Source organism: Emydura macquarii, unplaced genomic scaffold, assembly GCF_026122565.2.
Source record: "Emydura macquarii macquarii isolate MOO-44397 ecotype Brisbane River unplaced genomic scaffold, CSIRO-AGI_Emac_v2 contig_1897, whole genome shotgun sequence".
In the NCBI taxonomy this organism is placed as follows: domain Eukaryota; kingdom Metazoa; phylum Chordata; order Testudines; family Chelidae; genus Emydura; species Emydura macquarii.
This window is the reverse complement of record NW_027132034.1, coordinates 871,589-943,677: the sequence shown is the minus strand read 5'-3', so window position 1 is coordinate 943,677 and position 72,089 is coordinate 871,589. Positions and strand designations below refer to the sequence as shown.

At 41.6% G+C, this 72,089-nt stretch overlaps 1 protein-coding gene across 1 annotated transcript; it reads left to right on the top strand.

Annotated features, from left to right (window-relative positions):
* Window positions 1–20,381: 20,381 nt before the first annotated feature.
* Window positions 20,382–37,594, top strand: TMEM64 (transmembrane protein 64). Its single transcript, XM_067558259.1, has 3 exons — window positions 20,382–21,825; window positions 29,211–29,366; window positions 35,066–37,594. Exons 1-3 carry the CDS (start codon window positions 21,106–21,108, stop codon window positions 35,258–35,260), a joined length of 1,071 nt encoding a protein of 356 aa, XP_067414360.1. The 5' UTR covers window positions 20,382–21,105; the 3' UTR covers window positions 35,261–37,594.
* The last annotated feature ends 34,495 nt before the right edge of the window (window positions 37,595–72,089 follow it).

The window sequence follows — 72,089 nt, the reverse complement described above, 5'->3', positions numbered from 1 at the left end:
TCTCCCATTGTTTGTATAGAGCCTTCTAGGCTCTATGGTGAGAGAACTGGACAAGAAACCAAAGACAAAGGAAAATTTGGGAAAAAAGGAGACTGAAGGAGAGGGCTAAGGAAAGAGACTGAATATGTGGCGAGAGGGGACTACAAGGGGTAGGAAACTGTAAGGGGATAGAGAGAAGACCTAGGGAGCAGGAGACTAGATGGCACATCAGAGGAAGATAGATAGTGACAAGGAGTGAGTGGATAGACTAGCAGATCCCCACACCTCAGTGGAAGTGAAAGGATAAGTGGACTCCCTCTTCCAACAGTCCAAATTTTGGAATGTGCATTCAAGGTTCAATTTTGAACTTGACATGATCACATAAAAATTGGGGATGGGTGACTTTTAAAATCCCACAATTAATTATATATATTTTTGAAACCTCATGATTTTTAAGACAACATAATTATTTTGGGGGTTCTCACTGGTGATTTTTTACATGTGTGGTTTTGGCAATCCTGGGATAGAAAGGACAAGGTGAGTCCAGAACACTGGGCTTCTGAAATACTCTTTGGGAGAGATTGTGTATGGTGGCTCCAGCTGGCACAAAATACAGGTGCAGCTCAATGAGCGGGAGGCAGAGATAGTTCAATCTAAGCCACCTTTGCACCCCCTCAGATTCTCATGTATTCAGAGGCTGAAACAGCCTCCACCCTAACTTAGATAGCACTTTGGGACCACCCCCCGAAACAGGAAAATCAGGAGGACACTCGTCATAAAATAGGATTGCTTGGAAGAACTAAAGTTGGGCTAAACTTCTAAGCAAGACCCTTTGTTTTCAATTATTATTTTGGTGAAAATCGGCACAAAAAATTAACTTAATAGTTTTCTTGGTAAATAACAGGGATAATATTGGGGGCAGGAGGATAGAAAAAAGCAACACATAGTGGTAAGTAGGAGTATTAAAATTAAAAGCAGTTGTTGACAGAACAAGGAGCAATGGTCTTAAGCTGCAGTGGGGGGAAGTCTAGGTTCGATATTAAGAAAACGTTTTTCACTAGGAGGGTGGTGAAGCACAGGAATGGGTTAACTATGGAGGTGGAGGAATTTCCATCCTTAGCGGTTTTTAAGGTGCGGCTTGACAAAGCCCTGGCTGGCATGATTTAATTGGAGTTCGTCCTGCTTTGAGCAGGGGGTTGGACTAGATGACTTCCTGAGGTCCCTTCAACCCTAATCTTCTATGATTCTAATGCTGTGGTTTATTTCATGAACTGTCTGTTAATAGTACGAACACACATCATGCACACTCCTTGCCTTACTTTAACAGACAGCCTCTTATTTATACCTAAACTAATTTAGCATTAAAAAAACACCTATCTAATGCACTGGATTTTCTTAACACGTGGTATTTTTATGTGTTTGAATGGTCCAAAATTTGGATGAAAATTGGTAAAAACTGGAAGATAGCTTTTGTAAAGCCTGGGAGTTTTTCAGTATAAACTGAATACAAAAGGTCTTAGTTATAAGCAAAACCTCTTAATGCTGCATTGTTTGAAATTTCATTTCCACAAGTTAGAAAATTCAAAATTAAGGTTGAGTATTCCTTAACTTCTGCACATACGCATCATTGCAGTAGGATTTTTTATTGCATAAACACACAACATATATGTAATACAATAATAATTGTTATTACGGCAAATATGCTGTGTGGTCATGAAATGCAAGATCCTAATTCAGGACAACCTTGGAGGAGTTCTTATATTTAATTTTTAAAAATCCCTGCTTATTAAAAATATGTGTGCATGCAGCATAATCCTTCTCTGATTAGGATTTAACCTCCTTTAGGACAGGTACTTGCTGTAGTTTAAATACAGTGACAATATTCCTTTAGAAAAGGGATAAGAGTTCCATAGATCTCAGCGGTGAGAAAGAAACCAGAAAAAAGGATTGTCTCCTGAACTCAAATGAGTTACAGAAAGAACTATTACAGAAATAAGTTTTAGCCTCCTTCTTCTATTCAGTTGTTGTCTGTGGTGTTGTCTGTGGTGCCTTGCTGTCATGCTTCTTTATTCTCCTTTACCACATTCTCTTATCATCCTTGGACCATAGAGAACCAAGGAACTGGTTTATTCCATAGTTTGTCCTCTCTTGACTGAGTAGGCTTTTTGTCTTCTGCCAACAGTAACACAGTTCCTGTTTGCTGCTTCATATTCTAAAGTAAGCCAACTCCAGGCTCTGGCAAAGGTGTGATGACCCTTTTTATTAAATACATTTCATCTGGAAATGTCACATAGTGTATCAAGGTGGCAGAGCAACATTCTCCTCTCATGATGCTCATCAATAACTGGAAGAGGCAGAAATGTTCAATAAATATTTCTGTTCCACATATTTGGGGAAAAAGCAGATGATGTAGTCATATCACATAATGATGATAACTCTTTCCATTCCAACAGCAACTCAGGAGGATGTTAAACAGCAGCTTCTAAAGTTAGGCATTTTAAAATCAGCAAGTCTGTATAACTTGCATCCAAGAGTTTTAAAAGAGCTATCTGAGGAGTTCACTGGACTATTAATGTTGATTTTCAATAAGTCTTGGAACACTGGAGATGTTCCAGGACACTGGAAAAAAGCTAATGTTGTGCCAATCTTCGAAAAGGGTAAATAGGATGACCTAGATAATTATAGCCCTGTCGGTCTAGTTTGGATCCCAGGCAAGATAACAGAACTTGATTAATAATGAACTAATGGAGAGTAATATAATTATTGCTAGTCACTGTGGGTTTATGGAAAATAGGTCCTGTTAAATTAACCTGATTTTTTTTATGAGATTATAAATTTGGTTGATACAGATAATAGTGTTGATGTAATCTTAGACTTCTGTAAGGCATTTGAATTGGTACCACACAATATTTTGATTAAAAAAATAGAATGATAAAAAAATCAACATGGCACATTTACTGTGTGCTGTGTTGATTTTCTATTGTTCTGTAATATTAAATGGATGAAATCAGGCTAACTGATGGGTCTCAAAATATAATTATAAATGGGGAATCATCATCAAATGGGTGTGTTTCAAGTGAGGTCCTGCAGGGATCGGTTCTTGGCCCTAACATTTTTTATCAATGATCTGGAAGAAAACATAAAATCATCACTGAGAAAGTTTTCAGATGACAGAAAAATTGAGGGAATTGTAAATAATGAAGAGGACGGGTCACTGATACAGACTGACCTGGATCACTTGGTAAACTGGGCACAAGCAAGCAATATGTTTTAGCATGGCTAAATGTAAATTAATACATCTAGGAACACAGAATGCAGGCTTATACTTAAAGGATACCATACTGTATCATGGGGGAAGTAGTGACTCTGATAAAGATTTGTGATGGATAATCAGCTTAACATGAGCTCCCAGTGGGATGCTGTGACCAAAAGAGCTAATGTGATCCTGGGATAAATAAACAGGGTGATCTCATTCAGATTATTTTAGAGTGGTTATTTTACTTCTGTATTTGCCATTGGTGGGACCATTGCTGGAACATTGTGTTCAGTTCTGGTGTTAACAATTCAAGAAGGATGTTGAAAAACTGGAGAGGGTTCAGAGAAGAGCCACAAGAATGACGAAAATATTAGAAAACTTGTCTTATAGTGACTGAGCTCCTTGAGTCTATCTATTTAGCTTAACAAAGAGATGGTTAAGGGGTGACCTGATTACAGTGTAGTACCTATGTGGGGAACAAATATTTGATAGTGGGCTCTTCGGTCTAGCAGAGAGAGGTATAATGTGATCCAATGGCTGGAAGTCAAAGCTATATAAATTCAGATTGGAAATAAGACATACATTTTTAACAGTGAAAGTAATAAATCACTGGAATAATTTACCAAGTGTGATGGGGATTCTCCACCACTGGCAGTTTTTAAATCAAGATTGGATTTCTTCTTTTAAGATAAGTAATTCCTTTTGAATCCTAAGTCCTCTGGCCTGTGTTGTGTAGGAGGTCAAACTAGATGATCTCAACAGTCCCTTCTGGCTTTGGAATCTAAGAACAAGCACACAAAGCACACACACATGGAATCCAATCAAATGTCTGCACCAAGTAGATACTGCATATTTTACTACTTGGAAGTCATAGTATATCTCTCCAGTTTTAGTTCCAAACCACTTTGATACAATGACTGTTATAGACTATTATATGACTATTACACATAGGTTTTTCAGGAGAAAGGAATGGGGGATGAGAAGGTACTCTAGGGGCTCAGTTTGCCACAGTGGTAGAAATTTTACATCCACTTTGCACTTGTGAAAATGACCATGCAAGGTGCAGGGTGTGATAGAATGCTGACCTGTACTATATTGTTCAGTGATAGTTGGCACTGTGTGTAACAAACTTATTTAAGCTAACCTCAGCCAGATCTGGCAGTGCATTAAAGGATCTTACAGCGAACACATCTGATGTGTATCTCTCTGACATGGAAGTTCTGTATCCATATCTGGTACAGAAGCCTGACCTGCTAGTAGCAACCTACCATGACATAGGGGATGGCCAAGTAAGTCCTAAACTTTGAGCACCTGCCCTCATATCTCCACATCTGATCTGTCCCAGATTATACCCAACAAACCATATATGTTTATAGATGAAAATGCAAGTTATAAAAATGAATCCACTTCCTTAAAAACTCGTTGGGATTAACACACATTGCATACTTCTCTAGAGGATTTGCAAAAGCACAGCTGCTTCACTGTTATACATGAAGAAATGTCTTTCACTCTATGAATATAAACTAGTCAAAACTATGCAGATCAAAGTAAACCTTGAAGGTGTCACATCCTATTAAAAAGACTAAGAGAAAAACTAAACCCCTTTTCTTCAGAACTTGCCTCTAACAAAAGCTCCTTTTCCTTATTGTACCTTTTCCCAGTCTGTACCTTACACTCCTGGTCCTGAACCATTAACTCCAGCACAAACAATCAGGTGGCATCATCACCCAAGAAAAGCCCAGTGCCTAGGAATTCAACATTATCCTTATTTAAGTTCCAGTTTGAGGGCCACTCCAAGGTACCCTTGAGGGGTTCTTTGGCTTCTCTGTCCCACGCCCCTAACTCTGGCACCAGAGGTGGGAAAGAGTTGCCTTCACCATCAAGCACTGAATTGGTTTTAGTGTTGAACCTGCTGAGCAAGCCTAAGGAACCTCTGTTGCAACTGTGTTTCCCAGCACTATGACTCTTCTTCAGAACCATGGAAGAAGAGAAAGTGGAACCATGTGTCCTGTGACTCCTCACAACACCATGACCAAACTGGTACTGGGACAGCTCGAGTTTTGCCCAATCCTTGACATTTGGGATTTCTCCAGTGTCGGGAACCTTGAATGCCTCTTTGTTAGGTTCCTCAGCATCGGGTCTACCTCCTTCTGTTCTTCAGTGCTGTGTCCCTCACCATTGGAACAAAAGTGCTACTATGTCACCTTTTCTGGTCACACTCAACTGGTTTTGATTTAATAGAAGAAACTGAATTTTGGTCAGGGCTGTGCCTCTCATTTACCCTCTTATTAGGGTCACATGAGGAGCTAGGTATGAGTCATATGCTCACAACCTCAGCAAACATGAATATCCTGAATGTTCTGAACATGAGCACTGAAATGCTTGTATCATCCAGCATGTGGATCTATGCAGGCTGTGATGTCCCGGATCTTTAATCCAGGCCTGTGAGTTCCCAAATATCCCTGGCTGCCATCCTATCTCTGCTGAAACCTAGTGGGCTGAAGAGCTAGCAAGACTACAACCTCAGCCACGGCAGCACCCATGGAAGCCCTGATTGGGGTTTGCGCAGCTCCACTGATTGGTCCAACCATGCTATTTAAGCCAGAAGGAGGCACAGGAAGTTCTCTAAACAACTAGGTGATTCCTTGTTGCTGCTTTGGACCCTGCCTGTGCCTGCTTCCTGCATTTTGCACCCAACTCTGTTCCTGATTCCTGCCCTGCTCCTGGCTTCTACCTCACCCCAACCTTCACTCCTACTTCCTACCATGTTCCTGCTCCATGCCTGATCCTTGCCTCGTCTCTGCCTGCCCTTACCCCTCACTTCAGATCATTGGGTACTACTCCTGACTCTGACCCCCAGCTCCAACTCCTGACTTCAACTCTGGTTTGACCCTGGGCTCTGGCACTCAGCTCTGATTCCTAGCACTAACTCTGGCTCAAAATTGGGCTTTGGTAACTGGCAGGTGACTCTGGTGCTGACCTTCAATTCCATTCCCTGACTTGGATGCCTACTCTGCTCACTAGACCTGACTCTTGCTTTGACCAGTAGGCCTGACTGCCTATGTCCTGGAAATAACTGAAGAAGCACAGTTACTATAAGTATCTATGTGAGTTCCTATAATAACTATTCTATTTTCTCATTGGAAGGGAGATAAACTGCATAAACTCTTAGACAGAATGGGAGGGAGAAAACTCTTCACCCTGAAAGGGATAAAGCTCCTACTTAGTGTTTTTGGCTTTGATCTTTCATGTCTGCAGATGCTCAACGCTTTCACGCTATTGGCTTCCCTTTTGGTCCATCAGCTTTGTAATTTTTGAGGTAAACTAGTTCATGTTACCATCACATTCACCCACCCACATGCAAAATTATAGGTAGCTAGATAAAAGAAAATTACAACAGCTCTGACAGAAATCCTGCATTACTTATGTTCCTGGAACACATCCAAAAATGCGTGGTTCCCCTTGATTTTTGTCAAAAAGCAGAAACAGCAAATTACTCATGCATGGTCTAAAGATGGTCTATAGGAAATCTTCATTTATAACCCTAAATTACTATGATCTGACAAAATAAACTATTCTACCTCTGCTGATTCAAGGCTCGGCAGCAGATAGTTTGCTGTACTGTGTAGGCACTCTCAATATTCCTAAGTAAGCTTTGGTAGTGAATATCATTTATGCTTTATCCATAAATTCAGGTTATAGACAGTTCTGAAACAGAACCATCTTCATCTTTATTATGAGTACTTATATTGTAAAAATAATGAAGAAACTATATCGGGGGAGGAACCACCCCATCCACTCTCTGAGGAAGAAAAAAATATCCTAGAGATCCAGCAGTATTTTTTTGGCATGTTGGATCAAGGTGTATAATCAGGGGAAACTCTACAACTTGATAAGCCGCTAAAAAAAGTACAGTGCAGCCTCTTTTTTATGACTGCAATGAAATATTATAGAATGCAGTGGTTTACATTGTAGTGTATTGAGATATTCTAATTTATTCCTAATTAAATAAATAGTATCACTACTTCTGTATATATTCATCAATATGTTGTTTCAGAACATCAGGGGACACATTTTGTGTGGTGGGGAAGAGTAACTTGCATAGGTTGATAGTAAACGAAGAAGGAATATATGGCAGGAATGAAATAGTCATATCCTTAACTAGAAAGACAAGGCTGCAGAGATAATATCTTTTCTTGGTTCAATAAAAGATATTACCTCATCCACCTTTTCTCTCTAACATCCTGGAACCAACATGGCTACACCACCACAAATACCCTTAACTGTTATGAGGTATTTATCTTGTTTTCTTCTAGCTCAATAAATTATTATATGGAAAATATCATGCATTTTACTAGGTGGTAGGTAGGTTCCACTGACACACACTTTCAGTCTTAACTCTTTCATAAAGTTTTTTGCACAAAATCCCTATTTTTGGAGTATTTATGTATTTATTGTATTTCTGTATAATTAATACGTAAAATTATATACCATATAGATAGAATTGTAACTTTAAAAATACTTAAGGTTGACCATTACTACTAACAAAATAGTTTCTCTGCTCTTTAATTTAAAATATCAAAGGGAAAAACCCATATTTACATGGGAAAATTCAAATATAAACAGGAAATTCTTTCTTGGTTCCATGGTGGCAACCAGTTTATTATAGTAGGAGACAACACTGATAAATTTCTACATTTATTTGATTATGTTTATATTTGACCAAATTAAATGGTCCGTTTAATATAGATAGGAACACTTCACATTACACAAGTTGAATGCAAACATACATTCATAGCATACTATGCTACTTACATAATTACTTACATTATCAATAACCAAGAGTCAGTAGTCAACCTTCAATAAATACTTAGGTATGAATATAGACAAAATGTACTGAAATGTATAACTTTTTTTGAAATTCTAGTTGCACTGAAAATCAGTCTTATAAGAGAGTTATTTGCAACTTGAACTACTGAGTGAGTAGTGTCACTCCATTGTATTTATACTGTACTTTTTTACACTGTCTTTGTGTCTATGTAGATCTAACAATTACCTTTAAGAGAACTCAGAAATTCACATTTGGAACACACAGACCCTTATCAGAAATCAGTTAGACCTTTGATAACGTCAATTCATGTTCTAGTAAGGAAAATAATTTGGTTAAATTATTATGACGCACAGACACTTTGGGCCCCATTTTCAGAAACACTTTAAACTTTGAAGGCTCAAAATTGCTCCTGTAAAATTGGAGAGCATTTCTAATAAGGAGGCCCTCTTGCATACCAGCTGGCAGCAAACATTTATGGGCCCAGCAGGGCTAAAGGCAAACAGCTGCATTTCCCCAGGGTTCAGCACAGTAAGCTCATTACTAAGGTAAGGGGTGGAGCTTAGAATGCCAGTCACAAAGGCCTGAAATACCAATACTGTTGCATTGTCTGGAAGCCACTAACACATTACATAGGAAACCATGCCACTGAGTTGATGGAAGCAACAAAGAAATTCTGGCTAGTACAACTATTAGTCAAGAGCTGATACTGCTTCATCTGTCATACCCAAAAGGGGCTTACACAGAAAATATCCCAAATTCATTTCAGTTTTTCCATGAAGGAGATCACTTGGACTTTATATGTGGCACAAAGATACAAAGCTAAATTAAGGCACTCCAAAGCCCTAGGCGCAACCAGCATGGGCCTCATCTCCACGTTGTGGGGCACTATGATTCATCGCATTTTAAGGTAATATATTTTTGTAGAAAATTATGTGAACAGAGAGAAATGCTAAGAATAACTTTCTGAGCATCATAGGTCTGATTCTGAACTCACTGACCCCTGTGTAAATAAGGAGAAAGTCCACTGAAGTCAATGCAGCTACACCAGTGACACTGAGATGAAAATCTGGTTCTGCCTTTTTTTTTTTTTTTTTTTTTGTAAACCACAATAAATCAGTGACAGATTTTTGAATTAATGCATTTGGTTTTTATTCTTTTTGCATGAGGTTCCTAAGAATCCTACTCTTTAGCCACCCAGGAGAAAACAGCTTGCTGCTTTCTGAAAACGATGATTCAAATAAGGGAGGCCACATGAAATTGTGTGCTGCAGTTTTCCTTCACCCCTTCATTTTCAGGCAGGAACCATTTCTACCCATTTCAATCTATCTTCCTTCTTCCTTTCTTCCAGCTTAGCTGAGCTCACAGAACATCCTTCATGCCCTAGGATTTGCCAGTAATAATGTTCATGCTAAGCCTCCTTTGAGAGATTGAAAGAGCAGGGTATGTGAGCTCCTAAACATGACTTTCTGTCATGTGACAATTAATTAAATCACCAGCTGAGTCATCAGTACCAGGGCATAAGTTACTCTTAAACAGATCTTGTGCAAAAATTGATTATTTTTCATTCTGGAGCTCAGTCAGGATAAAAGGGTAAGTGAGATCTGATGCCCCATTGAATTCAAACACTGAGTATATAGTGAGATATTTAACAAGTCCACTGTTTCAGATATAAAACTGCATCTGTACTGGTCCTAGAGAAAGATTTTTTGCCTGTTTTCCCAGCTGATGGTAAAGTGATAGAGCAGCAACAGCTGTTGAGAGAGAAAGAGAAGGTATGTCAAAGAGATCAGTTAGTTCAAAGACTGTAACTGGAGGAACTGATGTAAGTGCTCAAAGCACTGAACAGAAGTGAGCTTCACACATTCCACTCAAAGCCAAAAGGCAGCGTGCCAGGAAGGAGAAAGGCAAGACAGGAGAAAGGAAAATATAGACAACCCTCCTTTTCCCCATTTGGATATTGAAGAGGAGAGATTAATGATGATACTAATATATACCTGAAGCATAATATATAATGCTGAAAGTTGATGTCTTTAAAAAGATGAAAAGCTAGTGGGTCTCAGTAAATTAATAATACATATGATTTTATGAAGAAATATTAACTGTTTTGATGAAATTGTGATTTAAAAGAATATTTGGGAAAACCTACCTGATGAATAAACTAGCCATTAAAGAAAAAGTATTTGTGAGCCTCTTTTAATTTATTTAAGAGAAATGTGGATCTCAAGATAGAGGTGTAGTCTGAGAAATAGGATTGAAAAAATTCTGATTTCTAAAATCAGCTTTGATAGTGATTCCCTCTCTGGCCTTGGACAAATTACTTAACCTTTCTGCCCCAGTTTGTTTATCTGTAAAATGGGGATAATAATATGCAACTCCTCCACCAGGGTGATCTGAAGATTCTTTAATCCTGCTATAGTTGCCAGTTGAGTTGTGGGTAAAGTTTAAAGTGCTGATTTTGACCATAGGCTCAAAATGGTGAATGGGCCAGATCCTCAAAGATATTTAGACACCTAACTCACATTAATCGGCATTAGATGCTTAAATACCTTTGAGGATCTGGGCATATATTCTGGCTATTTGAGAAAACCTTGGCTCTGAAATTCACCTTACTTTTTGGTGCTCCAGAATCTGGATCTGTGAGAGTTCTTTATTTTCCCAGACTTTTCCTGGGGTTTTAATAGGCATTATTATGAGGTGATATTGGGAAAAGAGTGTATTTTATGGCTGAGATGATAATATCCCAGGATATTTTTGATATGGGGCAGGCGTGTTTATACTCTGTGAAGGCTTACTGGATTTGTGGAGTGGCTGTTTTGTTTTTTGTATTTAATATAATTTAAAAAAAAATAATTCCCAAGTGCTTAGAAATGACCGATAAATGCAATAATTCCAAATACATAATGCTTGTATAGCATTTTGAATATGCAAAGTATAAATATTAATAAATTAGGAGAGTAAGATATTTGAGAGATTCACTGTAGTCCTATGGAATCGGTTGAAGTTGATAAATGGAACTGAGCAGCAAGGGCAGAGACAGTGTTTAAAAAAAACCTCCCAACCCTCACAGATCAGACCAAGTAGAGAGATTTGAGCAGAAGGAAATCAGAACAAGTGTTCTTATAATAAGAAGTGAAATAAGTCAAGTGTAGCAATGAAAATACCAAGATGTTTATGGACCTGTTTGCCTCAGCATGTCAATGACTGGAACGATTCGTTTCAGTTTGCTTGTCAAGGCAATATTCAATTACCTACTGTATTCCTTAGAATCTTTTGGCTGTGTAAACTACAACTGATGTAGAATGCAGCAAAGTGGGCTACTGCCAGCACATCAGTGTGTGAGTGATCACTCAGATAGGCATGCTATTACATCTTTGGAAGATCAGGTCCTGAATCTTTTCCTTAATTTACTCTTAGGCTGTTTTAAGATGATTAATAATATTATTTAAAATACACTCTATTTTTGTCAAATGAACTGTGTATTCATTTCCCAATTTAAATCAGTCTGAAAATAAAGAAATAATTTAAATATTTCCCAGGACTTTTATCAAAAACCTCCACACTTTTGTTGATGCAAGTAAGGTGAGTTATTTGTGAATGTTTCTTCTAAAAGGTCCAAATGATCAGACATCTGGAGTTGTAGGTGCACAGACTGCTCAGTGTGGAGCCACTAATCAGCTTCCTTTCTAGCAAGCTCATTAACTTTAAACGAATAACCTTAATTACCTTGGGGCAGGTTTTCTCTTCCCATCTTAAAAGCAATTCCCTCCCCTCATAGAACAGCAGTCCCCAAACCTGTTGGGTGGTTCAGGAGGGAGGTGGCAATAAAGCTGTGGAGGCCAGGATCATCCAGAGAGAATCCCTGTCATTCCACACTAGCTCTGGGAGTCCTCTTCTCCAAAGCTCTACTGAAGCAGTACTAGCAGGGTCTTCCCAAGGCCACAAGCTCTCTTCCAGTCTCTCAGGATGCGGTACAGAAAAGATAAATACAGCTTTTTCCCCTTTAGCTTTCCAACACTATCTGTGTAGGAGAACAGAGTGCTGTGCTTTCTGCCCCAGCTCTCCTATCTGATCCATAATTGTAGGTTGTAGCTATATCTAATTAACTGCCTGAAACTGCTAGATGCTGAACACCTTCTACAGATTCTGACTGCCCTCTAGTTCTACTAAAGACTAGGGCTACGTTTACACTGACGGCGGCAAAATTGCCACCGCCAGATCGATCTTTCAGGGTCGATTGAGCGGTCAGTGAGACCCGCTCAATCGATCAGGAAGTTGACTGAGTAAGTCCACCCCCTCAAGTAGCGTAGCACTGAGTCGACGGGAAAGCTGTTTCCATTGGCTCAGCGCAGTATGAAGAGCGCGCAGAAGGGAAGCAGAGCAGTCGACGTCAGTTACGCAAATTACTCTGTGTAGTTTGCGTAACTCCCGTCGACTGCCGCCGAATCACGCGGTCAGTGTGAACCAGCCCTAGGAGTCAGTGGAAGCAGAGGACAAGCAGAGCATCATAGCAGTGGTTCGGCTCCTCACAGGATTGGCTTTATAGGTCTGACCAATAGCCTGGCTAGAAAAAGGAATTAAAAATTTAAAAAATACTATCATTGGAATCAAATTTGTAACCATATTAGATGACACCAGGTTACCGGATATGGCTATATTTGGTAGCGTAAACAAGGCATGATATTGTAAGATACTCAGATGAGAGTTTTCTCATTGATTTTAATAGGGTCAGGATTTCTCACCTTTTCTTTCTACAGTGTCACATTCAACTATCATGTTCATCATTTGTCAACATTTACCGCACTATGTTATCTCAGCTAATGAATAATAATAGAGACAAAAAGGCCGCTTAAACTTTTTTAGGTAAAGAGTTAATTTAAAAACAAGAAAATGTATTAGAGATAGACACAGTGAGGTACTTTCTGATCTTACTCTGATATAACTGAGATCAGAAAAAGGCCCATTATACACCGACACACTTTTTACAAGAGATTGTTACACAGATAAAGAGTTTTGCCCCTGTTCTGGGTTGAGGCTGACTTCACATCTGCTTGACAAAACTGAACATGTGTTGCTAAATATCAATGTGTTGCTAAATCAAAATCCTTGATTCCTGGGATTGACAACAGTATGGATTAAATGCTACTTTTTAAAAAAACTCTAACCCTAAACATATCAGGAAAAACTAAACTCAAACATACAAAACTGCTACAGATACACCATTAGTGGACAAATAGATAAGAAATACAATCTATTTTTGTGTGTGTCTGCAACTAACTGGAGTATATTTTAAAAAGGTACGAATAGATTTTAATAAAATGAATTATAAATGGTGCAAAGATACCAAAATGAATTTGGGAGTTCCTTGAAGTGTAGCAAAGTATTTTGCCAAGAAGACATAAATGTATACTGTATAAGCAGATGAAAAATCTGATTGTAAAGGAGTGTTGACAGTTCTGTGTTCCTAATCCTTTTATTCCAAAAGTTCACTTGAACATGCTAGATATTTAGGTTTGCTCTTACAAGTGACATTTTTGATTGTTAAACAGACAAGCATCTGTACCTAAACAATCCCACTAAAAGACTTTGTTGAGGCAGTTATCTACTGAACATGCTCTAATCTTTGTGTGATACTTCATGGCATCTATAATTCATTGCTAAAGAAAAACTGCTAAAAATTAAAAAAAAAAGAAAAAGCATTTCTAGTGCTCTGCTCTCAAGAACTGCATTAGTTATTCTGTTGTAATAGACATATTCTAAACTGGGAGTATTGGTAATTCAAACAATACCATGGCTAAGATCTTGGGATGCGTCCAACTCGTACTTAGTGCAGTTCAAGACTGTAGTACAAATGTAAACTTAAGCATCTGTTATATCTACTCTTATCCTGGAGCTGTCAGTGCTTGTCCAGCCCCCTGGAGTAATGTAGAGGATGATTTCATGTCTGCTGAACATTATACTGGGTGCCAGTGGCACTGGAACAATTTTTATAGTGGGGGTGCTGAAAGCCATTGAACAAAACTGTAAAGTACATATATGATGGAAACTACTTCAAGCCAGGGTGTGCTGCTGTACCCCCAGCACCTCTAGTTCCACACACCTGCTGGGTGCTCTACATTATACCAGCTACCTGTGGCTCCTGTTCTGGAAGTGAGGGATTGCTGGGATATAGAGACACCCCAGCCATGTTCCTGGGGCTAAGAGATGGTATAATGGCTCAAAGGCACCTGAAGATTTCCATTTGCAGGAAGGACCCCATGTGATACTTTAAACTGAATTTATGGCTGTTTTGCACCTCGGGAGCAGCTCAAAGCAAGTGCAGCTGGACTGAGAATCTGGCTTCATTTTTATTTTATTTATAAGCTTGCAGGATATTGCTCTTTTACTCTTTTTGCACTGGATACTCAATTGGTGTAAATGTAAATCATCATAGCTCCATTGAAATGGATTTACACCAGCTGAGGATTGGCACTTCAATATTATATCTAATACCAAGGTGATAAGTGTCTCAGAGTCTCCTTTAGAGTAGAAAGTGTTTCAGTACATTGCTTAACTCTATACTACTAGTACATGTCATACTTATCAGTTTAATGTTTCTTACAGGTATAAAGTAGTTTTAAAAGATCTGTATGTTTTTTTCTGAATCAATGGATGCATAATCATCTATTATACATTTTCCTAATTATGTATGAGTGTTTATGTGAATTAATTAAATGTTTTCAAAATGACCTCAATACATCTAGCTGGGAGAGTGGGACTCTAAGTACAGTTATAGTTTTTAGCCACATATGTATCTGATTTGTGTTTAGTTGACTGAGTGTCAGTAATAGGATTTGTGATACAAGCCAACACATACCTGATTTACACCCCAATCCTTAAAAAGAGTATATCTTTAGAACTAGATTTTATTGGTCTTTTCTCTTAACTTTGGGTAATTTTATATATATTTCTGTAGTATTTAAAATTCTTTCCTGTTCAACACATGGAGGCAAAGAGGTATAAGCTTTAATATACCTTGATCAATTTTGGGGCTTTTTGGTCTGAAAGATGAAAACAGTGGACAATCATGAGTTGTGAGAAGTTGCCAGTAATCTATCCTTTGCTTTCACTGGTAATGCTGCCATCCCTTCTTTTGCGACTCTTCTAGTTACATATTGGCATTTTTTTTCCTCCAATGCACTTCATTCCCTGTAACAAATTATTGAATACATCCATATTTGAACATATAATAGCTTATGTTATTCAGTTGCAGTTCCTATGGAAGGACAGCAAAAAACCCGAGAGTCCTGTAGCACCTTAAAGACTAACAAATTCCTGCGGGCATAAGCTTTCATGGGCTGCAACCCACTTCGGACGTGGGTTGCAGCCCACAAAAGCTGATGCCCAGAGGAATTTGTTAGTCTTTAAGGTGCTACAGGACTCTCTTTTTTTTCTGTAAACAGACTAACATGGCTACCCCTCTGGAACTTTTCACTATGGAAGGACATTCACCTTACTGTCTGTGGAGTTAAATTGCTTACATATTCACATAGAAGCTGACTCACATATAAACCCCTTCATGTTACGATCTAACAAAACAAAAAAGGCTTACCTACATATCAGCTACCTCTGATGCCCCCCAAAAGTTAACTTGATGCTAACTACAATGAACTTTCCGTAGTTTGCAACTCAGAGTCAGAATAATTTCAGCTTCTGATTCATTTTGGGCATAATGTATCTGTTGTCTCTGGCTTCAGGGCCCTGATTCAGCAGTATATCTAAACACATGCCTAACATAAAGCACATAAGTCCTCCCATTGGTGTGACACAACTGATGTGCTTAAAGTTAGGCATGGGCTTAAGTACCTTACTGAATCGGGACCTTATTGAAGAGAAAAATGCTACTTGTATTTTTTTTACATTTTTGATATCATGGATTGGTTTTTCTTCCTCCTTTAAAATTATTTTTGGGAAATGGTTAGTCACTGCTTCAGATGGGTACTCATTTCTTTATTCTTATTTTTATACCATGAGATTCTGATCACACTTTGGGAATGTAAGATTTCTCTGTTGTTTAATACATTTGAGTTTAATATGTTGCTAATTATAATCATGTCTCCACACTACCAGATTTATTAAACTATCACTTTAATTTGGTGAAGACTACATACTCCTATAATCTGAGAAATGTATGCTCAATATTTCAAGGCAACTTTTGGGAGTTTGTTTAAATGTGAGTAAGTCTAGTAGGTCAAATATGGTTACAGCATTACCACAACAACATGTGAAGAAATATAAATAATCTGGTGCTAAATGCCTTGATCCAGCAAAGCACTTAAGCACATGCTTAACTTTAAGCATGGGAACTATTCCATTAGCTCCAAGATGAGTGCTTTGCTGGATCAGGGCCAGTAACTTCCACAATTTGCAGGATCAAATCCTAAAAACCACTGCAAATCTTACTGTTTTTTGTTGCAAGTGCAAGATGCATTTCTTCAGTCAGCCCTTCACTAATAAAAGTACACCGCACTTCATAAAAACAAATCAAACCCAATTATTTCCCATGGGGAGGGGAAAGGAATGGAGAAGGCACCATAAGTGAAAGATGCTAGTCATGTTGCTTAATGCATATTTGGAAGATGCTCAAATAACACAGTGATGGATGCAGGATAAGGCCATGAACAGAATATGGAATCAGTGCAGATTAAGCAGTAATAGAAGTTAATTTAAAATACAAATTTTGTTTTCTTGCTAATATTCTTTGAAATAAAACGGAGGCAAGAGAAATACATGAAGTGTAGGTGAAAGTAGAATTATCACTAAACAGAATATTTTCTATTGTGTGTGAAGGGTCAACAGCAGACTTTAAGAGTATGGAACCTGTGTCATAGAATCATAGAATTTTAGAGTTGGAAGGGACCTCAGGAGGTCATCTAGTCCAACCCCCTGCTCAAAGCAGGACTAACCTCAGCTATATCATCCCAGCCAGGGCTTTGTCAAGCCGCAGCTTAAAAACCTCTAAAGATGGAGATTCCACCACCTCCCTAGGTAACCCATTCCAGTGCTTCACCACCCTCCTAGTGAAAAACTTTTTCCTAATGTCCAACCTAGACCTCCCCAACTGCAACTTGAGACTGTTGCTCCTTGTTCTGTCAGTCATCTGCCACCACCGAGAACAGCCTAGCCCCATCCTCCCTGGAACCCCCTTTCAGGTAGTTAAAGGCTGCTATCAAATTCCCCCTCATTCTTCTCTTCTGCAGACTAAACAAGCCCAGTTCCCTTAGCCTCTCCTCATAAGTCCTGTGCTCCAGCCCCCTAATCATTTTTGTTGCCCTCCGCTGTACTCTCTCCAACTTCTCCATATCCTTTTTGTAGTGGGGGGCCCAAAACTGGACACAATACTCTAAATACGGCCTCACCAATGCTGAATAGAGGGGAATAATCACTTCCCGCGATCTGCTGGCAATGCTCCTCCTAATGCAGCCCAATATGCTATTAGCCTTCTTGACAACCAGGGCACACTGCTGACTCATATCCAGCTTTTTATCCACTGTTACCCCCAGGTCCTTTTCTGCAGAACTGCTGCCTAGCTCATTGGTCCCCAGTTTATAACTGTGCATGGGATTCTTCCTTCAACCACTTGAAAATTGCTATTCCAGATTTTTAATGCTTGATGCAGGAACAAAGAAACATCACACAAAGAAACATGGGTTCTTCATCCTTTCAGTATATGCAGCAAAAATTCCTCCATTTAGGGAATGACCTGTATGATACTGAAAGCACTCTTCTACACTCTACACTTCTTTCAAAGCATTATACTTCACTGGCTAGTAGCATCTACCTCTCTGGTTTTAATTAATCCTGTTGACACATATCAGAATAGAATTAAACGTTTTATTAGAAAATGTTTAAGCAAAAAAAAAAAAAAAGCAACGGTCAGGGTTTACAAGGCACAATAATACAATATCCAGGGATGGTATGCAGTGGGGGGTTGGGGGGTGATCGGGGATCAGGAGGTGGCAGCAGCACGATGAGCTGTGGCCCCGTAGGAGGGGCTGGAAGTGTGGGACTTGAGGGTTGCAGGGGGGTATGTGGGGAGAGGGGGACGCTATCCAGCGTGGGGGCGGGGGGTCCCAGGGAGGCATTTGCCAAGGATGGCAGGTGAATCCATGTGCGGGAGTGGGAGTGGAGGTCTGGGGAGGACAATGGTGTGCAGGGGGGTATGTGGGGAGGTGGGGGGGACGCTATCCAGCGTGGAGGGAGGGTCCCTGGGAGGCATTTGCCTATTTGCAAGCCAGGAAGGTAAGCGAGTCCATGTGTGGGAGAGGCGGTCTGGGGAGTACAGTGGCGTGCAGGGGGATATATGGGGAGAGGGGGACACTATCCATCATAAGCCAAGAAAGACATTAGAGGTAAATTGAAAGTCAAAATGGGTGTAATTGACACCTTCTTCTGACCTCAATCTGTATGTTACACCTATTTAGATTCCTTTTAAACTTCCACTGACTGACGGACAAACTCAGACACATTCAGCAACCTGTAATTTATGTCCCCTACCTTTATGCCTCCGAATTTGGCCTGCTCTATCTGCAGGCAAGAATATCATTATGTGATTCTGCATATAGTCCTGTAACATTTACATCAGAGGCCCCATGGGATCCATTTCAGCACAAAGACTTGAATTATGCATTGGAATGGAGAAATGGATGGTAAGTCTAATGCACTTAGACTTCTCAAGTAGTGAGGCTTTTTTGTGGTTGCAAAAGCAATATGTAAAATAAATAACCCAAACAATAATGTACATACAGTGACTGTATCTTAGAGCCTTACCTTAATGTTGGCCCGTACAATTAAACCAATTGTTCTGTCTTCCTGGGTTTTTTATGGCCAAGCATCTTTTATAAATCAGTTTGCTAGAATGTATGAACAGATTTATGTTTGGTGCTTGCAATCCTTTCTGAACAATAATGCAGTGCTTTATTTCTATTACTATTTTGGTACATATGTGGTATAAGTAGGATGTAAAACAACCCAAAAAAGCAGGTCAGAGTCAGACAATAGATAATAACAAGCATGACAGATTGTGCTGGGACAACAACTTTTGCAATAAGGCAGTCACCCAGAAATGTTTCTTTCCAACAGTGCAATGAGGGCAATGAGGTAATATCTTGTATTGGACCAACTTCTATTGGTGAGAGAGACAAGCTTTCAAGCTACACAGAGCTCTTTTTCAGGTCTGGTGTTGCTCAGAGGTCCTTTGTTGCTTTGTTACATTTGTTTCATGGACTACTCTTAATTTATTGTCTGTAATGAAGAGATGTATTTTGTAATTATAGTAAACATACTTATTTGTGTCACATCCTTCAGACCACAGTCTAATTCTTTATTCTCAAATGCATGTGTATGTCTATCTATATAATTTGATAATCATCTTCCACCCCCAAACTTTCACATGTGCTCTGGCTGTGTCTACGCTTGCAACATTCATTGCAGAAATTCACAACTACTGCAGCTCCCTCAGTGGAAGCTGATACCTGAGCCCTTTCCACACCGTATCTTCTTGCTTGCTACCATTGGTAGTGCTGCACCAACAGTGACTTTAGGTACAAAGCTGGGTAGCATAGACAAAGCTTCAGAGCCTGGCAAAACAGCCTCTGCAACAGAGCTCATCTTTGTGCTTAGGCAGGGATTTAATATCTAAACTGCAGTAAAAATGTGGGTCAGTGCTTTATCTAGAAGTGGGTCTCAGCTGTATATCATCTAACTCTTTACAAAATATTTAAGAAACACACAACATCCGTCTTCGAGTTGTGTGGAAAAAGCTGATCAGTAACTGCACAGCCAGAGATGCCCCTCAAACTAAGATTGCCAGTTTTGGTTGGATGTATTCCTGGATGTATTCCTCAAGGTTTCATCACATGACATAATATTTAATTCAAGCTTAATCTTTAATTTCTGGAGACTCCAGGACAATCCTAGAGGGCTGGAAACCTTACTTCTTGGCTCAGACTGTATCTTATTGTTGGGTCTGTAACCTTCCAGCCCCTACAGTTAGAAAGAACCATCACTGCAGATGAGGAAAGGTGGCTGAGTTTCCTCAGTCAGCTGCAACATCTCACTCCAAAGTTTGTCCCATTAAAGCAGTGGTTCTCAACCTATTTACCACTGGAGGGCCACCTATGCAGCTTTCCATGTGTCATGTGGGCAGCATCCACAGGATATACACTGCCTGTATGGCTCTGAGGACGTTGCAGCTGATTGGGCCACAAGTGACCCACAGGCCAAGAACCACTGCAGCTGTGTTACAGGGAAGGGTCCGTGGCAGTTGGGGGGGTCACAGTGCCACAGCCCAGTGGTGGGAACCACCTAGGGCAAGCGGGGTGGTCAGGGGCTGTAGAAGGATGATGCGGGAGACCGGCTCCTAGTTCCATGGGCAGCCCCCAATGGGCTGGCCGCGGCAGCAGGGAGATTCGGGTGCGGGGGTCCTCCCCCAGGCCCCCACCGTCCCCAGGCATGGGAGGGGAGCCTCCCGCGGCTGAGATGGGGCGCGAGGGAGGTCACACAGGGGCAAGGGGGGGGGGAGGTGGAGGAGAAGGAGGAAGCTGAGGCGGCCCCTCCTCCTCCCCTCTGGGCGCCGCCCCCTGCCCAGCAACGCAGCTGCTGCCGCCGCCGGATTTGCCACATCTGCACCGTAGCCGCCGCTACCGCCGCGTCCTCTCCTCTTCGGAGCCCAGCGCGCCGCCGGGAGATGGAGCCCCGCTACCGCCAGGGCCGCCCCCCGGGACTCCCCGTGTGCCAGGGCCGCCAGCCCGGAGCCGCCGCATAAGCCCGACCCGCAGCCCGCCGGCGCCCTCCCAGCACTCGAGTCCCGCCCGGCCTCCTCCCTCGCCGCCGCCGGCGGCTCGGTCTCTTCGCCGCCGCGGGAGGCGGGCCATGGCGGGGCGATGAGCGAGCGGCCGCCCCTGCCCGCTGGCTTCGGGGAGCGGGGCCTAGCCCGGCGCGGCGGCTCGATCCCCGCCCGGCGGAGCGCGCTGCTGGGCTAGAGCCGGCCGGGCCCGGCGGCATGTGGAGCTCCGGCGGCGCCGTGCTGCAGCTCCTCTCCCGGGCCGCCAAGTGCGCGCTGGCCCAGGGGGCCCGGCAGGACCTCAGCCGCTGGCTGCCCCGGGCTGGCGGAGCGGGAGCAGGGGAGGCGGCCGGCCTGCCGCGCGGGCCGTGCCAGGAGCAGAACGGGCTGCCGCACTCCCAGCTGCTGCTGTGCCAGCTGCCCGAGGCGGGCGGCGCGGGGCCCGGGCTGCCCGAAGCCAGGACGTGGCGCTGCTCGTGCTGCCTGCTGGGCACCTGCTGGTGCAAGAGCTGCCTGGGCGTGTGCGTCCTGGCCGCGCTGTGCTTCGCCTCGCTGGCCCTGGTGCGCCGCTACGTGCGGGACCTGCTGCTCTGGGCCGAGAGCCTGGACAGCGTGGCCGGGGTGCTGCTCTTCACCGTGGGCTTCATCGTGGTCTCTTTCCCCTGCGGCTGGGGCTACATCCTGCTGAATGTGGCCGCCGGCTACCTGTACGGCTTCGTGCTGGGCATGGGGCTGATGGTGCTCGGGGGCCTCATCGGCACCTTCATCGCCCACGTGGTCTGCAAGAAGCTGCTGGCCCGCTGGGTGCTAGCGAGGATCCAGGGCAGCGAGAAGCTCAGCGCCGTTATCCGAGTAGTGGAGGGGGGAAGCGGCCTCAAGGTGGTGGCCTTGGCCAGGCTCACCCCCATCCCCTTCGGGCTCCAGAACGCCGTGTTCTCGGTGAGTGGCTCCCGCAAGCGGGGCTCTGCATGTGGCGGAGGGAATCTTAAGACAAAATGAACCGCTTGGGTGGAAGTCCTGTTGAGATCAGTGGGGTCAAGACTGCACCCCGGGGAGGTTCACATCAGGGTTGTAGGAAATGGTGGAGCCTGACCCAATGTTGTTTCACTGGTTTTCACACCGCAAAACCCCATAACTTATTCGTAGGCTGTGTTCCCTGCTTTTGTAGTTTCAGAACCACAGTTTCTCAGATAGAAAAATGTCTTTCTTTTACCTGTTGCTAGGGGAAAGAACTTCATAAACAGCAACTACCTTAGGCAAATATATTCATGCACCCTGCAAGGGTCTGCCCTCAGGGATGCAGTTGCAAGAACCAGGCCTAATCCTGCAATCACATCTGCTTAGACAGACGTTTGGGTCCAGGCAGTGCCCCACTGACTTCAACGGGACAGCACAGCTCTGAGGCCAGATCTGGGCCTCACTGGTGATGCTGTCAAACAGTGAAACTGACCACATATAAGTACTGTGACATGCACATAGTAAGCAAACAGAAACCACATTTTTTCTTAGTTCTTCGTTATAATAATCATAAGTGGTGTTTGAAGCAATAATAGAGGGAAAATTGGACAGGAATATGACCATTAAATTGAGTAATCTTTTAAAATCAATTCCCCCCCGCAGTTAGGGGGTGTCTCTTCCAGCCAGAGATTTGGCATTCTGGTCTTCCCCACCCTCAGTTCTTCCAGGCCACCTCTAGGATTGCTTGAGGAAGCAAGATTCTCAAGACATTATTGGATGAGGTTTTGCTGGAAACATTTTACATGTTGATTGTGATTGAAGATTCTCAGTCTTGTATACTATATGAAAGGAACACAGGGTATAGCAAAATATCTTCACAGAAGAGTGAGAGGGTTTTAAAATAACTGCCTTTAAAAAGTGATTGACAATGAATGAGTCTCATTTTTAAATGAGATTTGTTAGGTCTGGAGAAAGTCTGGTTAAAATACAGATTTGGTAGGAAGGATGCAAATTCCCTTAATAACTAAAGAGACATTGTTTAACAGAAGAAAAATTACATTTGTTTCTGAATTTTTTTACCAAGATTACCATAATTGAAAGATGAGAACAAATATATTTTTTAGTTTAGTTTTATGTATACAGCATGTTGTGTATAGTCCGAGCTGAGAGGTGTGGGGAAATTGGGGTGCACTGGCAGAGCTGAGGCGTGCACATAAAATGGTGGGAATGGAATTTAATCATTTTAATTTAATTTAATTAATATAATATTTTGATTTACATTCCTCCCAAAATGAAATTGTCACCCATACTCTCACGTTTGTAGCAATCTTCAGCGACTGAATTGAAAACTCCTTTTGTCTTAGGTGAAGTGTTGTGATTAACTTTGAAGGGGTGACTTCACAGCCAGGAAGGGTATGTCTACACTGCAATTACACACTTGGGGGCTGGCTGGTGCCAGCTGACGCTGGCTTGTGGGGCTTGGGCTAAGGGTCTGTTTAATTGTAGTACAGACATTTGGGCTTGGCCTGAGCTCTGGGTCCCTCCCATCTCACAGTGTCCTAGAGCCCAGCATTTACACCACAATTAAGCAACCACATGAGCCTAACTCAGCTGGCATGGGCCAGCTGTGGGTTTTTAATTGAAATGTAGACATACTCCCAAGAAGTCTCTGATTCATCCCGTCTTTAAACTTCTTAGGTTAACTGTATAAGACAGTGGAAGGAAACTAGATTTTGGCGGAGAGGGGCCTGTAACTTGGGAACTTCTATATCAAGTGATCCCAAATTTGGATAACTACCACCACCATGCACCCCCATGAGGCACACGATATTTCAAATCAATCTGAGTAACCATTCAGATTTTAAAGTGCTTACAAGAGTTGAGTTTAAACCCGCTAGTCACTTTTATGTATTGGCAAATGTGCAATGTAAAATTTTTCTTAAATGCGGTTCTCAGTTTGAGTCCCCACAAAGATATAATGTGCCATGCACTACCTTTGGTAATACTCAACAGATTGAGACCATTTTGACTTGCATCACAACAATAGTTTGATCTATAGCTCTGAGCAAAAAAAAAAAAAAAAAAAAAAAAAATCCCAAAAAACACTACCTGGAAACTTTTTGAAAAATGACTTTTGTTTCCCTGGACACTTATCTCCACAACCCTTAGCTCAAATGACTCCATATTTGGATCACTAATCCCACCCTCCTTGATGCACATTAAATTTCAAATCAATCTGACTAAGAATGTCCATTTTAGAGAACTTAGGAAGGTCGACCTTTAAACAGATGTCAAGACACAACCTTAACTATAATGGTGCTCCCATGCCACAGTAATATACACACAAGTTAACACTGTACAATAATACAAAATAAATTCTTTGTATGGGGTCCAAGCTGTGATTTCTGTGTAACCTGATTAAAATTGAGTATTTTTCTTGGAGGATTTCAAGTATTATGTTGTAGTTGCATCGTTTTGAAGCACTTTTTTAAAGTTTTGGTGGTAAAGCTTTTTCTTTAGCATACTCCTTAATATGTTTGGAGTGCATGCTGAAAGTTTCCTATTTATCTTAGGGGATGTTTTTCAAAAGGCATTTTAGTATAAGAAGAGCAAGGAGCAGTTGAGTGATTGGATTTAGAAAGAAATGTGGACATTCAAAAGAATCTATTTTATATCTATACCCTTTGTTCAGTTTTTATATATGTGTGTGTTCACATGCTTTATAACTAGATTTTAGAAGCTCACGGTTTGGGAAAAAATGACCAGACATTAATTAACCAGAGGTAGATATGAAAGGAGGGTATAAAATCTCTCAAGCGAGGCCCAGGGATAATGTCCAAGTGAGAAGCCCAATTCTCCCCCCCCCCCCCCAAACCTCTCCTGCTGCTACAAAGGGATACGGTGCTGGCATTCCTTCCGTTGTGTTATCCCTGGAGGCTTGCATATTCTACCTACTATGCAGAAGTGTTATGAACCTGATATTTGAATGTTTGTTTCATCTCTTTGTTGGAAAAGGAGAAGAGCTTACTCTCTTCTATTGGTGCACATCTCATGGGGATTGTTGCATCTCTGCTGCTACATGTTCAACCGTCTTTTCCCTTCCCTCAAGACTAGTGCCAGTGTATGCAGATACTGCTGCTCATAACTTTCCTAAGCACTCCCAGTGTGAAATTAACATGATCCCTGTCATTAATGCCAGCAAGGTTTTGATTAGCAGCATGATACTGATCCAGAGACTTGTTAATATCACCCTGCTACTGCTTGGGAAAGCTAGGAGCCAGCAGCAGAAGCATTAGATTTATTTGTTTTTAGGAGATGGTTGCTCTTCCTCCTCCTGGGAAAGAAAAAACCTTACAAGACTAACCCTGTTTCCCTAATTATACTAATCTTGCTGGAGATACATGACTCTCCCCCAAGGAATCCTACTTGTTCCTAACAGAAATGTCTTATCCCTTCTGGATTTTCACTCATTTTCCAAATGGAAAATGAGGCAAACACCTATGTGTGTGACTGTCACAAATGATTGAGCACATCATATCTTCCTCCACTACAGAAGGTATGCTGCAATTTCACAACTCATGGAAAAGATGGCTACTGCTTTGAACAGCCCTTCAGTAACCTCAGAGTAAATTACACAGCTGTTTTTCAATATTCTGGGCTCACCCTCTAGGAAGAAGATTGCCTTGTCAGTCTTAGGTGGCTTATTACAGTTAGCTAAAATTAACAGGTTAAACTCAGCACTTGGACTTCTAAAAAGGAAAAGTTTTATCAGCTGCCTCTTGAGAGCTTCTTGTTCTTTTGGGCTCTCCCAGTTCCAGATTAATTGGTGGTGGCAACTGCCATTCAGAGAGCTAAAAGGGATCAAGTCTACTCTACCCTTTCTAATAGAGAAAGTAAGAAGTTAGATTTGCTGGGTAGAAAGATGTTCTCACCTGCCCCTCTGGGTATTAGCATGGCAACTTATCAGGCAGTAATGTCCAGATACCAACGTGGGAGAAAATAGCACTGTTTGTCTAGTCACTGGTGGAAGACCAGCTGGCCAAAGCCCACGTTGCTGAAGGTCTGTACTCGTGAAACAGCCCTTGAGAGCATCCTCTGCTTCTGATAGCTCATCTAGAGGTTTAACTTCTGTGATTACTTAGAGGTCCTTTGTCCAAGGAAAAAAAAAAATCCAGGTAGAAGACCTCCCTTTTAGTGGTGGAGGAACAGATGATGTTCTAGATCCGTGGTTCTCAACCTGTGGGCCACAGCTGTGGATGCAGCCCATGTAAAACAGAGAGCCGCATATGCGGCCCACAATGGTAAATAGGTTGAGAATCACTGTTCTAGACAAACTGAATGACACCGGGTCCACTGCAAAGTCTTTGGGGATTTCTCATCCTCCTCATGGAAAAGGTTTTAGGTATAAACATTTTGTCATCAGAGATAAGCATACCCAGCCTCTACTTCCTATCCCTTTTAAAAAAGAAACAGTACCAACAGCAGCCCCTTATTTAATATCAGCCTAGACCAAAATCCTGCAAACTGAGCAAAAGGCACATCTGCTGCATTGTCTTCCCTGGTGCCAGCCTCTTGAGCTCAGAATTGATGGGATGCACAAGACCCCCAGACCAGTTTTAAACTTCCTAGTGTGACTCCTTCAGTTGGAAACAGTCTTTCTTATTTCCTATGTCCTTACCTGTTACAGGACAAAATCAGAAATGCAAACTTAGATACCTGAAAGTAAAATGCATTCCTATATATTCACAAAGAGAAGAAGTCCCAAAGGTGTTTAAATTAGTCTTTCTGATTTGTTTCCCAGTTCCATTAGAATTAATGAGAATGCCCTATTTAGCAAATCTTGTATCTGCTTTAGTATTTTAAAGACATTAATAGCACTGACTGCATCCTCATGATAGTAAAGGATAGTAAAGGTCTGTGCATAGTTCCACGATGGCCCAGATTCCTACAGTTTTTTTTTTTTTTTTTTTAAATAAAGTAGTCATCTGAGAACATCTGTCAAATAATTAGCTCTAGAGTGATCATTAGTGTACTTGTTAATACACTCATAGTTAAGCTTCCACTGTGAAAAAATATTATTCATGTTGCTGGCATATATTCAAATCTGTAGCAAGCAAAACTTGCGGCATTTTGGAAGCGGCTTCCAAAATTATTTGGGAAGAGTGGGAAAATGTTGTCTTCCAATGGAAAAACAAAACCAAACCCTAATCTTTTATTTTCCATCTTCCCTCTCCCTTCCCCAGAAAACCTTCCACTAATATTTCACACGAAGAACTCTTTTTGGAATTTTGATAATGTGATTTACTTTAAATAATATAGTAACATTATTTTGAAATATATTCTAAAATATTTTAAATAATTACACTGCCCTTAATGGTGCCCTCACATAGCAATAGTCACTTATTTCATTGCCCTTAGAATAACTTAATTTTGCTGTTGTCTTTGTCCCTGTCCTTGTCCCAAAGTCTTTGACTTTGATTTTTTTTACAGATTTGTCTGTCAGATTTTACTGCCATTGTCAGTTGTTTCCTTGCAGCAGCTCAGTGGCAGGGACTCTGCTTAATTAGAACTTTAGAAGTTGTTTTCTTTTGTGTAATATGTTCTGTTAGATAGTCTGCAGAAATTCTTTAGGAACAACTGACAGCTTGTTCAAATTTCCATTTTTAAAAGGTGTATGAATCACATAATCACAGCAATCCAGTCTTTATGCACACGTTGCTAGATCCATTCCAAAGTCAATAAATATATTGGACAATGACTTTTTGGCAAGACTAGTATTTGTCAATGTTATCATTAACAGATAGTGATTTTTATTAACATCTCAGTACGTGTCATTTATTGTGATCAATATATTGAGGACCTATTTTTACTTTACTTGCATATCTTACTCCTTTTACCTTCATTCCACAATGGAGATACAAGTTGGTCTTGTGGACTATTTTTGTTGTTGTTCTGATGTGTACACCACTTGTAGTGTCTAAATCACCACAACGAGAAGCCTAAGATTTTATTAGAAATTTTGCCGTGTATGTACTTGAAATATAAATTCATAGGAGTCAGGGAATTAAATTTTTTCCCCAAGATCCAACCTCTGGTAACATTTTTTCAGGGATTTTATTTGAAAGGAGTTGGTGGTCTTATTTTAGTTCTTGGATTGTCACATCGGAGTTGATGCCTGTTGGCATCATTGTTGACAGCTTCCACAGAGCAGCCCTGGCTGAAAGAGTTCGTCATTTGAACTATTTTTTCAGCCCTAAAAGTGGTACCTCCGTGTCAAGATTGAATCACATTGGCTAGAAATGTGCTATTGCCAGTGCTTAGGATGTTTTGTGGGAGTCATGAGAGAATGAAAAGTTCAGTGTCCAAAGCTGTCAGATCTACACTTTTCATAATCACCAAGGAAAATAATCTGGGGATTTGCTTGTAGATTAATTTGTCCCTTATTTTTTATGTGTGCTGTATTCTCTTGATTTTTAACTCACTCTCTTGCCTTCATGCATCCAGTGTCCTTCTGGACACATATCTTTTACATTCCTCTGTATTTCTCAACATCTCCTGATCCCATTTGACTTGAGCTGTACTGTGTACCTTGCCCTGGTTCAAATTATCTGCATGATAGTTAGAGCTGCTCAAAATGGAAACAGAAACTCGGGGATGGGGACAGGAGAGGAGGACTCAAAAGAATATTCATACTTTCTTCGTTTTCATTAATATTTTCAAAAATATCCAGCTAACTCTAATAATTGATATTCTGTGCCTTGGCCAACTTAAATGTAATCTAAAAAACCTTCCATGAAGGGTATTTTTTCCATGCAGAAGTATTGTAGCTACACTTCATGCATTTTAACTAAACTTATTTACTACATTAAAATGTTGAACACATATTTGTTAATAAATATTTACATTTTCTCAGTTGTTACACACTTGAAATTATATGAAAATGAGGGTTGATAGGCACCAAATTTCACTTCATGTCTTCTAAGCCTTTGTCATCTGATATCCTGGTTTCTTTCTGAGAACAAGTTTCTTATAAATTGCAGTGCTCTTTCTGCTCACCATGATGGAGCAGGCAAAGCAAAGAGATAGTAATTGCATCCTCAGTAGGATTTCCTGTTGAAGATGTAGCCCAGCAAAATATGACATATGATTGAACAGAAATTTAAAATGACAAGTTAATCCACCAACTAGCTCAAGTTTAAGTGTTGCCTTGTTGAATTGATCTTTTACTGAACTTTTGCACCCATAGTCGTTTCTAGAATATTGTAATATAATGAATTCTAAACTTTTGCTTGGACAGTTGTGGGGGAGGCAATCAGATTGGTTGTGGGACAATTATATTGAAATTGTTCACACTTGATTTCATTTAGATTACAGATCTATCGTTACCCAATTATCTAATGGCTTCTTCAGTTGGACTGCTTCCTACTCAGCTCCTAAACTCCTACTTAGGCACCACCTTGCGAACCATGGAAGATGTCATTGCAGAACAAAGTGTTAGTGGCTATTTTATATTTACTTTGCAGGTGAGTGACTTTTTTTAAAAAATGATTTAATGTGTTTTCATAGTCCTTAATCTTAAAGCCAGTGTATTTATTGTAGTTTGGGTGACTTTGGGGACAAAGCAGTTACCTTTGGAAACTTTCGTATGTTTTTTTGCCTGTGCCCACACTACTTTGGGTTATGAACTTATTCATCCTCCTACTAATGGGAGAATCAAGCTGGAATGCTGATGATTCAGTGGGTGGGGCAATCTTCTTTCTGAGCTGTTACTTGTCCTAACATGATACTAGGTATTGCTGTACTCTTGGTGGTAATAGACAAGAGTCTTTCCTGTGATTTGTGCCTCTGGTGCTGCAAAGGGTCCACTGGATCTCCCAGGGGGGGATTTCCCTCAGTGTGTGTGAATTTGACATAGAATCAGCATAGCTGGCTCCTCCTCAAACAGCTTCTCCAGCCTCCAATATAAGGTTTATATAGGGAGATGAGGAGGTTGTGTTTGGAGTGTTAATAAACTCTGTTAGTCTCTGCTGCCATAATGACCCATTAGGGCAATAGCTATTCATTCCACTTTGGAGCTTCCCGTAGGTCCAGAATATCTGCCATGTTCCATTTCAGTATTGGCTGTGCCTTGGTATTAGGAGACTATAGTATGCGCCCAACTGGCATAGTTCTTTTAGATGAAAGTTGCTATAGAAATATATGGTTGTAATGGTGGCCTATTGAAAGTAATTCCGAGTTAATGAGAAATATGAATTAAGAACCTAAGAATGGCCATACTGGCTCAGACCGTTTGCTGAGGAAGCTTATGTGAGAATATTGACATCTGTGTAAGAGCATGGATTAAATAAACTGGAAAGATAATGAGAGAAAATAAAAAGGTTATTTAAACAGCTTTCTTTTTACTTATGAAGCTCTGTTACTGGGCTAGTGCTGTGGCTTTTGTTTTTTATTGTTATGAAAATTCCTAAAGGCTAAATTCAGCAACCTCATTCGTGGGTACAGAGATTGCCTTCATAGTGGAACTGGTATGGCTCGGTCAGCTGCACAGTGGGAGGCTGGGTCAGAAGAGAAGATAATTGTGAAGGGAGGGGAGGGATCTGTTACTGGAGGAGTCCTTCGATTCACCACCTCTCATGCATCTTCCCAGCACTGTGTGGGGCTACTTGGGATGCACATTTGGACCCTAATGAGTAACTTAAAGCTGAGTAAATAGCTTTTAAAAAAAAAAAAACCCCTCTGGACATTTCTGAAATACCAAATGTGATTTGCTTTAGCTAATTTTGTGGTTGCTTTCAGTGAATATTTTAAGGGACAAGCTTACTGGCCGGAATGTTTGTGGAAACAGCCAAAAATATTAAAATATTCATAGACAGCAAATTTTGAACCTAAAGGAGAAACCTGATTCTAAAAGTTTATCCAATCAGAAAATAGAAATAAGATTGCAGGACACATATATTCAATAACTTGAATTTTGAACCTTGCTTATGACTGGTTTGGGGTGAATGTTCAATTGACAGACCAAATATTTGTAGAAACTGGTGAATAATCCTGAATAACAAATTTGGGAAACTTTTACACTCTTCATGGACAGTTTGCAAACAAATGCTACATTTGTTAACCCAGTCCTATCAAACAGAAGCAGAAGTTAATCTGGTTTGGGGTGTGGGCAGAGTGAAACACGTATATTTCAATGTGTAGGATTAGTAGTAAATTTTAAATATCTTGGGCACCAATCCTGCAACTTATTGCATGGAAAAGGATCCCTTCGCCCACATGGCGCTCCGTCAACTTCATTGCGGCTCTGCTTGCATGCAGCAAATTATAGGAATGGAGCCTTGATTTGTAATTTGCAGTGTACCAGTGTAAAATGCTGTTTTGGATGTTTGGGAGCTCTGTGAAGCGTGCTACTCAGAGAGGAAGTGTGCAAAGTTATAGCACTTTTGACTGGTTTATCAGTCTTCATGAACTTATAGATTTGGCCCAGGTCAGTATCTAGCCTAGGCAAAAGAAAATCAGGTGCTGCAACAATTACCATTGATCATTGAGTAGATTCATAGGTTTTAAGGCTAGAGGGAACCATTACCATTTAGCCTTATGTCTTGTATAACACAGGCCCTAGAATTTCACCCTGTTACCTCTCATGTTGAGCCCAGTGATCTGTGTTTGGCTAAAGGATGTCTTCCAGAAAGGCATCCAGTCTTGATTGAGACCTCAAGAGTTGTCTTTGCTTGTTTTGTTCCAATGGTTAATCACCCTCACTGTTAAATCAGAAACAAGGCACACATTTGAATTTGTCTGGCTTCAGCTTTCTGCTCTTGGTACTTGTTTTGCCTTTCTCCACTAGATTAAAAAGTTCTCTAAAATCTAGTATCTTTTCCTTGTGACAATACTTGATGTAATCAAGTCACTTCTCAATCTTCTTTTTGATAAGATAAACAAATTAAATTCTGTAAATCTTTCACCGTAAGGTTTTTTTTTTTTTCCCAGCCCTTGATTCATTTTTGAGGTGATAGTAGTTGGCAGGTTTCTGAGCTGGGAGTGAACCATCCTCAGCTTTGTATTATGTATGGGACATACTGCTGGAAGTGCTGTCTTTCAGATGTGGCTTAGGTGAGACTTTGATCATTTGTTGTTAAAGATTCTGTGGCACTTTTTGCATGGGTATTAATCTTGCTGCCTTGGCCGATTTCAGTGTTAGTAGTTAATTCTGCCTACCTGGAATTCCTTCTTTAGTTCCATTTGGAAAGTTCTAATTCACTTGCTTTTCTAAGAACAATTTGTTTATTTGTGGGGCAGAACAATTGCCATATTTCACCCTGAAGGCAGCTCTATTTCAGTGGTGTGTGCTTCCAGTGTCATACTAGTGACTGCATAGAGAGAGAAAATGTCAGGTCAAACATGACTCCAAATTTAGGCTTTATATCTCCATATAAACTTTTAGAATAAAGAACAGTAGCCATGTTTCTATATTTTTGTTTGTTTTTGTTTAAATCTTAGCTGAAACAGTTTTCAAGCTAATTAACACTTCCCTGCAGGATTCACAACAAAAACATTCCAAATTGTGCTGCTGGAACCTGAAAGTGAAATTGACTTGCCATAGATGAAATGAGGTTAAATGAAAAACAGCAAGAGTAGTGAGAATATCCAGCTAAGATTTAATAACAAGTTGTTTTGTGGTGTTCCTGTTTGTATGTGGTGTGTTTAATGTAGGAAGCAATATTTTGAAATTTACTTTCATCCTTTTAGAATCCCTCTTTCAGGTTGCAAAACCATTTATATTCTAAGCCCTATTTAGAATCCCTCACCACATCTTTCTAAATTTGACACAAACTCTTGTGACTGAAAACTTTTAAGTGTAGCCTCTGTTCACAGAAGAATTTTGACTGTATGGAACACTTGAAGTTAAACAGACAAGTTGTTGTAAATGTTGGGAGTTTTGAAGCAGGTTGCTTTTTCATCTCTTGTACTGAAGTGTTTCTGCCTTTTTTTTTTTTTTTTTTTGTCCACTGCTGCTTCAGATGGCGTGATATAAAGTACTTTTATATGTGTTGGTCCTTAATGCAAACTCAAATTCCTTAGACTTGGACATTTTAGATTCTCTGGGTTTAAGTTTTTTGGAGGATCAGAGGATGTTCCATGTAAACTAAAATGTGTTTATTTGGGATTGTTTAGTTCTGCTAGATTTACCTATAATGGGGTAATCTCTTAAAGTGGTTCTTGTTATGGGAAACTTGTGTTTTGAACAGCTGGAAAGCAGTTTTTTGTTTGTTTTTTTCCTTTTGAGTCATTCTTCTGAAAACCATAGCTGAGGCTTCATTGAAACAACACATTGTGCTGGTAGAGTTAGCTTAAGATACCACTGAAGCTATACAGGCCTTAAGAAGCAATATCTATTCAGCTGTTTTTGAATTATGAAAAAACCTCAATTAAAACAAAAACAAAAAACCAATGCAAAAAATCCAAGACACAAATTCAATTAAGATTTGAGACTATATTGTTCTTAAAAATTAACATAAAAAGTCCCAACCCTTCTCCATGCTGCAAAGTCAGGGAATTTGAAAATTAATTCCTAAAGCCCACTGTAATTTTATAACTCGGACTAATCTCCACCTATAGGCTAGAGACTTCCATCCTATCTATATTTCCAGTGAAGCTCACAGATTATAGAATCCTAGAAAAGTAGGGCTGAAAATGACCTTGACAAGTCAAGTCCAGCCCTCTGTGCTGAGGCAGGATCAAGTAAATCCAGACCATCCCTGACAGATGTTTGTGGAAATTGTTTTAAAAACATACAATGACCGGGGTTCTACAACCTTCTTTGGAAGCCTGTTCCAGTGCTAGAAAGCTTTTCCTAATATTTAACCTAATCTGCCTTGCTGCTGGTTAACCCATTACTTTTTGTCCTCCCTTCAGTGGACGTGGAAAACAATTGATCACAGTCTTTTTATAACAGCCCTTCACATATTTGAAGACTGTTATCAGATGGGTCCCTGTTTAGTCTTCTTTTCTCAAAACTAAACATGCCCAGGTTTTTTAACCTTTCCTCCTAGGTCAGGTTTTCTAAATCTTTTACCATTTTTCTTATTCTCTTCTCGTCTGTCTCCAATTTGTCCATATCTCTCCTAAAGCACAGTGCACAGAACTGTACACAGTACTGCAGCTGAGGCTGCCCCAGTGTCAAGTGGAGCAGGATGACTACCTCCCATGTCTTACATGCAACACTTTTAATGTACTCTGGATTGATATTTAGCCTTCTTCACAGCTGCAGCATATTGTTGACTTATATCCAGTTTGTGATCCACTATAACCCCAGATCCTTTTCAGCAATACTACCACCGTAGCCAGTTATTCCCCATTTTGCAGTTGTGCATTTGATTTTTTTTCCTTCCTGTTTGAGCACACAGATTGTTGGGCTACAGTAATGGGCTTGGAGTTTCCCTATAAATTGTTGCTATAAATTATACATTTGTGGATCTTTATGTTCACTTTTAGACCCCTTTAGATTCCCTTTTTGTGTGGGGAGGGGGTGGGGGGGAGGACTACAAAGATCCACCCCACAGCTGCAGCTGTAAAATTCCTTCATGGGCAGGGTTAGATAGGTTTTCTGAACACCATCTTAGACTGCTTCATCCTGCCATAGTATGCAGGAGCTGCAGAAGCCCAAGCAATGCTCTGCTGCTTCTGGATGTGTTCTGTAGTGGAGGGCCAAAAGAGAAAATAGCTTATTTTCTTTTGCCTTCAACATCAGTAGAGTATTATCTCTGTTTTGCAAATCACACACCTTCATCAGAATGTAACTGATGATTTGAATTAATTTTACTTGATTTCTACTTGGGAAATGCTGTGGTTCACACCTGCATATGTACCATTTTTGGGGGGTGAGGAGGGAGGGGGATTTCTTTATCAGGAGATGAACGGCAAAACTCACCTTTATAAGTTTGAAAGTGATAACATATGGAAGAGAGCACCTAGACTTACACCGGCCAATCCTGAAGTCCCATCTAATCTCTGGCTTCTCACATATCAATGGCAGTGTGTTAGATGTGGATCATCCCAATGGATAGGCTCATCTGCCTCTTAATGCGTTTACCTTCAAACGTTAATAAGCTGTGTAATGAGAGCGCCTTATCTTTATGCTTCACCTACAGTATTTATTTACTTTTATTCCTGCTGGTTTACTATATATATTTTTTCAACTGCAGTGTGTTTGTTTTATTTATAGATTGTGATAAGCATCGGCCTCATGTTTTATGTTGTTCACCGAGCTCAAATGGAATTGAATGCAGCTATCGTAGCGTGTGAAATGGAAATGAAGACATCCCTTTCTACAGGCAGCCAAGCAAACATCACTGCCTCAACAACATTCTGCAACAAGAGAATGATAGCATTTTCTGGGGGTGGGATCAATATTGTCTGATTTAAAGTATTAAAAATGTAAGGTTTTGTGAATGTAAGCTATTACCTAGAAATAGCTATGGACAGCTAAAACAGGTGTGTTTAAAAATAAACATACACACCCAAACGGTTACTGGTTGTACTGTGTGCCACAAACCAACTGACCAATTTTTCAATTGCACAAGGAGGGTGATATTTAACAAGGAACAACAGATGGTTAAGTAATTTCAAAATGTAGATGCAAATTACTGCACCTTCGTCTTTTATTATGCCTGTCATGACCAATAGCCTGCACTTTAGGTTTTGTTTTGTTTGCTCCTAGAAACTGAAAATACGGCCCAGAGGTGTATATTTTTCTGCCTAGTATTATTTATAAGGTGGAATAATTATATACCGTAGAACTTTATTACTGACAAAGATGAGTAAAAAGTATGCAATTCACTGTACAATACTCTTGAATGTGCTTTGCTTTGGAAATATTTCCAGAAATGATGGTGTATTATTCTGCTAATTATGGGATCATTTGGCTTTCCCTCCATTTTTTTATTTTAAAAAAAGAGAACCCTATATAAACTTTTGGTTGAATGTATTTTTGTAAATCATTGAAACGTTGCAGAGCCACTTGTACTTATTCACACAAGCTTAAACCCTACATTGTGGGACTGAAGTGCTCTTAAATAACATTTTAAGTTACACTGTGTAATATGCAAAGTAAAAGGGAAACTATAGAGGATATAATAGATTATGGTGACTATAGCACTATCTGAGGGAGATATCATGAGTTATTGGCTTTACCACCCTCGTGGATTGTAACAAAAGGGCTGTTCCATTGCAATCCTATTTATAAATGTTTTTTTAAAGATTTATTTAAAGGATGGATTTTTGTTTTCATTGCGCATGATGCATACAGTAAGAATAGGGACCTAAATCTCTCCCTGCCACAAAAATGTTGGGGTACTAGCATTAGACGTCTTAGACTAAGGTGGCCTTTATTATATAGCGGTGAAGATCCTTTATTCCTTTTTTTTTAAAAAAAAAAAAGCTTTAAAAATCAACCTGATTCCAGTCACTCTTTTTTTTTCCTCTTTAAATTTTCAAAAGATTTAAACTATTGTACCCCTTAGGAAAAACACTAACTAGAGGCTTTCCTTCAGATCAGTTAATAGAAAAGGACAGCAATGTCTTTGAGACTCAGGAACTCTGAATCCATTTTGAAAAATTGTATTAGAATTATGGGACAGTGCTCATTTTGTGTGAGCTCTGGATTGTTCCTCAGTATGTTAGTGCTTGTGTGTGTAGATACAATACCTTTGTGCTTATACATATTTGTATGTGAGTTACATAATGTAGAACTACATACAAACACTCCTCAGCTGCCTCAAACAGATGCAAAGTAACTGGCACAAAAATAGCTTAATTTATTACCTTTTCTTTTGAGGAAATGACCTTTTGTAGTTAATTTGTTCTAAGCTGTAAAAATCATTTCTGGTCTAAGATGTTATGTTCAAATGTAATTGCTTATTACAGTGCCTCCTTTGTGTAAGGCTGTTCCTAGGATGCGCAAGCACAGAATTTACCAGTGATCAAATAAATTACTTGCTGTAGAGGACAAGGGCCTTCAAGGAAGCTGGGAAGTAGAGATTTGATTACCTTTTAACAGTCTTATAGTGAGGATGTACCATATTTAAATAATTTGACACCTATAGACTTCACAGTAGTGCAAGTGAAATTGTTAAATGTGTAAGTATCCTTTGTAGACAGATCCCTGTTCTTAGGTCTTGTGACCTCACGAGCTGAAGTAGCTAGATTAAATAGTGAAGTTCAGAATGTCTTTTTAAAGAGACAATCAGTACATGCCTTGAGATGTGTGTGTTTGCACATCTCGGCTTCCCAACAACTGTATTCCTGTTCTGTATGAAAACTGAGAGAACTGGATTACTTCTTGGTGGTGATGGTTGTTGCTAAAGGGATCAACCATTATTAGATGACAAAGTATTTTTCTTCCAGGAATAAATGAATGGATCTGAACTTTGCTCCAAGTGGGTTGAACCAACAAAGGTGTATTTGTGGAGGGGTGTCCTGTTTGTTTAACTAACTAAAGTGAGCATTGATCATTTAATAACCTTTCCCAAATACATATTTTGAAGTGCTTTTATTTAATATTTTGTAACCAGAGTAGCTTCACTATGTGAATGCTTTTTGTAGTATGGAATTAGTTCTTAGAAATTATTGCATTTTGCTTGATGCTTGTAATAATTGTGTACAGGTTAATGGGAAATATACATTGAAAGAACTATTTCTATTTCATGCCAATCATAATTTTATACAATAAATTCACTCAATTTCTTTAAATAAATATTAAGTGTGTTATGTATTACATTTTCCGAAGTTGCTGTGAAGGAGCAGTTTGGGAGGTGAATGCAAAATAAAGCAATATTTGGTTCTCTCTTTTTGCTTGGAAAAGCCTACAGTGATATGAGAATTAGTCAACTACTTATATAAAGAGTAAAGAAACTGGAAGCTGAGTAGTTGACGGGAATAGATTTTAGTCAACTTTTTTTTAATAAATACCATTTTAACATCACTGAATGTCTGGGAGAATGGACGTTAACTGAAGGGGCATCTGAAGGCATGACAGTTCACAAATGCATAGCTGAGAAATCAGCTAATCTGTGGAAGACCATGAGTCTTGATAGAGAGACAGAAGGATTTAAAGAACAGAAGAAAAATCTGGCTTGGGAAACTGTCTTGAAGAATCCTTTATACATAATATGAAAGGGCACAAATCCAATTAAAAATAATCTTTTGCAAGTCACCTTCACAGATTTGTTTGAGCTACAATGTTCAGTTTAATTTGCCATGTATTTGAACTAAATGAACCTAAATTATAGATAACTGAAAAGATCAAAATGGAAGTCTTTGAACTTCATGGCACTAGAAGAATAGCAAGTGAAACTAGCAAAATTATAAAAGTCAACTTTACGCTACGTGCTTACTAGCAATGGCTTCTTCATTTAATTGTACTATGTATGGTACATTTTTTTAATACAGTATTCACATAATTGATTGAGCCAGTTCAAGTGATGCAGATATGGAAAAGAATGCTCTTACACATACGTATTACATTCAGCCTTTTCTTTGAAGATTGTGAAGAGGTGCTGATCATGTTCTGCTCCCCAAATGCATTCAGATTGCCCAGGCAGTGTTTCTGCTGACTGACTAAGCAAAGCCAGGATTTGGCCCATGATGTGGATTATTTTTTAATGGATATTCCCCTCCATACTAATGTTGTTCTTGGTGAGGGCAGGGAGTCACGAAAGCAGATCTGTGGCAAGTTCCTATAATATAATGAAGATGAAGTTGGCAGTCCCACCAATGTAACATCAGAATGGTTTGGTTTTAGAGCATGAGAACTCCAGCATGGAATGGAAGACATGAATGCTTCCTGTGCTGGGAAGTCTGAGGGTGCAAGGAAATGCAACTGTTCCCCAATTCCACTGGAGATATCATGTGGTAGTTGCACAGGGAGCCTAGTACTGTGGAGTTATGCCATTTATCCTGGTTTTTTTCCTTGTCCAAGCTTTCAGGATGCTTTTACCTTGTATAAATCCACTTGGCTTCCTTCCTGACAGCAGCAAGAATGTAAAGCTGATGGTTGTCCTTAATGCCCCTGGTGTGGCGTGGTAGGAGTAGGGATGTGGTCTCTGATGCCACATAGCAAGTTGAGGAGAAGTATAGCGAGGTGCTAGGTTGACAGTCTCCATGCACTGCAAAGGGAGGCGAGTCTGGGACTGTTGAACCTGTAGGCACAAGTGGCTGCAGCATCTGTGTTTGCTGCCAGAGAAGCCCCATTATGTCCTGATGCATCTCCCTCTCCTTTTCCTGCTGCACCTGTCTCCTGTCCGCTTTTTCCTTCCCCACATAGTCTGCAATATTCATCTTCCAGGCCTCTGTTCACGGGCTGACGCAGCACTGGCTTGCAAGATCTCACAGAACATCATCCCAAGTCCTCTTCTTTCTGCTCCTTTCGTCTGGCTCTGAGGCCCCTGGGCAGTGGAGTTAACAGTTGTGGCCAGAATGGTTAGTGTTGGGCGTTTGTGAGTTAACTGCTGGAGGACTGTTGGGGTTGATGAAGCTAACAGTGTCTACACTTGCACTGTGTTGACCTCGGCACATCAGCCATGTCTCAGCCCTGCTCTGGGAGGTGGTGTTACTATGTCAGTGTAACGGAGAGCTTTCACATCAGTGGGAGACACATTTTAAGTGCAGACACGTGCACAAGGTGGCTTATGTTGACCTAACTTTGTCGCATAGACCAGGCCTCAATCCGAGAGGTACTGGGGAAATAATCAGAATCTGAACAAGTTCCGGAGGCAATGAGGAAGGACAGTGAGTGGATGCTGTCTTAAAAGGCTAAATTAAACAATGTTGACAGAACTGCAAGAAAAACTGCAAGCCTGGTTTCCTGCCAGCTTGCTTGCCTGGCTTCCTGGCAGCCTGGGCTTCCAGGGTCCATGGCTCCAGGGTTGGCCACCAGTCAGACTGCCCTGGAGCCAGAGCTTCATTCCCTTTCATGAAGAACTTTGAAACTTTTGGTTTTCCTAATTGGAAAGAAACCAGGTATTGAAATAACAAAATCCTCTGCAAAACAGAATTACTCTTCTCTGACCAGCTCTACCTAGGGCATGTCTACCCTGCCCTGCAGTTCAAACTACAGGGGTGTGAATAGCAAAGTGTGCACCAAAGTGCAGCGCTGTAACTCCCCTGTGTGGACATCGCAGTCGTGAATTAAAAGTTTCTAGTTTCAGTTAACGGAGTCTCTTCAAACAGGATTATGTTAATGTAAAGTAGGAACCTTTTAGTTTGCTCCCACAGCCTCTTCATTAGGGGAGTTACAGCACAGCATTTTGGTCCACACTGTTATTCACAGCCCCATAATCTAAACTGTGGAACAGTGTAGACATGCCCATGGAGTAGTTAAGCTTGTCCGTGTAAACTTCCAGAGGTAAGTTAAAGCACTATAGTAAGTTTTAAACCACTAGATGTGTATTGCACCATGGCCATCAAAGCAGCGTGCAGCTGCCACTGACTAAAGCCTTGCAGGACAAGGTGCATGAGCCATCTTCCTCTACAAAGCTGCTCCCTCTATTATGTCATAAGAACATAAGAGCTGCCCCATTGGGTCAGATCATGATCCATCTTGTCCAGTATTCTGTCTCTGACAGTGGTCCTGTTCCAGAGCATCAGGGGGAGTGTACAGAATAGGTCAACTACAGAGTGATCCATCCCTGTCTTCCACATCCGGTTTCTAATAATCACAAGTTTAAGGTTGCTCCGAGCATCGGGTTGCATCACTGACCATCTTGGCTAATACCTATTGATAGACTTATCATCCATGAGTTTATCCAGTTGTTTTTTGAACCTAGTTATGCTTTTGGCTATCACAACATCCCATGGCAGAGTCCACAGCTTAGTTGTGCATTGTGTGAAAAAAGTACTTCCCCTAGTTTATATTAAATCTGCTGTCTATTAATTTCATTGGGTGACCCCTGGTTTTTGTATTGTGGGAAAGACTAAATAACACTTCTATTCACTTTTCTACACCATTCATCATTTTACAGACATGTATCATAGCATCCTTAGTCATTTCTTGTTTAAGCTAAACAACCCTAATCTTTTTAGTCTTTCCATGTATGGAAGCTGTTCCATAGCCTTGATCATCTTTCTTTGTCTTCTCAGAACCTTTTCCAGTTCCACTACATCCTTTTTGAGATGGAGCAAACAGAACTGGGCACAGTATTGAAGGTGTGGGCGTACCATACATGTATATAGTGGCGGCATGATATTTTCTGTCTTATTTTCTGTTCTTTTCTGAATAGTTCCTAACATACTGTTAGCCTTTTTGGCCTCGGCCATGCACTGAGCAGACGTTTCCATAGAACTATCCGCAGTGACTCTGTGATCTCTTTCCTGGGTGTTATCAGCTAATTTAGAACCCATCATTGTATATGTACAGTTGGGATTATTTTTTTCAATGTGCATTGCTTTGCACTTAATAGTGTTGAATTTCATCAGTAGGTCACTTGCTGGTGGATTCTCTGTACCCTGAAGTCTTTAAGCCATTATCTGAGGACTTTTATAACTCAGACATAGGTTAGGATCTATTTCAGGAGTGGGTGGGTGAGGTTCTGTGGCCTGCATTGTGCAAGAGGTAAGACTAGATGATCATATTGGTCCCTTCTGACCTTAGTCTATGAGTCATCTGCCATTTTGTGGCCCACTCACCTAATTTCATGAGATCCCTCTGTAACTCTTTTCAGTCTGCTTTTGTATCATCTGTAAAGTTTGCAACTTCCCTCTTCACTGTCTTCTCCAGATCATTAATGAATATGTTAAATAGTGGCAGTCCCAGTACAGATCCATGGGGGACCGCACTGTTCACCTCTCTATTATGAAAACTAGCTATTTATTCCTATCTTTCAATCAGATACTGATCCATGAGAGGATTTCCCTTTTATTCTATGGCTATTTAGTTTCCTTAAGAGCTTTCTGAAAATCCAAATACACTTTATCAACTGGATCACTCTTATCGATATGCTTGTTGACATCCTCAAAGACTTCTAATAGATTGTGATGCAGGATTTCCCTTTACAAAAGCCATGCTGAATCAGATTGTGTTTGTGTGTCTGAGAATTCTGTTCTTTACTATAGTTTCTGCTAATTTGCCCAGTGCTGAAGTTAAGCTCACCAGCCTCTAATCGCTAGAATTGCTTCGGAAGCCTTTTTAAAAAATCGGTGTTACTTTAACTATCTTCCAGTCATCTGGTACAGACACTGATTTCAGTGACAGGTTACATACTGCAGTTGGTAGTTCTATAATTTCATATCTGAGTTCCTACAGAACCCGTAGGTGAATTCCACCTGGTACTGATGACTTATTACTGTTTAGTTTGTCAATTTATTCTAAAACCTTTTCTACTGGCACATAAATTTGGGACAGTAATTCAGATCTATCTCCCCCAAAAATAGCTCTGATGTGAGTATCTCCCCCCGCATCCTCTGCAGTGAAGACTGAGGAGTTTATCAATAAATTGTTGCTCTCTTTCTGAGGTATGCCTGGTAAGTTTACCCTATTTATTATTCTCAGTTTAATCTTGACAAGGCTACGAGAGGAAGCAGTCCAGCTTAGCAGAGGAGAAAAGAGCTCGTGGAAGGCAGAGCCCAAACGGTGGAAACACCACCTTTCCATTTGACAAATGCAGCAGAGATTGTCTTGTTCGCGGGGGTCTCTATAGCCACAGCTGCTATAAAACCAACTGAGCACGTTTTCCCTCTCAGGGGCACATATCCATGGTCTCTCGACACCAAAGTCTGTGTACTGCTACTAATTGTGACACGTATTGAGGGAGAGGGTGGTATAATGAAAGTTATGACTGAGATTTGTGTGAGGGAGGAAAGAAGCTTGTTCAGTGTTAAATTAAGCACCCAGCTGGTTATTAAATTCTTTTTGGGTGTCACTGAAAGAGTGCAGTGGTGAAATATATGTGATACATGGATATAGAGGGTTTTTTTTTGCTCCCTGCCTCATTATAGGTACTTCAGAGGTATTCTCCTGCAATATGAGAGCTTATGACATGGAGATCCAAAGTTTTCAGCTTTTGGAGAACTGTTCTTTACACACTTTTAGGTCAAAGGGCCCTGTAACAGATAACACCTTGGACAGTGACAAGAGCCAGGTGAGAAGTGATGGATGGCTGTCATCAGAAGGGGGCATGGGGAAGGGAGGATGCATTTTTTGCTTGCTTCTCTGATATCTCAGATGCATACAGAAGATGTCTGGCTTGCCTGAATTCCTGAGGCTTTCTTGTTTTATTAATCTATTTTGCATAGCTCTGGTGGTGGCGGATTGTGGAACAGCTATGAACTGTTCTTCCAGACAGAGAGAATTGCTGAGTGATGCCAGGAAAGTCATTCAGCTTATTTCTTTTGAAAAAAAATTTCATTTCCCTGCCTTTTATACAATTCAGGAACCCTTAACTTCCAGCTTGCCTGCAGGGAAATTAACTTCCTGTGTCCTCTCTTGGGGATGTAAATTGAACTATCTGATTAATGCTCTTTATTTGCAGAACTGCAGCAATTTGTTCCATGCCATAACAGTTCATTCACCAGACTAATTACCACTACTGCTGGGTTACAATAGCCTTAAAGGGAGACATCACTACTTTTGCACAGTGCATTCTATTGAATGCTAAAAACAAATGCATGGAATTTTAAGGTTACACCATTGTTAGGGACAATTTTTGCTTTGGGATGTGCGCATGCAGTTCCTATTGCTGAGTATTTACAAACAAATTCAGCTCTCATTTACCCCTGTGCACTGCTTGTTGAAGTTGTAGCTGAAACCAGAATTTAAGCCATAGCATTTTGTGAGGGATAACTAAACAGTTACACTGGATCTAACAGAAGTACAATTCGTTCTGGTTGCTTGGCCAGGTGAGCTGAACCACATCCCTAGCATTTCACTGTGTGTTTCACTGCTCCCAGAACTTTTTCTTTTAGTGAAAAAAAATGTCCCTCCCCCAAAAAGAAGGCGTACAAAACTTCTAGAAGCCAGAGTCTAATTTGCATTCTGAGCAGAGACCTGCTGCTGGATATATGGCATTGATCAGTTCTTCACGACTGTCTTCTTGTAACCAGGCTCAGCGGAGGGGAAACAAGTGGGACTAAAGGAAGAATTCTGTGAGCTATCTAAGCTTCCAAACTATACACTGGGGAAGAGCTTTGAGGTAATGAATTTGAAGTCTGATTCCATTAAGTTGCATTTTGAGGCTGGAAACCAAAACTTAAAGGGTGCATAAGGAGAGGCTGCAATTATTCCAAGAGCATGAAGCTTACTGAGGAGGTAAAATCCTGGCAGCTATAATTAGACAGCGTTACTCTCCACTTCCAAATGAGTCATTCTTTAGATAATGGATTAAAGTGGTTTTTTTTTTTTCCCTGTATTTGTTAGAGTTCCTTGTAGAAAGGGAGGGGAGAGATATTAAAGAATGTGCTAATAGTTTGCTCAGAGATGCTTTGGAATTACACTTGGAAAATGCAGGGAGATGATGGTTACAGAACAGTGCAAAGCAAGAAGTTTGATAAAGGAAGATTTGCAGTAATTAGGGCATCTGAGCCATATGATAAATAGTGGGAGGAAGGAAGTCAGGTAGCTGAAGCACATGTCTGGGGTTCAGATCATGTGTGTTGTACTCCTGGTTCTGTCCCAGACTTCTTGTATATAAAAAAACCCCTAAAACTTGAGCAAGTCACTTAGCCTTTCTGCTTCAAGGACTTATCCATATGTATTCTTCTCTTGTTGTGCATGGACCCCGTGTTCAGAATTGAGTTCAGAATCTTTTGGCCAGTGGCATCTGTGAGGACCCTGTCTGAGGACCTGATGTCTCCTTACTGAGGGTATAAAGGTGGGAGCAAGGCCAGCCGTCCCTCACTTCCTTCTTACTGCTCAGGTCTGAGAGACAGAATTGCAATCAGTGTCCTTCGCTCCGGTGCTTGGCTAGCGTTGTTTGTAAATAGCTTTTATCTTCATGTACCTAGGAGTTCCAGGGTTTGTTAGTTGTACTTTGTAATATCGGTTGTTGATTAGATATTTCTCTGCCCTCCTCCAAGCCCCCCTTCTTTTTTTTTCATTAATATGCGGCACAAGGTTTTCAATCAATGACTGGACATAAATCCCACAGCTTTAATATTGCCCTTCATGTGAGGCTGTCGACGGGAATTCCAAATATTTGTTTAGGTGAAGGGCATATCACCCAAGAATGCTCAATCTGCAGCTGGCTTTCAAAACGAACCCAGAAGGCAAGGGCAGCTCACCTGAAACTTTTCTTGTACGACAGATTGATTAGATCTGCCTCGGATCCAAGTAGTCTGTGTCCTCCTGGTGTAGAGCAGGCTTGGGCATACTCTACTGAAAAGACGTCTGCTGATGCTGTTGTTGCTGCTTTTAAGCCTCCCTCAGCTACTTCTGAAAGAGGTAGGAGAGAGTGCCGCTCTGCTAAACAATCTGGACACGGATTGCCTGGACTATTTGTTCCGGTGGAAGAACTCTAGTCTACCTATTAGTTCCATCAGAGTACACCTTGGCAGCAATATCAGCCCATCCTCCTCCAAGCCAGCACCAGGTGATGTTTTCTTAGCTGTTGGTGGTTAGGTTTCTCAATATAGTTCATGTCTTTCCTCCAGTCCAGGACCACCTCCTTTCTGGGCTCTTGTTGTGGGTTTCACAGGATTAATGGGTCCCCTATCTGTGACCTTGGCACCATCCTTTTTACAACATCTCTCAATGAAAACAATATTTTTAGTGGCAATCACATCAGCCTGAAAAGTAGGGGAGATGCAGGCCCTCCATGCGCTGCTTTCCACAAAGACAAAGTTACCTTGAGGGCCCAGCCTAAGGTTTTGCCTAAAGTGATCTCTGACTTCCATCTGAACCAGAGGGTCCACTTTTCTGTTTTCTTCCCTAAACCTCATGCCAACCAAGGGGAGGCTAGGCTCCATACATTAAATGTACTTAGGACACTCTCCTACTTTGGTAGGACCAAACCATTTAGGGTCGCACCTAGACTATTCATTGCTTACACCGAGAGTATTGGAGCCAATGGCTTTCAATCTGTGGTCCGTGGACCCCTGGGAGGTCTGCAGACTATATCTAAGATTTCCAAAGGGGTCTGCACCTCCATTCAAAACTTTTTAGGGGTCCGCAAATGAAATAAGGTTGAAAACCACTGTGCTAGAGGTTAGGCTGGGGTCATCCCAAATAATTGCAATGTGGGTCTCTGCATTAAGCTATGTGATCAGTTAGATAGCTTAGACCCACCACATCACATCAGGGCTCATCACACCAGATCACGGGCAGCATCGATGGTTTCTTTGAGTGGGATTCCCATCTCTGAAATCTGTTGGGCAGCTAGCTGGGGATCAGTATGTACATTTACAAGACACTATTCCCTTGTAAAGGCACCTAGATCGGTTACCCACTTTAGCAGAGCTGTCTTACAGTCTTTATTTAAGGTAGATTCTGAGCACCCACCTACTGTACAGCAGGTGACTGCTTGTGAGTCACTAAGAGTGGAATGTTTGTGGATGAGAACCCAAAGAAGAACAGTTACTTACTCTACAGTAACTATAGCTTTGTGAGCTGTATTATTCATATATATATTCTACCCATGAAGTCTGGTAACACCGGGGTGCTATATTGGTGAAGGAACTGAGGGTCAGTTGGCCTCCTTTGGCCTTTTATGCCCTTTGGTGAGGGAGGCATGAGAGCACTCGGTGCGGGTGTGACCCAGCAGACACTGCTGGCTAAGGAGTTCAGTGGAGTGTCGGGGGTGTATGCGCCCCAGGGTGGAATCTATATGGACAACACATCTCTAGTAAGGTAAGTCACTGTTTTGTCTTGTTCCTCAGTTTCCTGTAAGTGCTGTTCTAAGACATAATTAATGAATATTTGCGCGATCCTTGGATGGAAGGCTCTATACAAGTGCAAAGTGTTATAAATTACAGAGACTTATAAAGACCTGGCTTGGAAGACTGTTTTGTGGCAGATCACTGCTTAAATTGGAATAAGTTACACTATCAAATCTATGATTTCTTGCAAATTTTCTTGTCAAATGTGCCAGAGCTTTTATTCATTTGCACTATTTGGAAACAGTACCAGTTTTTTCTGATGGGCAGTAAGGGCAGAATCTTCTTTCACTCCATGGGAGACAGTGGAAAGAAGCAGCTGGACCAATTTATGAAGATCTCCAGACACCTGTATACTTCAGATACAGATCCCAAAATTGCAGTGGGGTCTTCACAGATCTCCACAGCCCCAACAATTCTCTGTCGCAAATACCCATTAAACAGGTAGGTATGTACTAACTTAAAAGGCAGATATTAAATCTCTCTCCTTTTATCCTGATGGAGCTGAAGTCAGTTGTAGATTCTAATGGTCTGTGGACCAAATGCACTGCTACACTAGCCATCTCACTTAGCTTCAGAGATTTCTCACAGGATGTGTCTGAGTCAACCTAAAAGGGGATGATACTGACACATTTTGCTCATTCTTTTGGTTCCCTGAGTCCTTTTTATGCCTGTGCATGACCTGCTTGAAAAGAGGATTTGAAACTACGGAGCTAGAAAGCCAATTGTTTGTGTACATGACTCCAAACTAAATGGGTTAACATTCTTATTGTCAACCTACCGGCACATAGGAGTTATGGACTTATAAACACGTTTCCTTACAGTCTGACCAATGTGGTTGTACTCTGGAAAGTGACTCTGTATAAATGGCTTTGTGAGCTCTTTGTTTGTGCACCCAGTTTACAAGTAAAAGAGAGGTATTTTCTAACTGCCACCCTGCACATTCAGCTCGCCCCAACAGCCCACTTTGCAGAAGAGCTCAGTTGCTATTTAGGGTCTAAACAACATGTTTCAATTTTCAAATTGTTCAGCACCTGGTGGTTCCAACTGTTCTTAACAGAGAGTGCTGGAAACTTCCGAAAAACTGCCTCGGACACTCCCATCTTGTTCTTTTTTGAGACTGAGCACCAGGAATAAAAATTCTGAAGGCCAAAAAAGGCCTGTAGTTACACCTGAGAAATCCCACTGTCTTTGTGCGTTTTGAGGCAGTTTTGCTCTCCTGCTGGCAGAGAGAAACACATGGCCCAGAGGTAGTTATGTTACTTGTCAAAGATCACCTTGGGAAAAAAGCTTAGTCCTATTCTGACAATTTCAGCATCACTCCTGTATTCGTTGCTTTCATCTCTCTCTAGCTCTTAAGCTAACAAAGACAAAACAATAGCTTTCACAGCTTTTCAGAGATATAGAAGGACTTTGAACTTCTTCAGTAAAGGTAGTACACTTCACTTTACATTACATCATCATTGTGGATTTTTCTAAAGGTAAAACACAAGCAAGATAAACAAACCTACATTTGAGGCCTTCTTCATCCATCCATCATCATCATCATCAGAAACACCCAACAACAATGAACCACACAGATCCATTTAAAAAAAAAAATTTCCTTTGCAGTCACCAAAGAAAGTAAAAAAATTCAACAGTATGCACCTGATCATCCGTACATTTAAAATATAGATAGAAATATTATTCCTTCATATTCTTGAGTTACTATAGCTTATAAAATTAACTGCTGAAGTTGGATTTGTTTGGTTGCATGAATGACTTCCCTGCTGTATAGCTGGATAATGTCAAAGTTCAGACAGTAATAATTAAGGTCCCAGTCCTGCAAACACACAGAGTCCTATGCGTAAAGTTAAGCATGCACATAAATGTTTGCAGGATTGTGGCTTAATGTGTTAAAACAGTCTGACATTCCCAATGATCACTTTAAGGCTATGTACACACTGATGGTAGGGAAAATCGCTGCTGTCAGATCAATTTTTCCAGATCGACTGAGCGGCAGTGAAGACATGCTTAATCGATCCGGAAGTTGATCTATTAAAACCACCTCCAAAAAAGTGTAGCGCTGCGTTGACGGGAACACATTTCCCGTCGGCACAGCACAGTGGAGACGGCATGCTAAAGGGAAGTTACGAAGTCGACAGGAGTTACGCAAGCTACTCTGCATAGCTTGTGTAACTCCTGTTGACTGCCACCGAATTGTGCCAGCAGTGTAGACCTGCCCTAAGTATTTTACTTAAACTTTGATATTCTTAAATATTTTATCATTTAAGCACTTTATAATATATAATATGATATTTACCTTAAAATAAAATAATAATAAAATAATTAATCTGAATAAAGCTGATTGGAGAAGGAAATAATATAACATAACTAACAATATATAGTAGTTCAAAACCTTTCATTGCAAACTCTGAGCAGGGAATCACTATACCTACCTTATGTAAAATGCAGCAGGTATTTAACAGTACAGGTCAAGAAATAAAGAATACCACTGCCAGCTACAAACATAGGGAAATTTAGGTTGACAGAGTGCCCAGAGATAAAAAGTGAACTTCTTCCTACAGCACTCCTTGTAACCACACTGCCCCCTTTTCCCTGCTCTAAGAAGAGGTTCCCTCTCCATTCATCACTAGCTACTAGAGATTCTCTGAAATGGGGCAGAGGTGCTTTATCTTGGCAGATTTGAGGGTTGCGAGTTCCTCCCTTTTTTCTGGCAGCTGCTACTCCAGTTTGCTCTGCCCTCTGCAGTAACGTAGGAGTCTGCCTGGCTAGGGCTCGTACCTACAAGCAAGGAGAAAAAAGGAGAGTCTGAGGCAGGGGCCCTCAACTTCCAAAATTCACATTTAAAACAAACCCCAAGATTGGCCATCCGCACACCTTGATCCTGACTTTTTTCCAAGAGTGACATTATTGGGTAGACCCACACTTTAAATGATATTTTGTGTCGTTGTATCTGCTTGCATGGTAATTATCTCTCTTGAGAATAAAAAGCCTTTGGGTCTCATTAGGAACATCCTAATGTTAATAAACAAATTGAGAATTTTACCTCATTACACTAAACACAGGGGAAGGCCTCAATCACTATCGATTCACAATCAGTTTTGTCATTAGGGGGAGCCCTGATTTAAAGTTTACTTGTAAAACAAAGCTTCACTGGCTGTCTCTTGTTTCCTTTAGAGCTACGATTCTTGTTCTCACCAGAATCAAATAGCTATTTATGAAAATAAAATTATATTCAGCAGGATATGCCTGAGACAAGCCAAGTCATGGCAAAATTGATCTGATGGAGATTTTTTTTACCTGGTAACTTCTGTCAGTGATTCAATGCCACCAGTGCTGACTGATGGGTATTTGATCCATTTGGCAGGCAAGCTGGCTGGCTGCCATAACCAGCCAGAACCCAGTGTTTGGATCCTCTCCAGAAGGCTGACTTTTCCTCTCTTCTACTCCCCCAGAACTGTAATTTCAAAGCAGATTAGCACCCTGCACTAGTGAACCTGCAGAAACTAAATGGAGCCAAGATGGATGGGGCTGAGTCAGTGAAAGGAATTGCCAGGTAAGTGATATTCCTTCTCTGGCTGAGGGTTCTAGATAAGGTGTGGCAGAAGAAGGTTTCTTCTCTTCCATGTAGAGTGGCGTCTCAAGGCCTTCATTGCCAGGTATTTCAATTCAATCTGTGCCCTACTAGAAGATAAGCACCTTTCATTAGTGCAGACCATGTGACTTGATTAACAAACCTCTTGACAAAAGGCAGATCCACAGGCAATAATCTAAGGTAGGGGTCCCCAAACTTTCAGCTGCCAGGGCCACATCACTCAGTCTTGCTCTTGTGGTGGACCAGAGTGGCTCCTCCTGGCCAGGGCGCTGAAGCAGGGGCCCACTTCATGTGGGAGAGGGGCAGGGGGAAGAGGAGGGACCGGGAAGGTGGAGCGGCCGTCATGCGGTGCTGCTTGGGGCCAGGAGCGGCTCCTGGCCAGGGCGATTGGCACACCAGTTGTGAAAGGTTGCTGACCCCTGGCAGGTCAGTCAAAATGTGTCAGTGGGTCAGATGCGGCCCGCGGGCTGTAGTTTGGGGACCCTGATCTAAGGACTAGACTGGCCAATCAATGCAGTAAAGTTTAGAGAATTCTGGTCTGATCATAACAGGGTTTATTATGTTTTTCCACACATCAAGAGCAAGAAAGTCAAAACGTTTGTTCTGAAAGGATCAAAACAAGATGTTTTGACTTTAAAAAAAAATTCAGATGTAACTATTCACCGAATTCAACCCTAATTCACAAATAGTTTTGATGCCTCCCAAAAAACATTTTTCAGTGACAACTATTTGCTGGAAAAATGTTGCCCAATTTCAAATGGACTCTCAAAATCAGTTGAGGCCTCTAGATGCTACTGTAATACAAATACTAACTAGTAATAATAAGGCGCACACAGTGCTCTGGATGCTGGAGATCTGATGGTTTCCAGACTTGGATTTATTTCAAGAATTCTCACTGGAGAAAAAATATTTAATTTATTCTGATTTGTTTCAATATACGGAGCATCTATCCTTGGCTCTAAGTGCAGAAAGTTTAGAAGTTGGCAACTACCATATAGTTATTTAGATGTAGAATTTAAGCACTGAATTTAAGCAGCCTGGAGGTAGGCTGTGTGTTAAATCTGGTAGAAATATGGGAATTTATATTATTTTTAAAATAAGAATCTAGTAATGTTTGTGGCTGAGTCTGTGCCTATCAAACATTCAACACACTCCATATTGTAGAGAATTTGAAAGACATGTTTACTAGTGTTGATGCAACAGCATTTCATTTGATTTCACACTCACTGTGGTTTGTTCTAGAAAAATATGCCACACAGGCACCTGATGTCTGTGAGTAGCTGGCTTAGAGACTGAGACTGTCAAATAAGGACAATTCAAAGAGTAATTAGATTCCAATTAGTAGATGTTAATACAGCTGCCTTCTCTAATTTTCTCTCAGAATCCCATGCAGTATTCCCGGGGTATAGCCCCACAAACAGATTTAATTGCTACAGCACTTTGCAGCAAAATTTCTTCGTAGTTCAATTTTTTTGGTTGACTTTCTGCGAACTCAAATATTCAGAGTTTCAGTTGTTGGTGTGCCAGAGGAGGCTCATGATGAATAATTTCAGCAATGTATAAAGCAGAGTACATGTATATTGATTGTATCACCGGCCCTCAGACTGTCCACATGTCTAAAATAAGAAAGCCAGGCCAAAGGGATATGAAGGTAGATGAAAAAAACTCCTCTCTTCCTCCCCACCTCAAAAAAGTGATGGATGCCCAGGTGGAAATGACATATGTGCCCCACATCTATGGGGCCTGGTCCTGCAAGGTGCTAACTTATCACTCTACTTCTATGACCCCTTCTGTCCCCGTTGCTATAGTATCTGAGTGACTAGCCTGAGTTTGCTCAGCCCCTTGCAGAAATCACTATCTCATTTCCCATTGGCATTAATGAGAGTTAAGGTTGGTCATCACTTCACAAGATTGGGCCCATAGTTAGGATGCCGTAGATGGTGTTACATTGTGGACTGTAGTATATGCAAGAGGATATTAATTATGTGAAAGTCCCATGTATAAAACTTATGCCCCTTATAGAGCATTTGCACATGCTAGGTATATTTTTGTCTTCCCAATGATTGAGGCTGCTCTAAGTTCTACCAGCTTGGGAGTAGTGTAGGGCATCCTGGCTGCTCACTCTACACTGGTAACGGGCTATAGCTGGTGGTTTAGGACAGCGTTTCTCAAATGTGACCACCAGGGGCTTTTCCTGTGGCTACAGCCTCCTGGGTGGTGGTTGGGGTGGGAGGGGCAAAGCAACAGCTCCTCCCCCAGGGCCGCCAGCAGGGGTTGGGCCCTTCCCCCCTCTGGAGACACAAACACTGGAGGAGCAGGCAGTCAGTGAGTTCCCCACTTTCCTGGGGGTGGTGGGGTTGGGCTTTAGCCATGGGGCAGTGGGTGGGTGGCAGGCTCCAGATGCAGGATTTTGGGCTCCAGCTGCAGGCCTTTGAGCTCTGTCTCTGGGCCCTGGGTTCCATCCCCAGGCATGGGGCTTCAGGCTCCAGTCCCCGGCTGTGCGGCAGCGGGCTCCAGCCCTGTGCAGCAGTGGGCTCCAGCCCTGGTTTCACCCCACCCCCATCACCACTTGCCCCCTCTAGCCCTGGCCTTTGGCCACGTGGTAGTGGGCTCCAGCTGCAGGGCTTTGGGTATGGGTTCCGGGTTCCGGCCCCAGTCTCTGGCAGTGGGGCTTTAAGCTGGCGGCCCCAGGCTCCGGGGCTTTGGGCTTCGGCTCTGGACTCCAGCCCTAGACCCTCACTCACCCCCCTATTGCTCCTGGTCCCCCGCTACCTTCCAATCCATCTAGGGCTTAATTTGTCCTCGGGCTTGCCGGGGGCGGGGCTGAGTACCTCTGCTTAGTTAGCTAGCTAGGGGGCTGTGAAAAGTGATATTCACATACAAGTATCACTTTTCACAGCAGCAGGCTTAGGAGCTAGCAAGTCTTAAAAAAAATAAACAACCAAAAAAGCAAAAGAAACAACAACAAAAAAGACAAGCATGTGCAAAGCACCTTATTTGTGTTTCTATTCTGTTTAAGTCCAAGAAAGAATAGCAACAACTGTACATTATTTTTATTATTGAGTCTGCAACTCTCCCCCTCCCCCCAAACCCTGCATAAATAAATTACAATGATTTGGAGAGCATATTTATTTGTGTTTCCTAAAATTAAGTAAGTATTTTAGGAGAAATTGTCAGAGTGGCCACCAGCAAGATATGGTGGTCACACTTTAAGGCCACCAAAGTAATTATTGTGAGAACCCCTGGTTTAGAAGCTGTACACCATCAGAGGATCCCCTTGGGGTGATCCTTTCGTGGCCACTTAGAGATTGGCTGTAGGCCTATAACATATCACAGGAGCAGTGCCCTGCATAGAGGATCTGATTGGCTGTGTGCGCACTCTCTTCTGAATGTTATCAGAGAAGAGACTCACTCAAACTAGTCACTTTGTGGTCTGAATGATACAGATGATGAACTGGAAGACACTTCTTGCATGCCTGGTGCTTGGGAAGACACTATGATTTGGATCACTTGATTATTGTACAAGGTGGATGTGTATTGCACTATTAGGAACTGGGCAGGGATTCTTTAGGGATCTAATTGTACACGTAGTGCCAGATGTTAAGGGTTTTGCTGCTCTTTACAGTCCAGATAGTCTCTGTTCCAAATAGGCATCAACCCCTAACATAGTAAGTTATTACTTACCTGTTGCTGCGCATATTTTGCTGCCCTTAGCAACCATCTGTTTTCTGTGCTCGGGTTGTGAACTTACTCAGGGATGTGAGCTATTGAAGAGAAAGAAATACAGAAAACAAAAACTCTACATCTTCTACATCCAAAGCCTCAACACCTATTATTTTATATTGTTGCTCTGCCACAGATTTCCTGTGTGACCTGGACAAGTCACTTAGGCCTTATCTACACTGGCAGTGGAGGTTGACATAATGCCGCTTACATCAATCCCCTAAAGTATGTGTCTCCACTGGCACATAAGTTCCGCCAATCTAAATGGTGGTAAAAGTAGACCTAATAAAACCACCTCCGCAAGTGGAATAGAGCTGAAGTCGAATTCCATGGGTCGCATTTGCGTCAGTGTAGGCAGAGCGCAATGTAAAGTGACGCCATTGGCCTCCAGAAGGTATCCCACAATGCTTTGTTGTGACCACTCTGGACATTCGCGCTCTGCTGTAACATGGCCACGTAAACAGGAAATAGCTCCTCCCCTCACGTCCTGGGAAATTTTCAATTCCCATTTCCGGTTTGGACAGCATGGAGAGAGCTTTGTAGCTGAGCTGCTCATGGAGACTGCACAGCCAAAACGTGCTCCAGTATGGAGCCGACTAGAGGTCTTGGATCTCATCGGTCTGTAGGGTGAAGAGTCTGTTCTGGCTCAGCTCCGAGCCAGCAAAAGAAATTTAGATATCTACGAGAACATATCTCGCGGCATGTTGGAGAAGGGACACAACAGGGAGGTGCAGCAGTGCCATGTTAAGATCAAAGAGCTGAGGCAGGCTTACCAGAAAACTAGGGAAGCTAACAGGCGTTAGATAATAGAGAATTGGATACCTGTAAACATGCCTTTCTGGGGGCAGTGTCGGGGGTTCCCCTCTGAGTCCTTCCTAGAGGGGGACCAGTCTTCCGGGCTCTCCCCTGCCGGGAGGTCGCCCAGTCCTTCACCCCGGCCCCTAGGCAGGGCAGGCGAGCCAACAGTCTTTTGCCCCGGCCCCTAGGCAGGGCGGGTAAATAAGCAGTCTAGCATCTGGGATGGTGAGGGGGGTAAGGTTCTCCCGGGGTGGCTCGGGAAGCGGGGAGGGGGACGCAGGCCCACCCGTCTCCACTGCGTCCCAGCCCAGGGCCCTAGCAGCGGCAGGGGTGCCTGCCACTGCGTTGGCAGGGCTCCAGCCACAACACGCCAACCAGGTTGCCCCGTACTCAGCCTCCGTTCAGGGCTGCCCCTGGGCTCCTTCCTCCCCGTACCAACACATACCTGATTCCTCCAGGTCACCAGGATGTGGTAGTCCCATCAGGCCCTCCTTGTTCACCGGTGGCAGCTCCAGCAACTCCATGGGCTCCTCCTCAGAGGGGTTCCTCCAGGTCCTCCGGCCGCCAGTAGGTTCTCCAGGTCCCAGGCTCGGTACTGCTCGGGTCTATCCTCCTTGGGTTCCCTGGCAGCAGGCAGCCTGGGCAGGTCTTCCTCTGACTCCCCAGCAACGGGTGACACAGGTGGGCTCCCCTCCAACTCCCAGGCAGCAGGGGACTCAGGTAGGTTCTCCACCAGTCCCCAGTCTGGGGTTAAGACGGGCCTTTCCCCTTCAGCGTGGGCCTCAGGCCTGGTTCTAGCATGGAGCCTCCAGGGAGAGGCATCCTTCTCCCTTGGCCATCCCCACCTGACTGAGCTCGCGGACCGGGGTTTTAAAGGCCTAGCCCCGCCTCCCTGCTTCTGGTCAGGTGGTGTCCGCCCGGCTTCTAAAGGCCTGGCCCCGCCTCCCTGCTTCCGGTCAGGTGATCTTCTTCTGGGCTCTAGCAGCCAGGGTGGGTTTGGTTCTCCCTCTGGGTCCCTCTCAGAAGGGAACCATCCCTCCTGGCTACAGTACCATAAAGACAAAACAATAAGGAGTGTAGATTTCACAACCACAACTGTTGATAAGTAATTCTTTTGCCAGACAGAATGCTGTGAAACCAAGTCTTTTTAAACATTCTAGGATCTTTTCTTCATCTGGAGGTGTTAGATTGGATCACCGTCTTAACAGCTTGGTGTTAGATGTTATGTTGGAATGTGCATATATGACTGCACACTTCCCAGCTTATGGCCGCCACTCCTGCATCTGAGCCAAAGTACAAGGCCTCAGACTGCCACAGTGAGAAAAGGCCTGTGGTTTTGATTCTTTGTTTTATACCCCTATAACCAGCTAAATGATAAAGATATACTTACAAAACATGGGCCTTTACAGGCAGGCCTGAATATCTATATTCTATATATTAACACTCCACCCTTTTCTCTTCTTTTCTTTTGGGATCTTCGTGCCCAGGTATCCCGGGAAAAGCATAGGACATAGGGCAACACATTTCCTGATAGGGCCAGGCATCAAGATGGAATATGTCAATGCTCCATCTGCCCCACTGCCTCTTGTGCAACACAGTGTCCTGCACCTTCTCGTATGGACATGCTACACCTGTTCCAAATAGTGTTCCAGACTTCCCAGTATAATGGGCCCGAGAAAGTTGGGTCCGGGTTGTCTGTTACACTGGGGGAGGAGGGCTTACTACGTTATTTCTGGGTTATAATCAGTGGCTGTACATTAGGGGGGTTGTGTCCCTCTTGACTGTTTTCATATGCACCGTATCACCAGTATATTTAGCAACACACCAGCTGCTAGAGTAATCCTCAGCAACACCGATTGTACTATTGCATGATTGGGCGATTGTAATATAGTCCAACATCCTAGCCACCACCAGAAACACTGCTTATCCTCCTTTGAAAGGTTCAGCACCAGCCTGAGGTGTATATTGTAAATGTGTCCAACTACTGGCCGTCGCGGTGAGTTGCTCCTGTAGTTTTTGTGTACTTTTGTCCATATTGTGTGTCCATTGGAGATCCACAGTGAAATTTGGTATTGTCCAAACCAATTCAGCTACTTGGTATGGGATGGGATAATAGGTGCTGGTTTGATTGCTCACAACAATTAGGTTCACTGATCCACTTGTGCACCATAGTCCAGGTGGCAATGTATAGATGTTTGTAATCCGGTCATATGCTGGTATGATTTTGCCTCCTAGTGTTATATTACAGGATTGCATACATTCCCAACAGAATACTTCATATTCCATATATATTACCGCTAAATGCCCCCTTTTGCAACAGGCCATTGATCCTGCTCCTCCATAGTCATAGGAGAGGGGCACATCCAGATATTTTCACTGGATATACAGTTACTTAACATGATGATAGTCCAATTTACACCATTCCACCCTCCCCATCTATCTCCCAGTGGTTCCCAACTCACTCCTCCTTTCCTTGTTACTTCCATAGGCGTCAGGGGAACAACCTTAGTTGCATTCCCTTCCCACGGTATCATAGTAACTATTACACAAGTGCTGGCCCACAAGTTGGGGATGATACCTTCCAAGTGGATGGATGTGTTTTTGCAAGTGTGGATAAATATGGACTAGCCCCACGGTTTAACACGGAAGGCCGTTGTTCTGACCAAGCATCCTTCATAACACTCAGTATGCCACACGCACCTTTCCCCAGGTTAGCCTTCTGAAACCATCCCCCACCCATGTCACAAGATCTCCTGCCCAATGAGTTAACCACAGGTTTACCTCTGCAGCCTTCTCTCATCCTGTGACAATGGCTGATAATTGCTGTGCCATTAATTCATTGATTTATTTTTGAAATTTTACATTTTGGCTTATCAATTATTTGGTTACCCACTCATCCCCCAGATTCCATGTACCCAATGCTGTGTTCCCTGCTTCCCACAATTCCCTTTTCCGGCAACAGTCCCACGTACGTCCCTACACCCACCAATCAAATTGTTGTTTTAACCCTTCTATGTATACACTGCAGTTGGGATGAATTTGGTCCATCCACCATTCCTTAGGGTGTACTACCCATGTAATAGATCAAAAAGACACGTTGAAAAGCTCAGGCTGCACCCGCTCCCATGATGGCTCCCACATGTTTGCTCATCTGGGAATATTTCCAACTCCTGGCTGTGGCCAATTTAAATTAGGATTTTTCCAGCTTGGCATCCATATTACCTGTAGGGTTACATGCTGTAAAATGGTTAAATTATCATACACCCAATGTCTCAAAGGGGACTTTACGCCCAGTGTAATATGTACATAACAATCTCACCTTCTGGGATTATCCTCCATGGAAGTACCATTGTAGTTACACATGGTGACCTAACACCCCAACAGTGGGGCCCTCAAGAGGGCTTATACACTTCAGGAGACCAGAGGGTTATATTCTTGGGACCCTCTGTGACAAACCACATAGCACGATAACTATGTTTACCACTATTGTTAACAATGCCAGCACCCATGCAATATTTCCATGCAAATATTTTCTGATAAATTTGATATTCTCCATTGGGTTGGGATTCCCCCATCCAGTCCATAAATCGAATACCAATACTGCCAAACTCCTGTTGGAGGATTGACTGTACATCTTTGCTCACTGACTTCCAGCCCAAGAAGTTGGCTTTAAACTAGATTCAAAGGAGGCAGGTGACAAAAGCACACAGGTGACCTAAAAGAAAGGCAACTTTAACAGAGGCCTAGATGTTGGAGGTGAGGGGAGACATGAAAAATTTACAATAGAGTCAGAAGAGCAGCAAGAGGAAAATCAGTGGAGGAATCTGCCCAACATCTTAGATGCCTATAGAAAATGCAAGGAGAATGGTGAATAAACAGGAAGGACTGCAAGTATTAGTACATTAGCTACATTATTACTTAACTGGCATCATGGAGACTTGATGGGATAAATATCATAACTGGAATATTGGTATAGAGGGTTACTGCTTGTTCAGGAAGAATGGGAAAGGGAAGAGGTGTTGCATTATACATCAAGAAGTATGTACACTTGTTCTGAGGTGCAGAAGGAAGTGAGAGGCAGACTAATTTGAAAGTCTCTGGATAAAGATAAAAGGTGGAAAATAGGGGTGATGTCATGGCAGAGGTCTACTATAGACCACCAAATCAAGAAGAGGAAGTAGATGAGGCATTTCTAGAACAAATAACAGAAATACCTAAAACACAAGAGCTGGCAATAATGGTGGACTATAACTACCCAGACATCTGTTGGAAAAGAAATAGAGCAAAAAACAATATGTCTAATAAGTCACTAAAATGTATTGAGGACAACTTTTTGTTTCAGAAAGTGGAGGAAGCAACCAGGGGGACAGCCATTTTAGACTTGATTCTCACCAACAGGGAGGAATTGGTTGCAAATCTGAAGTTGGAAGGCAATTTGTGTGAAAGTGATCCTGAAATGATAGATTTCATGATTCTAAGGAAAAGAAGGCATGAGAGCAATAGAATAAGGACAATGTACTTAAACCTCTTCCCCACCCCCTCAGACTTTACCCAATTAAAGAACTGGTAGGTAAAATCTCATAGGAAGAAAATCTAAGGGCAAAAGATTTCAGGAGAGCTGACACTTTCTCAAGGAGACAATATTACAGACACAACTGCAAATTAACCTGATGTGAAGGAAAGATAGGACTAATAGTAAGAGGTCAATGTGGCTCCATCAGGAGCTCTTTAATGACCTAAAAATGAAAAAGGAATCCCACCAAAAGTGGAAACATGGACTAATTGCTAAGGCAGAGTACAGAAGTACAAGCATGTAGGAAAAAAATCAGAAAGGCTAAGGCACAAAATGAGTTACACCTAGCAAGGGACATAAAAGGCAAGAAGAAGTGCTTCTTTAAATACATTGGGAACAAGAGAAAGACAAAGGAAAGTTTAGGTCCTCTACTTAGTGTGGAAGAAGAGCTAATAAATTATGGCATCAAGCAGGCTGAGGTATTAACTGTCTATTTTGCTTTAGACTTCACTAAAAAGGTTAATGGTGACCAGATACTCAACACTTAACAACAAGGTTGAAGGAAATGCAAGCCAGAATAGGGAAAGAACAGGTTAAAGAATATTTAGATGAGTTAGATGTATTCAATTTGCTGGGCCTGATGAAATTCATCCTAGAGTACTTAAGGAACCATCTGAAGCAATCTCGGAACCATTAGCAATTATGTGTGAAAACTCATGAAGGATGGATGTGGTCCCAGAGGACTGGAGAAGGGCAAACATAGTACCTATTCTTAAAAAGGAGAACAAAGAGAATCCAGGGAATTATAGATTTGTCAACCTAACTTCAATATCTGGAAAGATACTGGAACAAATGAATAAACAATACATTTGTAAGCACCTAGTGGATAATAGGGTTACAATAAATAGCTAATATGGATTTGTCAAGAACAAATTATGGCAAACCAACCTAATTTCCTTTTTTGACAGTGTTACTGGTCTCATGGATAGGGGAAAAGCAATAAACATGATATATCTTGATTTTAGTAAGGCTTTGACATAGTCCCACATGAGATTCTGATAAGCTTACTAAGGAAATGTTGTCTAGATGAAATTATTATAAGATGGTGCACAATTGTTTGAAACACTGTACTCAACGGGTAGCTATCAATTATTTGCTGTCAGTCTGGGAGGGTGAATCTAGTGGGGTCCTGCTCGGGTCTGTTCTGGGTCCAGTACTACTCAATATGTTCATGAATGACTTGGGCAATGAGGGGACAGTTCACATATGAAATTTGTGGATGACTCCAAGTTGGGAGGGGTTGCAAGAACTTTGGAGGATAGGATTAATATTCAAAACAACATTGACAAATTGGAGAATTGGTCTGAATTCAACAAAATTAAATTTTATAAAGACAAGTGCAAATTACTACACTTAGGAAGGAAAAATCAAATGCACAAGGACAAAATGGGGAGTAATTGACAAGATGGTAGTATTTCTGAAAAAGAACTGGGGTTTATAGTGGATCACAAATTGAATATAAGTCTACAGTATGATGCAGTTGTGAAAAAGACTAATATTTTTTGGGTATTAACAGAAGTATTGTATGTAAGACATGGGAGTTGTGACTGCTCCATGCCTAGGACAGGCTACCTGAAAATTCCAATGTTAGGGCAGGCTGCAAAAGGAAAGCAGATTCTCCCAGCACTGGTGGGTAACACTGAAGTTAGACTCCACAGCCAGCCACAAACAGTGTTTATGATCTCCCACACTGGTCATCAAGAAGCTGAAAGCAAGAAGCTACACATTTACTGCATTTCAGACTCAGGCTGCCAATCAGCAACTAGGTCTAATAAAGAGATAAATTATTAAAATTCTATTCCCTTTACTTAAGTGTTCTCCTGATCCCCAAAGGATCAGCCACAGTACCAGATCAATATAAGTTTGGATCTTACCCAAAATACCACATTGCCAGCCAATCCTTTAGTAACAAAAACTAAAGGCTTATTATAAAAGAAAAGAAACAAACAAGGTGAGAGGTGTTATATGATTAAAGCAATCAGATACATACAAATGATTTGAAAGCCCATATATATCAGGTTTTCAGTAGAATTGTGGAGTTTGCAGGCCTGTATAGTCCCTCTGGTGTACATCCAGTACCTGGATGGGTCTCAGTCCTTTGTTTCACAGCTTCAGTTGCAAATGAGTTGATCCAGTGGTAGGAAGTAGGAATGAACACGAGATGGTGCAGCTGCCTTTTATGTCCCTTTGCCATGCGGTTTGTGGAAATTCAAAGAAACAAGATGGAGTCCAGGGTCACCTGGGCAAGTTCAGGTGACTCAAGGTGTAGCCCTGGGTTTTTTGCTTGGGTTCATTTGCTCTGAGTCCCCGTAATGGGCCATTAAGCAGGCTTATTGCTGCTGCCATTCTGTCTGGGATGGGCCATTCTGTCTGCCACCCAGAAACCGAGCACAAGTTGAAATACAGATATAACAAACATTTCCATAACTTACAATACAAATATGACACATACACACAAACAATATAATCACCCTTAGCAAATTATAACTTTTCTAATGGTACCTGACATGGCCTATCCTGTACGAATTATTGTAATTTTGAATATTGATGTTAAATCATATTCTAAAAAGTGCCCCTAATTCAGACAGCATCACAGGAGGTAATTGCTCTGCTCTATTTTATACTAGAGAGCCCTGAGATGGAATACTGTGTCCAGTTCTGGGTGTCACAGTTCAGGAAATATGTGGACAAATTGGAGCCAGTCCAGGGGAAAGCAATAAAAACAGTAAAGGGTTTAGAAAACTTGACCTATGAGGAAAGACTAAAAAACTGGGCATGTTTAATCTTGAGAAAAGAAGACTGAAGGAGGACCTGGTAAATCATAGAATCATAGAGTTGGAAGGGACCTCAGGAGGTCATTTAGTCCAACCCCCTGCTCAAAGCAGGACTAACCTCAGCTAAATAATCCTAGCGAGAGTTTTGTCAAGCCGCAGCTTAAAAACCTCTAAAGATGGAGATTCCACCACCTCCCTAGGTAACCCATTCCAGTGTTTCACCACCCTCCTAGTGAAAAACGTTTTCCTAATGTCCAACCTAGACCTCCCCCCCTGCAACTTGAGACCATTGCTCCATGTTCTGTCATCTGCCACCACTGAGAACAGCCTAGCTCCATCCTCCCTGGAACCCCCTTTCAGGTAGTTAAAGGCCGCTATCAAATCTCACCTCATTCTTCTCTTCTGCAGGCTAAACAAGCCTAGTTCCCTCAGCCTCTCAATGTCTTGTGCTCCAACCCCCTAATAATTTTTGTTGCCCTCCGTTGGACTCTCTCCAACTTCTCCACATCCCAAAACTGGACACAATACTCTAAATGCGGCCTCACCAATGCCGAATAGAGGGGAATAATCACTTCCCGTGATCTGCTGGCAATGCTCCTACCAATGCAGCCCAATATGCTATTAGCCTTCTTGGCAACCAGGGCAAAATGCTGGCTCATATCCAGCTTCTTATCCACTGTTACCCCCAGGTCCTTTTCTGCAGAACTGCTGCCTAGCTTGTCGGTCCCCAGTCTGTAGTTGTGCATGGGATTCTTCCGTCCTAAGTGCAGGGCTCTGCACTTGTCCTTGTTGAACCTCATCAGATTTCTTTTGGCCCAATCCTCCAGTTTGTTTAGGTCCTTCTGTATCCTATCCCTAACTTCCAGGGTATCTACCACTCCCCCCCATCTTCGTGTCATCTGCAGACTTGCTGAGGATGCAATCTACCCCATCTTCCAGATCATTAATGAAGATGTTGAACAAAACCGGCCCCAGGACCCTGGGGCACTCCACTTGTGACCGGTTGCCAGCTAGACATGGAGCCATTGATCACTACTCGTTGAGCCCTATGCTCTAGCCAGTTCTCGATCCATTTTATAGTCCATTCATCCAACCCATACTTTTTTAACTTGCTGATAAATACGTTAAGGCAGGGGTGTCAAACATACGGCCCGTGGGCCAGATACAGCCCACCAACGTTTTTGGTTCGGCCTGCAGCAACATCTCGCTGCATTGTGTAGTAGGACGTGGCAAAATCTCTGCTGCCACCGGAAGGTAGGATGCCGCAAGATTTCGTCGCGGAGGGTAGGATGCCGCAAGCTGCCGCCGGAAGGTAGGATGCTGCGAGATTTTGCTGTGGAGGGTAGGACACCGTGAGCTGCTGCCGGAAAGCAGCAGCGGAGGGTAATTCAAATTACCGGAGGGTAATTCAAATCTGGCCCTCCATAGGAAATGAGTTTGACATCCCTGTGTTAAGGGCTGTTATGCAGAGGATGGTGACCAATTGTTTTCCATTACCCTGAAGGTAGGAAAAGAAGTAATGGGCTTAATCTGCAGCAAGGGAGATTTAGGTTAGATATTAGGAAAAATTGTCTATAAGGGTAGTTAAGGTTTCCAAGGGAGGTTGTGAAATCTCCATGATTGACACTTTTTAAGAACAGGTTGGATAAACACCTGTCAGGGGTAGCCTTGGCTCATTTGGTCCTTCCTCAGTGCAGAGGACTGGACTCAGTGACCTCTTGCGTTCCCTACCAGCCCCACATTTTTATGATTCTATTTTTCACGAAACATTTCGGGTTCAATGAATTGGCATTTTTGTCAGAAAATTCCTGACCAGCTCTTCCCACAACTACAATGAAAAAGTAGTAGGTTCTACACTGCTGGATGACCTTTATAGATTAAGGCTCTGACTCTACTAATATTTATATTCATAAGTAGTCATTGGGGCTACCCAGGCATGTAAGTATTTGCGGGAGTGGAGTCCAGTATAGATCTCCATAGATTATTGTCTGAGTAAGATGTAAAAACAAAAATAAAAATCCTGCTCCCAGAAATGTGCATATGTATTTTAATTCATGTCTCTACTCATTAATATTGTGATTAACAAACACAGGTAGATACACAGCAAAGTGGGTTTTTTTTTTTTTTTTGTGATTTATGAATAAATATGGGCAATGCTGCATTTTAAACCATAGTTTGTTTCCTTCACTGACAGAATAAGTATATGCTTGGATATTGCTTATACTGCCTATTTATTATGTGAGATTGAATCTCAGATTTGTTTTCCAAGTATTAAGCTCAACAAAATAGAAAGATGGTCTTAAAATAAGCAGGGAATTAGGACAGATAAGAGGCTGTCGACATGAATTATTTTGTCATTGATTTTTCCTTTTCACCTGGCATTGTTGCATGACTTTAATGCACAGTTGCTGTTTCCAGAAAAAGATATTAAATTAAAACTGTCTTTATCTCAGTGTTTGGAAACATTGTAAGCATATTTGCAAGACTTCCTTTCAAACCACTCTTACAGTCGCTGATAGTTGGAGAATTGTGCTAAGATAATATTTGGCTGACATTTCTGAGAATTATATTCCTTAATCATTCTACAGGCATATATATTTCTGTGAACTCAAAGCAAAAAAAGGGGAAATGGGAGTTCCAAAACGACAAACCAAGATGACTTATTTTTGAACCCAAACTATATTAGTAATCAACCTAAACAAGAACTTGAATGGCATGGTCTAACAGCAAAGGAATATTGGGGCATATAAACTGACTGTAATTAACACAGTGCTAATGTTGCTGGGCATAAAAAGGAAAATCAAATATTGTACCACTCAAGTCCAACCTCTCAAGCAAAATGCTAGGCAAATACTGTACACAAAGTATGCTTGAAACTCAGTTGAGTAAAAACTCCAGATTCACTTGGAAAGTATTTGTGAACCTTTCTATGTGTTTTCCATGAATATCTGTAGAAGTGATTTCTTTTAGTCATATAAATGTTAGCAGAAAGTCTCATAACTACTTATATAAATGCATTTTCTACAAAGGCTTTTCCTGAAAATGTTTGCAAAACCAATTTGAAATACTGTATTGTCAGGGAGATAGGGAGATTATATGATCTAATAGATCTTCTCCATATCTAATTTCTATGAACGACTTAGCCAGGATAAGAACTCAGATGGCTATTTGCAGGAAATAATTGTTCTATTTCCCCCCCAAAAATGTCCTTTAGCTGCTAATAGACTTCTTTTGTTTTTGTTGCTCTTCAGGATTGCTGGGCAATCATATTCCAGCCCACAGTTTGGATCTAATTTGCTTTAACTCCTCATTTTGCATTACTTATTTATCTGTGTTGTATACCTGGTCATGTAAATCAAACAATATTTCTGCTATCTAATTGGATACTGGGAACTGGGAGGAGGGAAATCACAGACATTTTCAAATGGCTTCAGGAATACATACAGCATGAACTTTCAGCAGACAGATTTGCACGAGCAGTCATGAGACTTGCAAAGAAAAGAAATCCCTCATATGAATGCCTGTGGAAAATGAATTCAAACCATTCAAATGAATTTCTGATTTGTACTAAAAAGAATATTCAGAAAAATACATCTTTCTAGAGCATTCCCTTTTCTGTGTATTATCGTAAAGGTCTGTTACAAAGTCAGGGCCCAGTCCTGCAAGCAACTGAAGTTGGAGCTTTGTAATAGGCTTCAATGGGAGCAGGAGCAGGCCATAATTTTTTGTCTGATATGAGGCAGGTGTTCTTTGGTTTCCAAGTACATTTACATTCATTATGCCTTCTTTTTAACTCCCATAACAAGTCAGAAAATTCTCATTATAATACCTTTTAAACACATTCTTCATATATGATGTGCAGTGTATTCCCTCACAGACTTGTTTTCACCATCTATAGATACCCTGGCTGAGCTCCTCATCCCTTCTCCAGCCCCTTTCATGCAGGAAAAAGGGCCATAGTGGCAGAAAGGAGCTCTTAAAGCCCTGGTTCTGCCTGGGGGAGAATTGCTTTGGTACAGGCACTGCAGAAGATCTCCTTGCAAGCCCTGCTTGGGGAGGGGCGGGAGGATGTTGAGGGCTGGGCTGGTGGTAGGAGGGGTATTTCAGCAATGGGGTCATAGCATGGAGTGCTGAAGAGACTCTGGGCAGTGCTGTGGACCTAGAACATCCTGCGGAGGCTGCCATAACGTTGCCTTTGTCTTCACTGCAAAACAAGTGTATTTTACCTTTGGATAACTAATGTGTGTTAACTGAAAAATCCTAGGCCAGATGAACCACAGGTGTGGGGTATAGTGTTGATCTCACATAGCTACCTTGTAGTGAAAACTACAGTCTTTGTTGCCACTAGGATTTTACATCTAATACGCATTCATTATCCTCCAGTAAAAACACACTTTGTTTTTGCAGTGAACACATAGCCTTAGACAGGCCTGGAGGGTGTATAAGTAATGCAAGTGGCAACAAAGCAGCCCAGGGTTGGAAGGGCATGAAGGTGGCTTAAAGGCAGTCACGTTCTGGGGTGCAATCCAGATCTCTGAGGGGCTGTGTCACTGCCTGCCCTGTAACCCTGGGTGCTTCACAATGATTTGCTGCTGTAGCTTCAAACCTGGGCTGCTCACAACCAGCTTACCAGTGTGTAGGTCACACCCTGACTCTCTGTGTGCTAGACAGACCTAGTTCAGCATATCTGACCCCAGCAGCCTGTTTACCGCCCCACTCTGGCTTCTATCAGCCTTGGTTACTACTTGGAGGGTGACCCCAGTGCTCTGCCAGTCCCGAATTATCCCCAAACCATGTACTCTTCAATGTCCCGCCCTCCCTTGGACAGTTCAGAGAAATATTATGGTTTATTCATTCCTCTAAAGAGTCAAAACCACATCACAGCTTATTAACTTAATAAATTAATATATTAACTTAACTTACCATTTCTTTTAAACACTGCACTGAGTTGGTTTATAGTAAAATAAAACGAATTTATTAATAATAGGATGTAGGATAAGTGATGTTAAGTAAAAGGAATAAAGTTAGAAAGGGTTACAAGCAAATAAAAGTGAAAACATGCATATAAAAGTCTAAAACTTAATCTAGCAAGGTACAGGCTTTGCTCAAGATGTTTTCGCTCACCAGCCATTCTTCTTCCCAGACATGGAGGACGCTCCCTCAGCCAGAACTTTCCACAGAAATACAATGTGCTGGCTTTTCACCTATATTCAATTCCAGAGACCTCACTCTCCCTCCCACCACCTTTCTCAGCTTGCAAGAACTCGGGCCTCTTTTGTCTGTCTCATGATGGATGCCAAAGATGGTTTCTGTCTTTGCCTGTATCTTCCAACGTTCAATGAACTTGGTTCAAGAGGCAGGATGACCTCATGCTATTATTCCCTTCCCATCACCCTGTATGATTCCTATGTAAGTGAGGCTTGCATTGCTTGATTCCACCATGCTTATTTTATATAGGATACTGGTAGATAGCTGTGCCATTCCCTCTTTCCCTCCACCCCACTCATTAGCTTGTTTGTCTGGCATTGCAATGTAGCTTCCTTGTCTCTCGCTGATGACCAAGCTGGTCCAGACAAGACAATACACAGTCCTTTGTTTAGGGTGGGGATGACTCCTGTTTGTCTGGCAAACACATTTTAAGAATGATAATTTCAGGTCATGTCCATAATTTTGCATCAGTTGCATGTACCTACCTTACACAATGATACTAATAACCAATACTAATAACCAATAACTGGTTATTAGTATAATTGTATAATGACAATGACATATTACACAACACCTTTCAGATACAGAGTGTAACAATAGTGAGTTGGGGATACACTATGCTGATCAGGCCACCTGAAACTCATTGCTATATATCAAGGTGCCCCTTGTTTGCACTCTGCCCTTGGGCTGTTCTTAATGGCATAAGCATCTTACCCCTCCCCCCAACCCCCCGAGTGGCAAGTTCTGTACTGTGTCTTAGAGGCACAGCACTGAATTTCACCCCTGAGAGTACTGTAAAGCTCTATAGAGTTTATAATGAAAATCTCATTGCTCTTGCCGTCAAGGATTGAAAACAACCCAGATCCACGTGGGAGAGAGCTGGAGTTGCTGCCTTTATGATAATAATAGGGAATAAAATCAAGGACACTTGTGATAATTAAATATCTCAAGGAGTATCAGGATGTTATTCATGGTACCCTGGTCAAAATTCTTCTTTGGTAATTACATTCAGCCTGAAGTCCTCTTGCAGTTCCATTGGATATTGGATTCTCTATATATTGGATAAACTGCTGTGTAATTTTGCTTTGTGCTGGTACATGACTGCTGTGACTATATCTCTTATTACTTTAGTGGGTTGGTGAGAGAAAGGCAATGGAAGGCACACAGTAGAGCAACGTCTGTGTAATGCTCTGTAAACGCTAATAGAATAGATAGATTTCACATACACAGTATACAGTTCTATCTTTTCTCATGGTGTGACTCTTTGGAGCTTTACCCAGACCAGTAAGGGTTGTCTTGTAACCCTGGGAACTTCCATTCTGTGTTGCTTTGGTTCAGAGCCCCAATGCCAGCAGCGTGCTCTCAGCACAATGGCCTCATCCTGGCTTCCACCAGCCTAGTTACTTCTTGCAGGGTGACACCAAGAGCTCCTCCAGTCCAAGTGTCCCCCCTAAACCATCTCCCCAGCAGTGTCCAGTCCCTCTCACTGGATGCTCACAGAAATTTTCACGTTTGCTGCCCCCCAAAGAGACCGCATACATACCAGCTGTTAGTGTGGCTGAAGACACATACATCAGTTTAATACATGGTACTGAGATGGTTTTGTAATAAAATAGAAACAAGTTTAATAACCAAGTGTGTAGGTCTAAGTGATTCCAAGTAAGAGTGAAAGAGCAGAAAAGTTACAATTAAAGCAAACAAAACATGCTTTCTATTGACTAAAATTTCATTCTAGCAAGTTATAAGCTTTGCCGAAGCAATTTCCTTACATACATCAAGTTATCAGCATCCTTAGTCCTGCCAACAAGGAGACCCAACTTTCACAGGCTCTAAGGGTGCTTTACCCTCTTCTCCGCTCAGTGATGCATGACAAAATGGCTTTTTGCCTCTGCTTATATCTTCCCAAAGATCACTGACCCTGTTCTAGAGGCAGGGAGGTTTCCTGGGGGCCAGTCTCCATCCCCTGTCAAGAATTTTATTAAAGATAATGTTTAAAAAATGGTCAGGTACAGAGTTTAAACGGAAGAGTTCCTGGACATCCAGGCATAATGTTCAGATTATCAGTGGGTACAGAGTTTTGTTGGGAGTCAGGGAGTACAATGAAAGCATAATCTGTGGTATCCTGGATGGGGGGGTAATAGGTTTGATGGTTAATAGTACATGTGATCAATAATTCAGGAACATCACTTATTGCAGGGGTTGCGGTTAATGGGGAGTAGGTATGTCCATAATAGTGGATTATCCCTCATTGAGTCAGTTATGTGGTGTAGATAGTCCTTTAATCTATAAATTCCTCGTGGTGGCACTCCAGCTTACTCATCCCGGTACTGTCTGTGCCCAGTGATGTGCTCGATGTAAATGTCTCTCGACCACCGGATGGTGTCAGACACCATGAGGCGCCGCATCTTCCCCCATTTGCTTGCTTGATGGCTTTGTTTACTTTGCATGTAAATGAGCTTTTCATTGTCTTAGGTCATGCCTTGCTTAGTTTACACTGGCAACACAGTCAAGCCAGTGAAACAACATGCCTTTGTCTAGGACAAGCTGTGCTTAGATGCTGTCTACCGAACACATTCGAGGAATATATTTCCAGCACACAGCTACAATTCTTTATACACTGCCTGTACATGCATAACTCAATAATATTAATGATCAGCATGTCACCAGTTTGCATATGAAACCTTACACAACACCTTTAGATACAGATTATAGCAACAGTGAGTTGGGGCAAAGAGTGGATCAGGCCTGATGAGAGTTGTGGTATGGTGTGCGTTCTGCCAGTTGGCATTGACACTCTGGATCACGCATAGTAAAGCTTATAACAGGCATAATCTTGGCATAAGAGAATCTTTGTGACAAATCCTAGAAATGGTTTTTCACAAAATCAATAGCTTGTCCATTTAAAAAATAAAAGATCTTAGTTTCTTAGTGCTCCTACGGGATTTTGCACTGGATCTGTGTTAAATGATAAACACTGGAGAAGGCGATTAAGGCACTAAGCCTCAGTGAGGACATTTAGCTACTACCACAGTGGACCAAATTCATTCTTGGTCTAACTCCATTGGGTTATGTTGTTATTCACCCTTTGACCAATGTGTTTGAAAGTGCAGCATGGTCTGGGTTTGTATGTTGTTTCTCTTGTTGAAATGTTTCTGCTACTTCTTTTCTAACTATTGCATTTTTGTTGATAAAAAACACATTGTGTGATTAGCTCAGGATGGTGAATTCCCACATCCTTTGCAGATATGTAACCTGTTGAAGATATGGTTTTCTTTGCTGATAATTGCTTGGTTTACAGTAACTTGATCTGGATGTTCTTTATTGCTGACACATGAAGAGCTTTGGACTGTCTGAACATGAGTCATTATTTATTATTTGTATCACCATAGCACCCCTCCAGGCTGCCACTGTGCTAGCCTATGTATAGACCTGAAGTTAAAAGGAGAGCCCTTGCCACAAAGAGATTATAGTCTTGGTTTATGGCATGATGCAACAGAGGGATGAAATAAACAGATGGCAGGTGGTGGGAATGAGATGACAAGGTAACCGTGAAATGAGTGAGCTTTTTCTGGTAAGCAGCAGTTGCAGCTCGCCTCCTGCCTAACTTCATATGGATTTTTTGATGTCATTGAACAACTAACTTGTTACTAAATATCTCCACATGTAATCTTGGCCTCACCTTTTGTTTTATCAATTAGATAAGGTCAGTTCTATTGGAGTGTTTGTGTGTTACAATAAATAAGAGAAAAGCATTTGCAGACCTTTACTGTACGTTTACAGTGTGGGGGCTATGACGGAAACTCCTAATTTCCTTTAAAATAGTTCTGCGTTCAATGGAAATAATTGAAAGAAACCTTTATTTAAACATTCATTCAAATGTGCATCCTCATTTCGTGTTACTTGCTGAGATGATGTTCAGCTCATGTACTCTGTCCTTCGCCACAGAGAGGATTTTTGTGTTTGAATTTTGGGGCCAGGTGGCATAATTGTTCTTGATTCCCACCAATGAGATTATTTTTAGGAGATCACATCCCTTCTGTGTCTCCTTCCCTTCCGGCCTCTCAGTCCAACAAGGTGCAAATGTGGGATGCAATGTGTGACATGGGCCCAAAATGAGGGATAAAAACAGTTAATAAGGAAACTTAAAATGCTGTGGGATTGATCCTCCTTGTGTGACTAGCTCCTGCTTGTCATGGTTCTGCACGTCTGATGCAAATAAATGGCAACAATGAAAATGAGGGGGCCACCAAATGTGTGTGGAATGTTGGCAATTTAGGGACTAAGATAAGAGACATTTGGCACCTGCTCCTTCTCCAAACATTCCCTCAGTCTGCTACAGGAAAAGAGGCAGCTAGCAGAGTGTTACGCTGCACATTTGCTTCTAATCCATCCTATGTTTGTTCAGGAACAAACTGAAAACTGACTGCCCATCCCCGGGCCTAGATTGGCAGCCATCCCAAAAGCCTGATCTGCAATCATAAATAAATTGCTTTGTGATTGTTTTTCTGACAAACTGGAGGAAAAAGGAAGGAACGGTCCTGCACTGACAAAGTGATTGACTTGTTGATCTGCCAGGTCTTTTCCATCTCTAATTTCTACAAAATTGTTGCCCCCAGGCAATTTTCACATTTCCCCCAGAAAAGAGAGACATATGATTCTTGACAACTGATGAGAAAAATGACCTCATCAGAAAGACAGAGTGACGAGCATGCAA

Coding starts and splice junctions, on each gene's coding strand:
- TMEM64 (XM_067558259.1), top strand. CDS start 21,106: ATGTGGAGCTCCGGCGGCGCCGTGCTGCAGCTCCTCTCCCGGGCCGCC. Junction 21,826..29,210: donor TCCAGAACGCCGTGTTCTCG/GTGAGTGGCTCC, acceptor GATTTCATTTAG/ATTACAGATCTATCGTTACC. Junction 29,367..35,065: donor ATTTTATATTTACTTTGCAG/GTGAGTGACTTT, acceptor TTTTATTTATAG/ATTGTGATAAGCATCGGCCT.